Below are 72089 nucleotides of genomic sequence, written 5' to 3' on the forward strand. Positions count from 1 at the left end.
TTAATCAGTTCTGTGTATGGAAACTTTCGATGGTGCGGTGCAAGGGTCGGGATTTATTCTGCAAGGGTGGATCCGAAGGACCCTATCTTGGAGAGGTTCTCCGATATAAAAATATATATCAGTATATTTATAACATTTGTATAGTAATACTCATAAAATAGTGAATTATATATACAGGTATAGATTTCTTATAACTACTACATATACTATATATATATAGTGAACTATATACATATTTAATACGACGAGTTGTTGGTCACATAAAAGTTATAAGCCATGAGTTTGAATCTTCACCGTTTATTTACGTGTCTATGCCTAACAATTAGAACAAGAGATGTCCTGTTAATGAGCCACTGGAGGTAAGCCAAATCCGTTGTGCACTCTCATTCTTGCTAGTGTCGTACATGTTAAGAAGAGCATCTCCCTGGCAATGAAAAGGCATATAATACTTCCAAGTAAAGCATAAGAAACGAAATAGTCGATATAACCAAAGAGCTTTTTGTGTCGAGTAATCAAGAGAGGCATCAATCCCAAACCCGTCACCAGCTACCCATCTCCTCCTGTATCCTTGATCTGCATGTCAGTAAAATGTGATGTTGCGTGAAACACCATATGAATTTTTAATTGAGCCTCTTTTGGGATATCACGTTTTACTTAGAAAGTATTTTGTAGAATAATATTACATATAATTATCGAGTGTGTAAGTACTACATAATCGTTTTGAAAAACAATGAGATCCATTATTAATTTTTTTTTTTTTTTTGTGTGTGTGGCCCTGATTCTATATTTATTTACTTTTTTTAAAGAAATTTTGTGATATTTATGTACTTTACGATTATAAATATTATTTCTTTATTAAATAATTAAAATAGTTATATCATCTATGGTAAATGAGTCAAACAATGACTTTGACAAAGGTATTGAAAAAGTAGAATGATATGGTTTAGCCTAAGTTCATGTTGAAACTAAACTCGTTGGACGTGAGACACGTGTTATATAACAGTACATTGTGGAACATGTATTGGTGTTTGCGACAATAAACATAGTGATATCAATAATAATGATAATGTTGTAGATTGTAATGATAATAAGAATAATGACAATGAAAGTTAGTGTTGTTGACGAAAAGATGAAAATTATACCAATCTAGAAGAGTGTATAAAAAGTTATAGCAATGATAATGGTAACGATCAAGATTCAAGTCTAGAATAATAAAGCATTGCAATCTTATTCTATATATATATATATATATATTTTTAAAAAAAGATTGTTGGTTGATTGTAAAATATGTAGGATAAGAGTGTAGAAAGATTCATCCTCCAAAACCATCAAGTCCGATCTGCCGCAATCTCAGAGCGAGATTTCTTAAAAAATGGCCCTTTATGGCGAGCCTTACATCGACTAATAATATTCATACGGTAATTTTTTATTTTTTATTTTTACAATTTCAAGGATTGTTATATAATAAAATTGAAAAACTAAATAAAAATCTTTAGAGTCTTTAATGACGCGAGACAGACAATCATACTCGAATATTGAATGCTTATAAACGATTTGTTAAGTAATTTTAGGTCCATTATTTTTGCTTTGCCATTTTTGGAACAATGCTTGTGTTCTTTTCAAAGGTATAGTTTGCAAAGGAACTATGTAAAAACCTAAATCCTAAATTAAAGAGTATTGTTATTAGCTTATTCAAAATTTACTGTTCAAATAGCTTTGTTGACATGGCACATGACTTGTTAAAAAACAAAAAAAAAACCTAAATCCTATAATTCAGAGAGTACAACTATCGAGTTATTTGAAATTTACTATGCAGATGATTTTCTTTTACTACAATATAGTATCACGTAATTTATTATAAAAAAATATAAAAAATATATTCAAACAAAAAAATGAAAAAATATAAAACGATGAATACTGAAATTTTAGATTCTCTACTTTTTTATGTATTTATGTTTTTACTTTTTTTAATAAATTATATGACATTATTTATAAAATAAAATAATTAAAAAAAAAAAAAAAAGAGTAAATAAACCTAAAACATTGCTTTTGTAGTGAGTCAAGTTTTGTCTTGTTCGCTTTCTGCCTTCTGGTCAATGCCTTGTGAGTTGTGGCAGTTATCGTTGCAGCTATTGAAATTGAGTTGTGGGGCAGAGACAGTGTGAAGCCGTAGAACCAACCAAACCACTCTCCAGGCAACAACAACAGCAGCAAACTCCTACAACTCGTCACTGATCCTCTCCCCGCAATCCCCGAAAGCCAACCCATACGCAATCTCTCTATATGAACTCTGCAAACACTCTAATCCACCCTCCTCATTCTCTCTCTGGATTCTCTCTCCTACGCCACAAATGCCGTCTCGTACCTCTCCACCTCTCCTGCTCCTTCTCATCTCCTCGACGCCGTCGTACCAACCGCCGAAAGAATCCCAGGCTCTTCTCTGACCCCTCCACGGCCGACCCCTCCCCTGACCCTACGCTCCAAACCGTCATCGACCTCAACCTCCTTACCTCACATACCTCGTCTTTGCTCCAAACCTCGCAGTCCCATCTCCACGAATTCCTTTCCTCTGCCAGAGACGCTTACGAAGACCTACAAACTCTCATCACCCTCGACTATGACCGTCGGCTTGTCGTCTCGTGCCGCCGTTCTACGGTTCAGTTTGTGGGCGGTTTAGTGATTTGCGGCTTTGTTTTGGTTTTTTCTTTTTCGGTTTTGTATAAACTGGGCTTGGGCTTTCTTCGGCGCCGGTCCGGGTTCGGGAACGGACCGGTTGTGGTGCGCAGGGACCGGAGCCTTGGGGGAAGAGAAGTCGTTGTTGGAAAGAGGGTCAGCGGGGAGAGCAATCGTAGGGTTTCCGGCAATCCTCTATCGCCGGCTTTGCGCGCCAACTTGGGAGTATCGGAAAGAGTTCCGAATAATCGGGTACGGGCACTGGAGAAGAAGTTACCGAAATGGTGGCCGGTTTCGGTGTCGCCCCCGGGTTTTGTGATGAATAAGCAGGAGTATCAGAGGGAAGCGGACAGGTTGGTTCGAGGTCAGTGTTCTTATTTTTACAAAACTTTGTTGGAATTTTGGTGATTTTCCTGGTTGTCGAATTGCTGATTTATTGCTGGCCTGAGTTTTAGATTTACTGCTAATTGCTGAATTTGCGGCTAAAAATGACGACCCTACACTTCAAGCTCTCATCAGGCAGTTAGAAGGAGGACAAAGTGTTAAAACCGTTATGGATTGAAATATGACATTTACTTAAGACAGGGATAATCTTTTGTAGGTAATTAATATGGCTCTAAGGAGAAAATAATTGAGAATGTTCGTAGTAGCCATTGGAGGGCCCTTGGTTTTTACTGTAGAGTGACAAATCATGTTAGCAGGTCATGTTTGTATCATGTCAAGTCATATATATTATACTATATGGTTTAACCCAAACACAACCCGTTAAACCTAACAGGCTAGATTTTCAAATCCTAATACGACCTATTAAAATAATGGATTGACACGACACAACTCATTTTGGCCTGTTATTAATTAATTAAAAATAGGTCGACACGACACGAGCCGTTTCAACCCGTTTATGTAAAGGGATTGAATTGACCCAAATAATTCATTTGACCTGATTAATATAATTTCCTATAAAGTTAAAATCATAATATCTCCCAAAAATATAAATCTAACTATATTAGTCCAAAATTACAATCCAAACAATAAAGACACCAAAATTAAAATCCCAACAATACCAAATATGAGCATTACTTCATAAGCCAAAAAACCAAATAATAAAAACATAAACATATTGTAATAATATTAATGTTACAATCCCAATAATGATAAACACAAGTCTAAACAATTTCAGAACTTGAAGGAGGAAGTGAAGCGTCCTCCTTGCTCTTGTTGATATCCGGCTCCATAACATCTTCAGTTAGCTTGTCCAATTTCATTTCTTGTGTTTCTATTAAAAAAAAAATGGTATCAGTAAAGTTTAATGTCAAATAAAATTATTCTATTGAAAGCATTACATTCAATTATTTAATAAACTAAAATTAATGTTACCTTGCTTGCCATATAACCAATCTCTTCTGCAAACTAATATGCTTTAACAATATTTGGTGCACTCCTAAACTAATCAATGATATGCCCACCAACACTAAAAGTAGATTCAGATGCAACGGTAGAAATAGGAATACTCAAAATGACACAAGCCATATAAGCAAGATCAGGATAACAATATTCATTTTCTTTCCGAAAGGAAAGAATATCAAGGTTTGCATTTCTATCTGCCCTAGGTTCATCCAAATAAAGCTCCAATTGACTTATTTGTATGTGAGCAGCAAGATCATAGTTTAAAATGAATCAAATTCCTACATACAAAATAATAATAATAATAATAATAATAATAATAATAATAATAATAATAATAATAATAATAATAAAAGAAAACAAAATTTTCAAGCCAACATGATATAAAACAACAATCTAATATAAATCGTTAAACAAAAAATATTATTTGAATTGACCTTCATTACTTGTCTGGTCCCTCTACTAAAAAGATGTGGATTGAATTTCCACTCTACTGACATTTCTTTCAAAAGTTGTGGTAGAACTTGAGGGAGCACCAGAACTATATTTCGTGAAAAGATATGTCAATTTCGTACGAACATTCAAATACTCTAGGGATCCGTTTCCATAAAGCAGATAATAAGAAAATTTAACAAATTAAAGCTTGTATTGAGGATCCATTATAATTGCTATGGCCAACATCACATTGGACTGACCAATATTTCTCAAACTTAGCAAGCATTTGATAAGACATTTTCCTCATGTAGTCATCTTCATGCTTGCACTGTTCCTTTAATGTCAAATAAATCATAAAAACTGCTGGGAGGTACAAATTGGTTGAAGGGTATTTGGTTCTAGAAAAGTCACAAGTGGCATCATAAGAAACAACCAAGAAAGTGTTAATCTTCTCCACTTGATCCCACTAGGATGTGGATAGACAATACTTAAAATTTGAATCAGTCAACTCCAAATGGCAAAAAGCACGACGATGGAAAAGAGCACTCTCAAGCATAAAAAAAAGTAGAATTCCATCTATTAGGGACATCCTGTCTCAGCCCTTTCTTACTCTTCAAAGACATTTAATTGGTTGATTCTAAAACTTTTTTGTTTCCTTGTTTGTGATCATTTAACATACTTATACTCTCTCATAAACTTTTTGGATGGCATAATCAATCTGTTTTAACCCATCTTGTACTACCAAATTAAGGATATGAGGGCAACAACGAAGATGAAAGAACTCACCATCACACTTAATTTAAACTATTTCACTACTATTCACAGACCATTTCACTAGTATTTATAGAATTCTGAGGTACTCTTAAGTGTCCAAACGAGCCCTTAATCCTCTTTGATTGTGCTCTCTTGGGGAAATGCTTGTGGTGTTATGCCTATAAAGATAGAGCCTTTGGAGGCAGCTAGCAGACACGAAGTATGGAATCTTGGGCAGTGGTTGCTGTCCCCTCTATTTAAACTGGTTTTCTTGTTTGGTCTCTAGGAAAACATAAGGAGAATTTTTCCACTTTGCTAGATTTGTTGCGAGTGGTGGGTCCAAGATCTGCTTTTGGTACAATGTCTGGCAAGGTGACCAATCTTTGTAAAATGCCTTACTGAAGTTATTCAGAATAGGTCATTTTAGGTGTGCCTATTTGGCAGGTACTACGAATTTGCATGATTCTATACAGTGGTGTGTCAATTTTGCCAGGGAGGCCCACAAGTTGGAGGTGGATCTCTTCACATTCTTTTGACCAAATGTATTCAAGTCGGGTGGGACATAATGGTGAAGATAAAATGTTTTGTGACCCATTGAGGAAAGAAGTGTTCAAAAAAAAAAAAAGGAGTTAGCACTCACTTTCTTGGAAACTTATGAAGGAAGTGAGTGCATTTCTTCATTTGGAGCGGCCTTAGGGAAGAGTTTTAACCTAAATAATGTGAGGAAATGAGGTATTATAGGGACTAATTGGTGTTTCATGCCTAAGAAGAATAATAAAAAGGTGGATCACCTTATATACTTGAATATTTTTTTGGCTATTTGAGATGGGGCAGTTTGGTAGTCATTTGTGCACACTTTTGTGGAGGATGACCCCATTCTGCTTATTGTGATGTATTTGGAGAGAGAAATGAGCACAGTGTTGAATATTGTGAAATGACGGTGTTGGAGCTCAAGTCATGTTTCTTTAATACCCCTTTTCATTGGACAGTGTTCCACACTACTGGAGCTTTTTCTGTTTCTACTCTTCAAGAGTTTTTTGCACTTTTTCGTTTTCTTAGTTAGGAGGATCTCTTGTATACTTCTTGGATAGGGTAAAACCTTTCTTGATCTTAATAAAATTTTATCTTACTTGTCATTTTGCACTTATAAAAAAAATATTTTATTTATGCATGTTGCATGAGTCATCAACCTTGTCTTATTATTTATTTATTTTTTATAAGTAGTCATCAACCTTATGTTATGGAATCTTAATTTTACTACATGAGGTGTTGATTGGCTGGGAGATGTGATTTTGTGAAGTTTGTCTATTAGTTGTGTAATAGTAGGTGCATCATAGTTATTGTGTCTGTGTCATTTGTGTTTGCATCAATAAAATAGTCTTTTGAATTTCTCTGTCCATTAGTATGGTAAATTTTTTCTTAACTTCATCTTATCGCTGGACTAAGTGTTTTTTGTTGGTAAACATTATGCATTTCTCAAGTTTTCATGATATTATGGTCATGCTTTACTTCTTCAAATCACAATTCCTCCACTTAATTTCCAGTGATCATGGACAATAGAATGGGCGGGAAGGACATAATGGAGGATGATATTGTTCAAGTCAGTACTTCTTTTACATTTTTCTTTGATTGCCAATACGTATACATAGTTTCACTTGGTATGATGGTTGAAAAGTTCTTTAAAACCATCCAACTTTTATCCTTTTTAAAAAAATGAATGCATATTCTCTGCCTAGAAAATGGTTGATATTTTTCTTTTTCCTGTCTATGTTTCTTTTGAACTCATTTTACAAAATTCAAAAGCAGTCTATAATTGAATTCGCATCTGTACTGGGATAACTTTTTTGGCAGTAATTGTAATGTTTAAAAACAATATTTTGTTTCATGAACTGATTTTCCACAATGCATTGTACTCTTCTTTTCCTCTATGGTGAGCAGTTACGTCAAATATGCAGGACATCTGGAGTACGGGTCTCCTTTGACACAACAAATACACGCGATTCCTTTTATCGTGCTTCCGTTGACTTTGTATTAAATTCTTGCAGCAGGTGTGTTGTCAGGCCTGTATCAATCAAATACTGTATCTAGCTGTGACCTCCACCTTTTTGCTGCACATATTTTCTCATTGTGGTGTAACTTATTTAGGAATATCGCAGGGTACCAAGTCACTCCACCTCTGTTCAGATTTATGATGAAGATGCCCCGCAATTTGTTGCTGGTCTGGCTGAAAACATTGGGCTTGAAAGCATCCGTGCTGCAAGAATCGTTTCGGCAGCTGTTGCTGCACGTACACGTTCGCGATTTTTACAGGCTTGGGTAATTTTTCTGAATTCATTCTTATGATGTGATAATGATGTTCTGTGGTAATTGAATGAACAAAAGTTTTGCCTCTTGTCAGTATAGGCTTTCTTATAGGAATGAATTATATCAGTATAACCTGGAGATCTTTTAACATTTCAGAATGTCACTGGTATTTCAACATTATCTTGAACAAAGTGCGGATATGTTGGAATGTGAAAGACACTAGTATTTTTTATTTCAGGGAAATTTTTAGATTTCATTGTATTTTGGAACACACTGTTAGGATTTCAGGAATAGCAGGATTTTTTTTATCTTTTTCTTGAGGGGCAGGAATTACCAAGTTTTGTCCAGAATGAACTTTTCCGTTTGCTTTTGGGATCTCTGCTCTGAGAGGCTCAGCTAAAACACTTTGTTTGTCATCTCTCTCTCTCTCTCTCCCTCCCTAGTGAATGTAACATGCTCCCTTTTTTTTTGGATGATATTGTGCTAATTAATGAGATGAGAGCAATTCATAACTCTAACTTGGAAATTTAAAGGAATTATTTATAATCTATGGATTTGAGACAAAATAGATCTAAACTTGAGCATATTGAGTGGAAATTTATCATAAGTGGCAAAAGAGATGGAGAAATCATAAAATGTGAGGTTCAAAAGCTGCAACCGAGCAAAAGCTGTGTTGGGATTAAAGTTGAGCCTTTCCAAGTCCAAAACAATTTCAGTAGGGAATCTCAAAAACTTAAGGAGCTTGGCTAATTCGCCGGGATGCAAGGTGTCTTCTCTGCCCATGTACCTTGGCCTCCCTCTGGGAGCAACATTCAAGGCAAAGGCCATATGGAATGAAGTGATTGAGAGGATTGAGCGAAGGTTGGCAAGTTGGAAAAGGTTGTACTTATCGAAAGGTGGTCAGATCACCTTAATCAAGAGTACACTCTCAAGTTTGCCTACTTATTTTCTCTCTTTGTTCCCTATTGCAGCTGGGGTGATCTAGATGAAGAATTTAAATTTCACCTAGTCAATTGAGATAAGGTATGCTCCACAATATTATCCGAAATCTAAAGATGTTCAATCGAGCTCTCCTCGGAAAATGGCTATGACGTTACCATCAGGAGGGGGAGGCATTATGGAAGGTGGTGATAGACTCCAAATATGGTGGTACTTGGGGGGCTGGGGCTCTTTGGAGGCACAAGGTGCTTATGTTGTGGGTTTGTGGAAAAGAATTAGAAAGGGTTGGGTGATTTTCTGAACTCAACACATTAAATTTGTTTGGGGGGATGGATCTAGGATCAGTATTTGGCATGATATTTGGTGTGGCGATAGGGTGCAAACGCTTTCCTTATTTATAAAGGATTGTGTGCAGAGAGGAGGCATTGGTGGCAGAGTTATTGGAGACCTTGGGAGGTTCTATTCGATGGAACGTCCAATTCCTCAAGGCGGCCCATGATTGGGAAGTTGAGGGCTCTTTTACCCTAACAGAATAAGGGTTCAACAGGTAGATAAGATGTCATAAGGGATGGAAGAGTAAGGTACCTGAAGAGGCTGCTTTCTTCGTATGGACAGTGGCCTTAGGGAAGATCTTGAACACGGAGAATCTACAAAAACGTCGTATTATTGTGATTGACTGGTGCTGTAGGGGTAGGAAAAGTGGGGAGACTGTGGATCACTTGCTAAGCATTGTGGGTTGCCAGGGTCCTGTGGGATGATTTTTTTGGCAGAATTGGGATAGCTTGGGTTATGCCAGGGAGGGTGGTTGATCTTCTAGCCAGCTGTAGAAATACTCATGGTACCCCACAAATTGCAGCAATATGGAAGATAGTTCCCATTTGCCTTTTTTGGTGCATTTGGAGGGAAAGGAATGATCGGTACTTTGAAGACAAGGAATGCTTGTTAGAGGAACTCAGAAGATTCTGTTTCAACACAATTCTTTTCTAGGCAATAGCTTTAGATTTTAATGGGCTTAATGTTCATGATATCCTGTATCTATATCTTCTTCCTAGATAGGTGTTTTCTCCTGTGTTACACCCTGTGTACTTGGACCTATTAATAAAATTTTACTTATCAAAAAAAAAAAAAAAAGAAGAAGCTGCCACAGAGCAATCATTTGGATATCTGATGTTGATAATTGATAAAGATGGGAAGAATAAGCAGGATACGATTCAGAATAAGAGCAGGGTGGATGAAGTGGAGAAGTGTGTCAGGAGTATTCATGCCGTGCACCTGGGATGTGTTTGGCTATCAGAAAGGGACATGTTTTTTAAAGTGAGTGTATTTGAAATGAGAATTCCAAAGTTGGTGCAAGATAAAATAATAATAAAGTCATCTATCCAAAAGTAAAAGGTGAGGGTGGTCATGTGCAACAGAGATCAATTAGCACGCTTATCATAAATGATGATTTAATTCGAGTGGCGAATGAAGGAGATAGAGGGAGGTCTAAAGATAGCACAGGTAGAAGTGGTAATAAAAGGATATTTGTAATAGGGAAGCTATAAAGAGTATGGTTTTAGATCACATAGCATGGCACAAAAAAAAAATCATGTGCCCATTGGTGACTACTTGAAAAAGATCCATACTGTAGACCCAATTTAATTTGGATTAATAGTTTATTTGAGTTTAATTTGGATTAATACTGTAGACCCTCCTTGCAGTAATTTCAACAAAGATAAGGACTTGCTAAACTTGAAGGGAATGTGATGATTTACTTTGCCCCTATTTTATTTAGATTTATTTTTGTACGATTTGAATGGGTGTTTTTGATTGGTAAATAAGTTTTACTGAATCAAGTAAATAGGCATATCCCAAGTACTCATGAAGCATAAAAATGAGAACACCTAGTTACAAGTTAGGAGCTAGAAAATTGTACAAGAAAGTCATGAAAGCTAGCTCCATTGAATACACTAGCAGAATCCCAAAGAAATAAGGTGTGGAAAAAGAAACTTCCAAGCTCATCCAGAGAACACTCTCTATCTTCAAAGCTCCAGCCATTCCTTTCAAGCTAAAAACAACACATGAGAGAGATAAAGGAATTCATTCTCCATACATCAGCAATGTGGGGATTGCCCTGAAGGCCTTTCCTACAAGCAAACAGGTCCACCACCCTCCTAGGCTTCGCCCATACAAGTCCAGTTCTGCTAGAGATCTCAACTCATAACACCTTGCCACCTCATAGTGAAGTAATAGATGCTCCACAGATTTGTTTAACACCTTGTCCACTTTTCTTGCACATGTAGCACCAATCCATCACAATAAGTCCTCACTTTCTCCAGTTGGCCATAGTTAATATGCAATGGCATTTTTTAATCTTCCATAGAGCAGTGATATATTGTATCTTAAGTTTGGGTACCAAAGAACTTAGGTTTGACAAATCATGGGACTGGATTACTGTGATTTGAATTTTCTTTATTTGTAATATCAGTTTAATCTGACCTATTAAAAAATATATATCAGTATAAAATGTAATCAGAATGTTGCTAAGAATTGTTCAGTTCAACAACCTAAATGTCAGCCCTTTTATTAATTTTACAAGTATTTGTGGTAGCTTTACTAAAATGTCTACTTTATATTTATATATATATATATATATATATATATTAAATCAATATTTGGCTAGAAAAAAATAATGGTAAACCGCACTAGCCTACCTCAAGTTTTGGAGAAATATTAGGGATTACCTTCTGTTTTGAAAAACACCATCGTACTCCTGAGGCTGCAATTGTTATGTTGCCATTCTTGGTTTAGCAATCATTATTTGTGCTTATTAGGATGATATTCAATAGGCGTGGCATTATGTGACACAACCTGTGAATCCAATACAAATATAATATAAAATTGGTGGGTTTGGGTTTGATATAAATGGGTTCGGTTCAAAATGGGTTGACTTGTTAAGACACAATTAATAAACAGGCTAACCCGCTTAACCCGTTTAAGTTTTATTTCAAAATTACAATTTTACCCTCTTAACCCTAAAAACTAAAAAACCCTAACTTATTACTCATCTCTCATTCTCTTATGCCGCCCCCACTCTCCAATATGCTTATGTTTTGATTGTTGGAATTGTAATTTTGAACTTATGCTCATATTTGTTCTTATTGGGTTTGTAATATAGTTTTTATTATAGGTTAAAATCTAAGAAATATTGATATTTTTGTTAGTAGGTATCTTATTGTTTTTTTTTAGATATTGTGGTTACTAATAAATATAGATGTTAACTTTTATGTGAAATTATGTTAATTAGGTCAAATGGGTATGCGGGTCAATTCAACCCATTTATATAAAACAGATTGAAACAGGTTATGTCGTGTTGACCCATATCTAATTAATTTTTAAACGGGTCGTGTTGTGTCACCAGTTATTTAAATGAGAAATGATATTTGTAGTCGTGGAGTGCGTAAGCGCCACGCAATCCTTTTAAAAATAAGTGAGTAAATACGGGATGCACTAGCATTACTCTATTTAAATAGTTTGTGTTAGGGTTTAAAGGTTTGACCCATTTTGCTTAATGAGTTGTGTTCGGGATGTCCCATATAGTCGAATGTCTATAACTTGGCACGACATGAACACGACCTGCAAACATGAATAATCAACCCTAATATTCAACTAAAAAAAAAAAAAAAGAATATTGTGTCACAGTTTGTCGTGGCACGAGTGGTAGTCAATATATATTATGGATCACAGCTGAGTGTTGTTTATGGAAATAGGTAGTCGGTCCCCTTACATTTCCCTTAACCTCAAGAGTCAAGACAGATTGGTCTAATTTGTCCTAAAGAAACAATTTTAGTTCATTTATTAATTGGCTAAATTTTGGTTTTATCTGTTATCCATTTGACTGCAGGCTTGGCAAATTCAAGGTAAGCATGCTGAAGAAAAACTAGAACTGTCAAAGATATGCCTTATCCTGCGGATATTTCCTCCTGAGGAGTACTCTGTATGTGATATAGTTTTCCAATATCTACTGTACGATTTTAGATATTTTCCTATCTAATTGTTCCTTTTTAAATGTTTTTTCTATGGAATTTACTTTTGATGACGGTAGTAAAAGGCATTCTTTGCCTTTTAGTTGTACACAATTGCCAGTGTTCAGACCATTGGCAATTAGGACCACATAATCTTAATTTCGTCTCAGTTCCCAGTTATATATACCTCATCTTCATTTTACCTATCTCTGTTTATCTGGTCTCAGTGCCTGAAGGCCTCTTAGCAATTCTACTGCAGGTCTTCCAAGTCAAAACAAGAGCATATGAACCACTGAAAAATAAAAGAATAAGAGCATATGAACAAGTCTTCTGTTCTGGCACCTGTTTCAGTATATTGTACCTACTTCCTCCTAACAGTTAGGTAGCTTAGAATAATTCTAAGCAAGCCCATTCACGAACTTGCCTAGTGGTGGAAGCTATAATAGCAACTTTGACCTGTTAGTTGCTAATTGGTCAAACCTGAGGTTATTATGGCATAGAAGCTTTACAGCTTCAGGGGTGGAGAAATCCTGGTCAAATGGACAGCTTGTTCGATGGACTACATAATTCTGGTCGCACTGTTAGAAAATTAAATACTGAGCATGTTAAATGGTTGGGTGCTTCATCACTATGGCTTATTGCTGAACATTAAAAAGGATGATAAGGATGCTATAATAAATAGTTTTCTTACCTGTGGAAATTAGGTTCTTGATGCCCTGTGAATGCAGTAGTTTTGTGATGGTTTACCTCTAGGTTTCTTTGTTATTCCTGATGGATGTGTTTCTGCAGCCTGAGATGGAGATGGTTGCTCGAGGCCTGGAGAAACACTTGAAAGTAGAACAGAGGGAATATCTGTTGAATATGCTCATCACTGTTTGCGGTGAAGAGAGTCGTAGAAGTGCAACTGAAGCTCTGGGTTTGGTCCGTCCTTATATTTCTCTCTTGCGGCCATATAGTGAATGCTAAATTTCGTGAACATCTGTTGATGTTTAACTGCTGTTATTATTATAACGGATTATATTGAACAATGACATCATAACTCTTGCAGTAAATAACCCTCTGGCTTTATGTCTGCCACGCTTTAGGGCAACGAGCTTTGTTTAGGGAATTAGGGGTACCATGACTGACAAATAATGTCTCCTGTACCATCTTTCATTGTTTTCACTGAGTTAAAATTTTTCCACTACTCTTGCAAGTAGTGGATTAAGCATTATTCCTTGTAAGGTTGCAACATTACCATTCTTGGGGTCAAACCAGTGTTTCAAAATTAGTAACAGGCACGCATGTTCTTATGTTTGTCATTGAATATGAAATACTCCTTACCTTGGGACAAGATAATATGGTAGTGAAAAGTAAACAAACAACCTTGAACCAAATGATTTGGAGATGCCTATTGTTAGGTAACTACACGATATGGAACTGATTAATCCCCGAATGCAGCTTATTTTTATGGCGTTAATTTAGTCACGAGATTCTCTAATCTTTTCACCTTTACCATGTAGATGCCCTCTCCCGAAGGTATTGGCGATCAGCATGAGAGCAATTACACTGGAAAAGTAACTTTGTAGCAACACATTGATTTGTAAAGAATCATATATCCTTCTAGATGAGTTCTTACAGCGGTATATTGTATATCTGGACAGTTAATCTCTCATCTCTCTTATTATTATTATTATTATTATTATTATTGGGAAATAACTTCACTCATTTGCTTTTAATTTTAGGAGGATTTATTTTTTGTGATTTATTTATTTATTTGTTTTTTGGGTGGGGTGCTGGGTTTATAAGTACCCTGTTACTTTAGCTTGTCAGGGTATTGGCAAACATCACGACATTCTCTAACCACACAGTGCACACAATCTCTTTTATGATTCCTGTTGCAAGCTTGTGTAAAATGAAAGGCGGTTAAACAAAGTTTGAAATAAACTCAAATAAAAAAACTAGATATTTAAATATTTTTTTATGAAGTAGTACTATCACCTTGTTGTAAAATAGTTGTCCATGTGATTGTTCTTCTACAAGTGCAGCATGGATCTCTAGCGCACATCATTTCATGTCTCACAGAAGATTATGAATAATGCTTTGTTACACTTTATGCATGAGGAAGAATTCAAATGATAGAATACATTTTCCTTTTCTTTGATGGTTTCTGAACTGTACGTTTAACCATCTCTTGATAATGTCCTCTACTTGTTTATCATTCCTTCTTCCCCAACCCAACACTTTCATATTAACTGTGTTACCCTCAATTGCAATATCATATTAAAATAGTTACGGGTGTAAAAAAAGGGGGGGTAAATCGGACTAGACAGGACAAAACCTATGAGATCGATTTGGTCTCGAGTTTGGTTTGGTCTAGTGTCGATTTTATTTTTCTTAAAACTAATCAAAATCGATCTAGTTTTGATTTTTCTTTTTTTTAGAACCAGACCAATTTATATATATTTTAATTTTTTCTATTGTATATAATTTTTATATATAATATATAATTATATTTAAAATGTTTTGTATTATATAATAAATTACTAATTAATATATTATTAAATTTTAAAATCATATATCATTTTATTTATTCTATTAATAGTTATACTAATATTATATAGTGCATATTAATAGTTATATTAATACTATATAACTATATATTATAATATAATATATCACTATAGTCTATAATACAATTATAATATATATTATAATAAACTACAATATATTATCACTATAGTATTATATATTATAATATATCAGAGTACATTAAAACTAAAAAATCGGATCGAACTTGATTGAAAACCGGTAAAACTGAAGTACCGGTTTAGGAAGGTAACGGGTATATAATTGGTTTTAGAAAATGCAAAATCGATGCGTACCAGTTTGGTCTTAAATTTTGTTTAAAACTGGACCAGACCGAACCGGTTACGCCCTTAAAAATAGTTATCATTCCTTCTTGCAATATTGGATCTCTTCCAATTGCGAAGATAACACTTGCCACCAAATACATTTGTTTAGCTTGTTAATATAATGCTCCTCTAAGTACCGTATTAGGGTGATCACCAAGATAGTAGTTTAGTTGGTATGAATTGGTATTTCATGGCTTTGAGGTTAAGAGTTTGAGTCTTAACATAAGTTGAAATCACTTGTGGTAGTAAAACTTGATCTTTGGGCCATGAGATGGGGACTAGTTGGATACTTTAGAGATATTGTGGTGATTGGCTTGCTCTTGGGGCAATAGATATGGCTCAAACTGGACATTCCATAACGAGGAAAAGCTTCTATGGTCTCGTTTAGGAAAGGTTGCTACATTGGTCACCCCTGCTACCTCTTTTATTGAGGGAAAAAAAAAAGTTCCACATTGGGGTGTGAAAGGTAAGATATAGGTGAACAAGTGTGCTTGAGGCATATGAGTGTTGATTCCTACATAGGTTTCTTTGGTAGGAGAAATTAAACTTTATAATGATTTCAAAGTTGTTGATTATAACTTTGACCAATTATTTTGGATTATAAACTCATGTGACTTGATTCATTCTTAACTTTTTACAGATAGTATTAGAGCCTGTTCTGAGGTAGAAATCTAGGATCTTGAGTTGTGTGACTTATAACGATATAGCTTGATGAAGATGTTAAAGACTCGAGTGAGGTAGATTGTAATGCATCACAAAGTTCTACGTTGGTTTAGGGAAGTGTGACAATGGTGAAGGTACATTAAGTGACAAGTCCTACATTAATTCCAATTGAGCTTTATAATAATTTTAATGAGTTCTAAGTTTGATCTTAACTCGTCATTTTGGAGCATAAGCCCCCCATATGTGCTTGCACTTTTCTAGAGTTGTTACAATTAATAATGTTGTCAAGATGAATCTTTAATTGTTTAATGGAGTTAGGATGGAGTTGTAATGAACCCTACCAATGCAATATGGTCTTCCAAAGTAGAGAGTATTGTAACTTGTCAATTAAAAAGACCTTAATTCTTTTTATAAATGAACTTAGTTTTCTTATGTCCTTTGTCAATAAATTTTGGTCGAATGCTCAAGTATTGTAAGGGCTTGAATTGTAATGAATAAGATATGTAGGACTGTTCACCCAAATCGGGTCGACCCAAAAATGCATCTTCCGACATGACTCGAAGTAAACAGATTTTGTTTAATTGCTTAACCGAACACTTGTTACCTGATCCGAAACCAAAAGTCGGAAGGAGCGGGTATTCCGACCTGAGTCATTTTAAAGTCGAGCCTTTTCGAGCTGATTTTTCTTCTGCAAGTGAAACAACCACGAACCAGAATTAGATTTGTTGACATCACCAAGGACAACCCAGAACCAGAATAGAAATTGCTTGCTCCTTCCAAGCACAAACCAGCGCAAAGCCTAGTATTTCAAAGACCCCCTTCCCCTGTAGCTGAAAGGGCATTCCTCTTATACCAGAAAAAGGAAAAAAAAAAAAAAGAAAAAAAAAAGAAAAAGAAAGAAGAACAGAAAAGGTTCTTGATCAGAGAATGCCCCAGATTTGAAATGGGAAAGAAGAAGAAGAAGAATGATTGCACAAAAAATGGGTTGGCTCAAATGGATTCTTAGATTTCCTCTCCTGAGGCTTCAGACCAACCATCTTTCCTTGCATGCCATGACCCCTCAACTGAAAAGGAAAGAAACCCATTTCAAAGAACAAACAAATTCTCCTCCCTTGCTACAAAAATACAAAGAGGCGAGAGAGAGAGAGAGAGAGAGAGAGAGAGAGAGAGAGAGAGAGAGAGAGAGAGAGTATGTGTCAAGTGAATGAATTTGGGATATAATTTCGGTTATACATGCAAGTATCAGTCATGAGAGAGTATGTGTAAAATGAATTTGGGATATAACTTCGGTTATACATACAAGTATCGGTTAATGACCGACTTGACTGATTAATTTAGGAAAATGGGTCATACTTTTGAAAACCGAAAATCAGCAAAATGGCCCGGGTATTTTGGGTCGGGTCAGGTCATGTCGAAACTTAAATCTGGGTCGGTTACACGTTTTTTTTTTTTTCATGCCTAAAGATATGGATGGTGCTACCGTCACCGACAAGGCCATTTGACCTTTTTTTAATATATTTTTTTAATCCTTAATAATTTTTTTTAAATACAATATCATTACAAATTATTTTCTTAATCATTAAAAAAAAAAAATCAAGAAAATGTCTCGAGCATTTTCCTTAAATACAAAACCCACTTTTAAACTTATTGAATAGTCCAATTAAGAGCCCATTGTCAATGTAAAGCCCATAACAAGGGAAGAAAGTTAGACCAAATATAAGTAGACATAAAATTTCTAAAGGTTGACAAGGAAGTGACATAAAGGGAATGATAATATCTAAAAAAATAAGTAGTTCTCGTTTGTTTTTATAATATTTTTCAATTAATCTCACCTTATTATTATAATTTTTTTAAATTTTATATAAAAAAATTTAACTTTTTCAAATCTCAAAATAAAAATAATATTAAAAAAATATTCTAATAATATTTTATTTAATTTTTAACTTTAATCTCTACTAATCTCTTTGTGTGCTGCTAAGAAGTTTGATAGAACTATTGAATTAGCTTAAACATGTGCAATATTGAGAGCAATGGGAATCTGCAGTGAGTTGCACATTTAGAAAGCTCAGTTTGAAGGGGATGCTCTCAAAGTTATGAACGAAATCTTCAAGAAGGAAGCAACAAGTTCATGGTTGGGATAGCAAGTAGAAGAAATCAAGTTCATACTTCATCAAAGGCTTGATTGGGAAGTCAATTTTGTTTATAAAGAAGGCAATAGTGTAGCACATGACTTGGCAAGAAGGGCATTGCACATGGCTGGTGATGTGATCTAGATGGAAGAGAGACTTGATGAACTTATGTCTTTGATAGATAAGTAAATTTTTTTTTTCTCAAAAATTGATTGGGTGTAAACCTTAGTACTAAACCACATAAAAATTGTATCTCCATTTGTATTTCTAATTTTTCGCAATTATTTACCGTTCACTTTAGGAGTGAAAACTACAATGAATAATTCAACCATTCTATTGAAATTCGACCTTGATGAAGAATACATCAACATTCAATGCTAATTGAGTGTACTATTTTTTTGCTGGCCAGTATTCTTAAGGTAGGTTTAGATAGTGAGTTGAAATAAGATAAGTTGATATGAAAGTTAAATAAAATATTATTAAAATATTATTTATTAATATTATTATTTTGAGATTTAAAAAAATTTAATTATTTATTATATTTTGTATGAGAATATAAAAAAATTGTAATAATTAAATAAAATAAAATAAGATAAAATATTTTTGATATCCAAACTTAGTTTTTATTTAGTTTGGTACTCTTAACTGAAAGGAGCTTTTGCTAGTTGAAGATGATGAGGTAGTTGAGCAGTCTAACGACTCTAACCAAGTTGCAAGCGCGACAACAATCCAATCCTAGAGAACGTCCTAAATGTTAGTCATCAAGCCGTCGTATCAACACCTTAACAAAACTCAATACAAAATCTATATCAATTTTGTTAAAGAGAAATTCTATTTACAGTTCTTACTTAGAGATTATATGTGCAGATTTTTTATTAAATAAAAGTAAATATTATTTTATGAAGGATATTTTTATAATTTTAAAAAATTTTAAAGATAAAATTACCTAAATCTATATTATAGTTCTTATTTAAAGACTATATATAACATTGCTATTTTGTTAAAAGGAAGTTTAGAAGATGTAAACCGTACATGCCCAAATACCTTTAAATTTCTTTACCAATAGTTCGTTTAGTATATATATTATTAATATCAATGTACATAAAAAAAAATATATAAAAATAATTGTATATTAAATTTTTATAATAATAGTAATAAAGTCAAAGAAATTTATAATAACAGAAATAATGATATTTTTTTTAACAAGACGGACCGCATCATTTCCTTCGCTTTGAAGCAGAAAAATACTGATAATAATACTATGCGTATTTGTGTCAATCTCACGCGCCCCCCCTCCGTCGCACAACGGTTCCTGCTCTGACGTTCTTTCAGACAGGCGGACAGGTTCTCTTTCTTTTCCCCTTCGCTCTCTCTGCAATTTCTTTGATCTTTCCTAGTAGGTTCCCGAGAAACACGAACGGAAGCAAGGGCAAACCTAGGGGCTAAGTTTCCACTTTCTATCTCCCTAATTTTTTCTCCGCAACCAACGAAGTTTTGGACTTCAATAAATCTTTGTTTCTAGTTCCTCCTAAGATCTTCGCCGTCAATTCGCGTTCGCTTTTCTTAAGATACACCGAGGTGGTACTATTACATCCTGATCTTTTATGAACTCGAAGTTCTCAAATCCAAACCTCATTCAAATTTTTATTTTATTTTAATTGTCTATTGCAATTCGGCCTTTTCTTTCTCGAGTCTAAGTTTTCTCGTTTGTGGCGCAGTGAAGGCGAGGCACTTCTGAATCACTGAAAATGGTTTCGTTCGAGATGAATGACCGAAAGAGTGAGTGCATATTGATATTTTTGTTTCTTCTTTAGTACTTATTGGCTACAGTATTGCTATTTTTGTTGCTTTTGATTTCCTTTTGGTAAAGTATGCTCGTTTTGAAGGAAATCGAAATTGCAGATTTTATTTTATTTACTCTGATTAATATTGAAATGATACATACTGCCCCCCCCCCCCCCCCCCCCCAACAGCACTCCCCACCCAGGGGAGTATCAACAAATATTGTATATTAATGTCATATCATTTGAGAACGAGTAGCTCAAAGCAATCATTGCACACATAAATACGACCTCCCCAAGGTTTTACGAGCCCTCGATTGAAAAGGTTTATTAACTATATCTTCCTTCGGTTTGGTTTTCAACATTGATTTGTTGCTAATACGTAAGAGATGTAGGGGATCCAAACTATAACAATGACCCTGAATATGTAATTTGCAAATTAGGTTTATGATTTTTTTCCTGTTTGATAAAGATGTGCATGTTTCAGCATTGATCACAGTGTTACATTCTTTCTAGAGTTTTAAGCAGTAGCTACAGTTTTTCCAACCTTCCACGTGTGCGTTTCTCTGTGTGATTTAAGCAGACGATTAGATAAAACTCATACAGGTTGCCTCACCCTCCTCCACTTGCTTATGGGGGTAGGAGATGCCTTTTGGTCCAGAGACTATTGCAAAAGATGCTTGATCTTTGTTGCAGGTGGCAGGCCTTGTTGCATTTCTTTCATAGAGAAAAATTGTGCAATTACTTAGAGGATTCACGTACTTGTAGGTGTGATTTGGCTGTAAGTATTATAGGATGCCAAGCTGGCTTGAATAAGCGTCTCATTTTTAAGTTCTTAAAGTTATGCCTAGAGGCTCTGATTCAAAAGGAGAATGATGGACTGTGGTAGGGCTCAAGATATATATGGTGGTCAAGTCATCTAACTTATTTGTATTGCTTGATCTGTTTATGTAGTTGGTTATTAACATATGCTGCAATATGTTTAATGTTGTATATGTTGATATTATGTGGGGTATTATTGGAAGTGCTTGGAGGCTAGAAAAATTGCTTAGGTTTTATGTAGTTCTAGCTTATATCATTTTAACATGCATGAATGGCCTTTTGAAAGTTTCATCATATTGAGTTGTGTTTATCCCCTTCACATTGGGGCCATTCAAATGTATAGTTGGGATTTTTGTGGGAATTCACGTGTGTGTCTGTATAAACACGTCCATGGTAGGCCTTTGACCATAGGCCGCTGGAAAGTAAGAATCGAAGGCTGAAGTAGTGAAGAGGGGTGATGAAGAGGGTATGTCTAAAGAAGACAGAGGTAGTATTAAGAGGTGGAGGCCAGGGTTTTAGAGAGGCCACAGCAAGGAAAGGGAACATATGCAAATGAAAGTGGATGTCTGAAGGGATCTACTAGAATAAGAGTCAAAGCAACAATTGAGATTAAGGATGGAGAAGGAGCGGCTGTTTGTGGGATACAACCAACTAAGAATTGGAGCATTCTCTGATTGGGACTGAGTCTCAAACGAAGATGTGGATTTTAATTTGGAATTAGGGCCTATGAAATTTGAATAGTGAAGGAGTACAGTAACATGATTGATTAAATCTTGGTTGTTGAGAAAGCTTTAGGTGCAAGTTGTTGACTTTGTTCTTTCGCTCGATTTTGGTGTTTTATAGTCTAGTGGACATTCTGTTTAGTAAGAATTTTTGTAGTAGGATAATGGCTAGGAGGATTTGAAAGGCTTTGTGGCGTTAAGATTTCCAAGGTTTAGCCAAGGCTTAGTTTAGGACCCACCTTTCGTCGCATTTGGATATGGCAAAAGCCTATAATTAAGTGAATTAGAGTTTTTTTTCTCTACATGCTTGAGTGCTGTGGTCTCGGGGTGAGATGGCGTTCTTGGATCAAGCATTTCTCATCTTCTTCTCATCTTCTCGATTCTCTACATTCGTGAATGGTACACCAAATGCTTTCTTCAAAAGCTCCCAAGGCTTGAGACAAGGTGATCCATTATCTCTCTCTCTCTTTTTTTTTTTTTTTTAATGGAAGCTTTCAACAAAATGATCTTAGGTATTATGGATGGAGGATTCATTTCGAGCTATATTGTGTGTGAAACAAGCAATGGCACACTTGATATATCTCACCTTCTATTTGTAGAAGACAAATTATGTTTTGTGAGGCCAACCAAGATCACATCCGTGCTTTGAAGGCACTTCTTCTATTCTTTGAAGCCATCTCGGGCTTGTAGGTGAATTTAGCATAATCAAAAATGGTTCTGGTGGGTAATGTACCTAACATGGAGAACTTGGCTTTCATACTAGGGTGCCAAGTCTCTTCTTTGGCAATGAAATACCTTGGCCTCCCTTTGGGCGCCTCCTTTAAATCAATGTCTATATGGGATGAAGTAATCAGAAAGAGAGAAAATTGGCTAGTTGGAAGAGAATGTATTTGTCTAAAGGTGGAAGGGTTACGTTGATAAAAAGCATTGTATCCAGTTTGCCTGCCTACTTCTTGTCTTTGTTTCCACTTCCCCCTAAGATAGCTCATTGTTTAGAAAAGTTGTGATGAGGCTTGTTTATGGGGTGATGGATGATAAGTTTAAATACCACTTTGTGAAATGGCCTATGGTATGCACTCCAATTTAGAAGGTGGGTTGGGAGTCTAGGACTTATTGATTTTCAATAGGGCTTTATTAGGGAAATGGTTGTGGAGGTATCAACCATAGAGGGGAGGGAGCTCTGTGGAGGGTAGTCATTGATGCAAAATTTGGGGAGACTTGGGGTGGATGGGTGGAGCACATGCTGTGGGGCTTTGGAAACACATAAGAAGAGGATGGGGAACTCTATAGAGACACTTTTAGTTTGAGGTGGTGGAGGGGACTGAATCAGATTTTGGAATGACATTTAGTGCGGTGATAGGACCCTCAAGGAATACTATCCAGGTATATTTGGAATGGTGTAGTCATAGGATGCTTCCATTGCAGATCTTCTAGAACTATCATTTGGAGTCCCCCAATGGAATGTAACATTTGTTTTGATTGATAAATAAGATTTTATTGATCATACAGATTGGAGATAGCTTGGGTTATGCCCGTCACAATGGTTGAGCTTTTGGCCAGCTGGACAAATCTAGGAGGTGAATATTCCACAAATCAAAGTTGTGTGGAAGATAGGGTTCCCATTTGTATTTTGTGGTGCTTGTGGTAGGAGCATAATGACTGGACGTTTGAAGACAAGGAGCGCTCAGTAGAGAAACTAAGATTTTATTTTAACTAGAATTTTATTTCTATGGTCCTTAGCTGTAGGCTTTAATGGCCTTGATTTTCATGACTTTCTTGTTTCCATTGCTTCTACCTAGATAGGTCTTACTGCTTGTATACCTTCTTGTATACCTGGGCTATGCCTTTAATTATTAATACAATCGTTTACTTGTCAACAAAAAAAAAAAAAAAAAGATTTTATTGATTGTAGGAATAGGCAAAAGTCCAAGTACACGGGTCATATACAAAAATGTCACATTCTTTAGAGCTGCACAAGATTGGGAGATAGATGCATTCATTGAGTTCTACAACCTTGTCTATTCCATAAGGGTGAGGGTGGGAGTGGCAGACGATAGTTTGGAGTCATTCGAAGAAAGGGAAGTTCTCTGTAAGCTTGCTCTGCAAGTCTCACTACGCACAACACAATCCCATTCCCATGGAAGAGTATATGGAAGACCAAGGCACCCGCTAAGGTAGCTTTCTTTAGGACAGCCTCCTTGGGAAGGATGCTCACCGTAGATAATCTAAGGAAATGCTGGATAATCATCACGGATTGGTGTTGCATGTACAAGACAAGTTGGGAGACAATGGATCATTTATTTCTTCTACATTGCGAGGTGGTTATGACCCTCTGGTCCAACTTCTTTGCTAGAGTTGGACTAGCTTGGGGGATGCCGAGAAGGGTAGTTGAGTTCCTTGAGAGTTGGAGAGGATTAAGTGGTAATTTGCAAATTTCAGCAATTTGGAAGATGATCCCCACTTGTCTTTTGCGGTGCCTTTGGAGGGAGGGGAATGCAAGAAGCTTTGAAGATTGTGAGCGGTCAATGGAAGAGCTTAGAACCTTCTTCTTTAGCACTTTATTTATTGGTCAATTGTAATAGATTTCAATGGTTTGAATCTCCATGACTTTCTGGTATTTGTAGACAATCGTAAGCAGGTGTTGCACTTGTATATGTCCTGTGTACTTGGGTTATGCCTACTTCTATCAATAAACTTGCTTAAGATAAAAACAAATAAATTCTTAAAAGTCTTGTGCTAGTAGAACAAAATCTAGCTAGGCCTTTGCCTCGTCTCCCTAAGCCAAGTCTCATCCTCCAACTTCATCATCATATTGATCCTTACCTAGGATGTTTAAAGACATTTAAACAAAATGTGAGCTGAATACACCACATCACATAGTAAACATATATATAACATAGGGTTTTCATTTTTGAAAACAATTTGTAATATACAACTTTATCGTCATACATACATATGTAGAGGCATGCATATGCTCTTAGTTCTACTTTCCTTGTTGGTCGGTACCCATTGTTGACCTCCATTAGTTAGGGTTTGCGATCCTTACATTCGATTCTGCCCTTGGCTTGGGATGGAATCTGTACATGAGGGTGGCATTACTAGGTGCACTATGAGTGTGCCTATCCTGGCATTGCAATCTACCCTTATCTTATGGTACAATCATACTTATCATAACAATGGCCACTACATATCTTACATGTGATACTCTCACTCATGATCATGCTTTCTTGTCATGTTTTGTCCTATCATGCATTACCATATCTTATCATGTCCTTCCTTTCGTTCATGCATGGCGTTGTATAAATATACATAATATCACGTGCAAAAGTATAATAAAATCCCATTGCATACGTTGCTTTCATAATCAATACATGTACATGGAACAAGGGCTACCAAAGAATAGGCCATTCATATGTATTAATAAATCGAAACATATACATATCATATAGCTTAGAAAAAGATGATCACTTTATTTTATGAAAATAATTTTATCTTTGCAAAAGATTGTGATCATGGTTTCTTATATAAAATAGAGATAAGGTTGAGATCATGGTTATTTATCTCGAACTTTATGCAAATAATTATGCTCACGTCAATTGGTACCTAAAAACATATCGTGATGCCAAAATCTACTCAAGTGCACTGCAAGTTTAAAGATTGAGGCTAGGTTTGGATATAAAGATAGTCTTAACTCATCTCATCTCATCACATCATTACAACTTTACCAAATTTCCATATAAAATATAATAAACAATTCAACTTTTTCAAATCCCAAAACAATAATAATATTAAAAAATAATATTCTAACAATATTTTATTTAACTTTCAACTTTCATCTAAAATCATCTCATCTCATCTCATCTCACTATCCAAACCTCACCTGAAGCTTTACTACTTAATGAGGCTACCCATGACATCCAATCCATATTACACCTTTATATAAATTATAACATAATTTCATAATCCCACAGTTGCCATGATTAGTCAACCCATAGTAAATATTGAAATATTCAATCCGGTATTATATCCATCTTCTCATATTTAAACCTAATAACCTGTAATTTGTCTTTAAATAATTCACCTTTTCATAACTTAAACACCATGTTACCTATCAAAAAAAAAAAAAAAACTTAAACACCATGACCCAGTAACACATTAATCAGCTTATAAGGGTTATCCAACTTGTAACACCCATTTCCAAACCATTAACATATCAACCTTAAATATTTTCATGACCATAACCATATTAATCCATAGTCATAAGACACGTGAACCCATGGAATCCACTGTTCAAGAAAACCGTGTAATACGTCTGTCCGTAACCCAATGATATAACATGCAGAAAATTACTCCCTAATAGCATTCAAACTATTTTGGTGAGAGAGACTTCCACATAGAGGGAGAGTTACCTACAGAGAGTTGACTGAGTGCTATAGGGTGAAGTTTCAAGGTGCAGTGGCCTAAGTGAACAAAGGATAGAGGGAAAATAGAGGGTGTCTCCTGTGCAGAGGTGCTTCCATGTGGAGTTGGTTTGTGTGGCTTTCTGGGTTGGTGGTTTTGCTTTACAGCTGAGTTTGTCGGCGGAACTAGAAATGCTTAAGAAAGGCAGCTTATGGCGGATGCAAGAGGCCCTTGTGATTTTTGTAGGAGAAGAAGGATCTGTGAGGAAAAGGAAACTTTGGGGAGAACGGAACTGTAGAGATCAAGTTGGAGAGAGAGAGAGAGTTGTGGACATTCAATTTATCTGGGAGGGGCTCACGGTGTGGAGCTGCTGAGTTGGGAAGGGCCCTTATATGCCCAAAGGGCTATCGGGCTATGTGATTTTAAATGGGCCTGGTCCTTTATCAGGCCAACCTTGTTAAATCTACAAAAAGGCTTATAGAATATGGGCCCCTCATCTCAAATTAATCTTCTGGCTTAAATTCAAAGTTTTAGGGCCTGGGTCTTGAAATCCAAGAGAAGGCTAACTTAACCATTAAGCATCCAAATAAACTTACAAAACTCACGGGCCAGGCCAAATTACTCAAAGAGACCTTGTATAAAGTTCATGGACCTATTATCCATTAAACATGGACCCTCTTATTTAATGAATTTATCCCATGAGCTGGTTTCAAGTCTTCATAAAATTAATCCTCCACAATCCGATGGTTAGATCCTAGACACCCGATAATTAAACCTCAAGCATTGGACTCGGGCTCAAAGGCCATATTAGATTTAATTCTAATTAAAAGGTAACCCTAGTTTTTCCTAAAATAGAAACCTCAAAAGTTTGGGCTGTTACACATCGACTACCTTGAATCAGTCCAGAAAAGTTCTTGCTATTTGCTTTGATTAAATTTTAACTGGTTGATCAACGAAGGTTGCAAGTTTTTTAATAATTTCAATTGTTACAACCATCTCAATCCTTGATTACAGTATGCATGTATATATTCATTGAAAAATCATAATCCCTCGTATTGCATTTTCAATCTATTTAAATATCTGTAACTCTAATACTTATAATTTTGAAATGAGCAGAGATTGGACTAGGATTGACAGGATTTGGCGTATTTTTCTCATTCCTTGGAATTATCTTCTTTTTTGACAAGGGATTACTTGCCATGGGAAATGTAAGTGCCTTATTATTAGTTTTTACTTTCTCAGGCGCCTTTTTCCTCTCTCCTTTTCACTAATTTTTATTTATGTCAATTTTTGTTGTTTAAGGGATAGATGTTTAACACTGCCTTACTTTTTGTGTACTTAATCAGATACTCTTCTTCTCAGGGGTGACTTTGACCATTGGACTGAAGTCTACGATGCAATTTTTCATGAAACGGCAAAACTTCAAGGTTGAATCCTCTCTTTCTGTGCTCCCTCTTGCACCTACACATCCACAAGTAAAACAGACGCACATAACAGTGTTTTACGTGCATTGCTTCCTTTTTTCACTGGTTCTGTTTTTTTTTTTTTTTATTTTATTTATTTATATATATATATTTTAATTATATATATATATATATAAATATTCTGCAGGGAACAATTTCATTTGGTGTTGGCTTCTTCTTAGTTGTCATAGGATGGCCTATTTTGGGCATGATTTTGGAGGCATATGGGTTCATTGTACTCTTTAGGTTTGTAGAATTCTTACTTTCATTATTGTTGCAGTAACTCATCATTATACATTTCAAGAAGTTGATAGAACATATTTTGCAGTGGCTTCTGGCCGACACTAGCAGTTTTCCTGCAAAAGATTCCTGTTCTTGGTTGGTTCATCCAACAGCCATATGTCAGATCGGTATGCTTATTGTGAAACTTCAGATTTATCTTATTACTATTTTGTTTTAAATTATCCCTTATAAAAAATTCTCAAATTATAAACCGTTATGCGGCGTTGGGGTGGGGTAATCTTTTTCAATTCCTGGGAATCCTAAAAGATTACCCTGTTTGGAGGTGTTCACGTGAAGGTAATCCAAATGCCCATGGGAAATTGGATTCCCTCCTAAGCCCCCTTTGATGGGATTCTGGATTCCCTAATAGAGAGGTGGGTATCAATGTATTTTAATTTCAAATGGACAGAAATATCCTTGCCAATTTTTATAATTACATGAATTATATTTATATAAAAATAGAAATATTTTTGTTGTCACCTTTTATCTATGCTATATATTTCAAATAAATATCGGTTTATGCTAGTATTTTTTTTTTTTTTTTAATTTTTTGGTTGGAGTTAACGGCATACAAGAAAAGTTGCTACTTTATGTTGAATTCTGTTTCGATTATTTTTTAATGATATATGTAAGTGAGCAATTATTCCCTAGAAAACATAAACAAACATGTTTTTGTTGGTACTAAATAATAAACAAATACCTATAAAAAAAATAATAAACAAATAAAATATTTCAAACGAGATGTACAGTTTCATATTTTAAAAATGAAAGAAAAACCGTAGTTTGTATAAAGTATTTATTTTCTATAAATTTTATCTAATTTCCCAATATTTTGTACCAACCAGTCATACATTTGAAATGAAAACATAGGGAAAATTTTGGAAAGATAATTAATTCCTATAGGATACTTAGTAATAAACCAAACGTGAGAATATCATATTCATAGGAATTGTATCAGATTCGTATTCAGTTCCAAATGTAGGTTTAGTCATATTCCTTGGAATCTATATATCCAGATCACATTCCTGGGAATATGGATCCCGAAAGAAATGCTAGATTCCCCGAACCACACGTGGTGTTAGAAAATATATACCGGGAGAAATTGTAAAATAAAATGTTTGCCATGCTTTAGTATTCATAGAAGCCCATATGGGGAGGAACGAGTGGTTTGTCTCACAGAAGCCCATTTACACTCGAGAGAGAATGAGTCTTCTGAGTTATGCAGGACTTCATAGATTTACATTTGGACTTGAATTGGGGGTAACTCTAATCATCATGGACTCTTTAAATAGTGGAAAATCATTGGAGAATTGGGGCATCAAACATCCATTCACAAAACAATGCTAATTAAATGAAGCAGATTTGAATACTGCTGTGTTAAAGTGTTTTCACTTCAATTGGTGAAATGCATTACTTTTATATCTGATTCAAATTTGTCCACACTTTTCACTCTTGCCGGTTGAACCATTTTATTTCTATATTCAAGTGTAATTTGGAACTAAGTGTTCGATTGTTTTTTCATGTCTGCAGTTCTTTGATCGGTATCGGGGCAGACGGGTACCTGTATAAGCCAGGAAGCAATATATGAGGGAAATCGCAGACTGGCCCAGTTGTAAGTTCTTGTAGTATACGGTTGGATTGAGACCCGTCAATTTTTTGATTCAGTTGAAATGGTGGTTGTAGAGAATGATTCTCATTTGATGATGAGCTTTGTCTATTTTTTTTTTTTTAAAAGAATACATAATTCGAGCATTTTATCTTTACTATTCCATGGTTTTACTGCCTTTGCTGAATTGAAGTTTTATCACCAACTTGGCTGTACTCTGGTGGTGCATGTCACCACCACATCAATTGGGGAGCTTTGCTGTTATTTATTCTTTTTAGAGACGGACTGATTTCAAAGTGCATCTTTCAATAGCTTAGGATCTTAGAACTCGGAGAATAGAGACCTTGTTGATTGTTGATAGTTATACTTCGAAAGTAACAAACCTTATCATTCAATTTTATAATTGAATGATAATAAGCTGTCATTATAATGAATCCTGCCTTTTTCCAAAACGGATCTGTACCTACAATTGGTTTTGAAACGCCTGGGGTGAAACCGGTGCCTCTACCCTTGTATATGCCTTAGCCCAAAGAGTAGATTCGCCCCTTATTTTATGGCTGCTTCTCACGTCTTGGATGGTTTTGTGATGGTAATTCGTTGCCATGGAGCTAGACCAGTGAGCTATTATGATTTCTTCAAAGAAGGTCCTTCTCCTTCTCTATTTTAGGAAGAAAAGTCCAATGTGCGTAACATGGTCTTATGCAAGACGAATCCTTAACCTCTACACATATCCCATCTCATGTAGGTGAGGCTGTTTGGTTGTAAGGGTGAGGCAATAAAATAGTATGTTGATGCATCTAACATAGAGTCTAATACAAGCTAGGAAGTGTTAAAGAATGGCTAGTTATTAGGTACTTTTGGAGTACTGATGAGGTGATCCTCGCACCCTATCATGTGATATTGTATTAATGAAAGTGTTGATGAAAGTATTACGTGTTTAGAGTATTTAATATAATTAATTACTTGTGATGAGAGAAGCATATACAGTACATATAATGATCCAATATGGGAAGGAACACGTCCACTGAGTAATTCCCACCAATAAATAAGGTTGTTATCTTAAACAAGACTATTACCGATTTCCATACATAGTTGCAGGTGCGAAGGAGCTACATTTAGATTACTAATATATGATCTGCATGACATTTTTTGTAAAGGAAAATGCTAAATGTACTTAAGAAAAATTTGCAAAAAACTTACTTTTCTACATGTTAGTTATTGATAGGTTAAAAATGATGACATTTAAAATTCAAAATTTGAATTTCAAAAGAAAACTAATATAACGAGTCTTGTAAGTAATTGTAACTAAAACCGTATTATTTGTAGCACTACTCGTTTGTAAAATATATATATAAATTTGTCTCTATAAGGACATGTTTTAAAAAGCTATGGTGGCTGTATATCTCTCACTCTAAGAAACATTTCATGTTAGATTACTAGTTTAAGTCGGGTCGTTACATAGGGGAGAAAGTGAGCCCGCTTTATTTACTCAGCCAAACTTTGTCAATCGCTCTCTGAGCCCTTTAATTGGACTCGATGGGAACTTTAGTCCTAGTATGATCTGCAATTTTACTCAGTTTGTTTCTTTTACTTTTCATACTCAAAGTCAGCCTAATTTCTACCTTAAGCTCAAGCAACATTTTTCAGCCAGTACGCTTGCCTTGATTGGCCTCTAGCTCAAAAACTAGCCACAAAATTAGCCTTTTTAGCTTCTAACTTTGCGTGGGTAGATTCTAGGATTTGTTTGCCAAATACTCTTTGTTGGTGGAATCTATAACTCATAATTCCATGCCACAAACTTTGAGCCATGTTTTAGACCATTAGATGTTATAATTATTTTCGTGCTTATCGTGCAAGTGTGCTACTTGTTTATTTAAAAGACCAAATCAAGTGTCTCCCTTGTAGCTTCACTTAATTTTATTATAATTTGGGCCAGCATGAAAAAAAAAAAAAAAAAAAAAACGATCTGAGGATGTTCATGTTTTGGAAACACTTCAGCTTCAACTAATCCATCTCAAGCTGAAAAAACCCATTTTCTTGTTAAATTGTTTCTTCCATTACTTGATAAAGCTTAAAATTGATGGATAACCCCAGTATGGCTGGTTCTGACTGAGTAATCAGAGCAGAAGATGCCTGATCTCTCGTGGCTACTTCTTCTACAAGTTTAGGTTTCAGGACTTACTCAAAAGTTTGAAGTGCTTTTTCATTAAGTTGAGATTATTTATTGAGTTTTTGATGATTTTCTCAAAATTTCCAACCTCCATGGCAGTTTGTTGAAGCTGGGGGACAAACTATTTTTTTCATGGATCTGTTAAATTGAAGTTGCACTTGTATAAGAAAATTATTAAGGACAATGCTAGGGCCGAAAACCCACCGATGGTGTAATTTTTTTTCTTTTTTTAAAGCATTTTTTCTAAATTTTTTTTTCAAAATACAACAAAATAAAAAAACACAATACTAAAAAATAAACAAACACAAATCCTTAAAAAAAAAATATCTTAATCGGTACAAATGTACCTATCATTTTGCAATTATTAAATACTCTTGAAGTGTGGATAACGTGGTGCTTTCATCTTATCGCTATATGACATTTAATTAAAATTTCTTATTTAAGTACCATATTAATTGAAATGAAATTCTATGACAAGATAGGAAGCACTTAATAATTAGCCCCATAATAAGAACATGTGATACTCTCAACCTATCATAAAATGTCATGTTATAAAAAAAATAAATGCTTAACAAGTACTTTTAATGCCATGGTATGTTACAATAAATTAGGAGTACCACGTCATCTCTATTTCGGGATTACTTAATAACTCTCTCATCTTATTGTGTGAAATGTGTTTTTTTTAATTAAAAAACTACTTCAAAATATACCACTTAATAACATTACTTTCTCTCTCTCTTTGAAGAGAACGTAACCTCAATCTTATTAATATCTATCACTTATGGCGAAGGAAAATAGTGGTAACACAAAATTGCTGGGGGTTAGTTACACAAAGTACCCACTAATAATCATCATCACTTACAGTGTAAATACAGAAGCCCAATTTATCAAGTCTCAACAACCCCTTTAATTCGCAAGGAAGGTAATGGAGTTCCAAGATATCAGCTAGATTGCTTCTGAGCTCCAATTTTTGTCAGTCCATTTGCCACCTGATTGACTTCATATTACACATAATGTACATGAATAATCATGAGGTTAGCAATGGACTTTGCTTGATCCCATGCATCCCTCACTAGCCAAATAAACTCAGAATCCTTTTGCCACCATGAACAAATCAACTTGGAATCAGAATCCACTTCCACTTCATAAAGATGTAGCTGCATGAAAAGTTTCGGACAATTGCTTCTCTTTCTGAGCTGGACCTTTTCATCTTTTGCTTTGCTAATTTTAAAGTAATACGTAATATGGAATTGTTTTCTTTTGCTTCCGAGAATCATACCAAATCTTGAAAAATAGTATTATATATCATATTCTCATCCCACTTCCATCCCATTTATATGTTATTGACCGTAAAATCTTTACATTAACTCTTGTTTTTTAGAGTAACAAGTTCAATAATTGTCAATTGATATCCATCATTCATACAGCTAGATAAGAGTTGAATAACAATATAGTATCTAACATTCTATAATTGTTAACATTAAACATCATGGATAGTTGTCGATTTGTTTCAAGGAAACTGTGACTGAAAAAGGAGCCGATTTCCAAAAAATCACATTCGTTTTTTTCAAAGATATATGCTTTCAACAAGGGGACCAATCTTTTTGGTAAACTATGTGTCATATTCATGCTTATTGCAACTGAGGAAAGCAAAATAAAAAATTCAAAAGAAAATTCTGGGTAAACAAATAGAAACAAGGGTTATAGATTTTTTTTATTGACACCGAGTGTCCAAAGATAGCGTCTAGACTATTCCTGAAGTTGCCCAAGTTCTTGGTAAGAAGTTTCCCGTAATTGCACATTAGGTAATTCAAGAGATCCTAATCTGATGGCCGCTAGATATTATTTGCACTTGAGAAAATTTGAACCTTAGACCTAGGGAAGCATCCCCCAAGCCCAAAACCTTTATGACTTGAAACAAGGGCAATAGAAAAACAATTTTCCATTTAAATCCAATAAAACTTTTGAAAGAAACAATTTATGAAAATGTAAAATTATAAATAACTTCTTTCCTTGGCACGAGTGAGGAATCATGACTAAATTCTCCAAAAATTTTCTGACTTCTTTTTCAATGTCTCTATCCTGAGTCAATTTACAACATTTGTGGGCAGGCTATCCTCCCCCTTTCTTAATGGATGGATGGTCTACATTCATGATGGTGAAAACTTGGAAAGTGGACTCTCTGAAATCCTAATCATTCCATACAAGAAGTGAGACAACCAGTCCGCCTAACTGCAATATATATTGGTGGAACTTGCGAAATTTTGGAGGGTTAGTTTAGGAGTTTGCATGTTTAAATCTTCTGGCATAGGAGAAAACTTTTATAATAATTGCCTTAATCTCAGTTTGCTCAACAAATAACAACTACATATCATCTCTCTTCTCAACTTGAGAAAGACATCAGAGACAATGATTAGCAAAACAGATAGTTACCAGGACTTTCACCTTCCTGACTGCCCAAAATACCTGCCTGCAACTGTGGCCAGAATATTTAGCATTACAACCTCATCATCAAGTTCAGTCTTCACAGCTCGCAATGTAGCGCACTTCCGAAGCATGCTCCGAAGGGCAGCACAAGTGTCAGCATCTAACGGGGTATCAACAACAGCACATAGGGCAAACAGCCACAAACAATCATTTCTTGAAAGAGTATTCATGTTCTCTACTGAGCTTATGCATTTTCTCAATGTTGACACTCGAGTTACCGAGTCCATTCTTAAAATCACAGACAAGGAAGGGCTGGAATTTTCAGCAAGAGTCTTTGGGTTCATATATCCCGAAGGTTGAGAGTTCTCAACATCTTCAGCAGTAAATATTGATGGCTCATCGACAGTGCATTGAGGCCTGGAAGAATCATGAGACTGATTTGAATGGACTGTGTCGGTATCCAAATTTTTTTGAATATTATCCCAAAGTAGCTGGTGGGAATGACATTGTTCATTTATAACCCGCAACGATTGCATCTTTTCACTAGAGCCTTCAAGACGTGACAGGGCCTGAAAATTAAGAGAACAAAAAGAGTCAACTCCTCTTTCAGATGAAAATATTCATGATTCAAGATATAGAGAACTCCTTAAGAAAATTAAAAGTCATGCATTCAAGATTCATGACCAACCGCAGCTATTTTAACCATTTTAAACATTAAGAGAAGTATAACAAAAGAAACTGCCCGAAGTTATTTCATAAGCATATGTGGCAGTTCGTTTCTCATGATTTTTCCAAAACCCAAAGGAGTACAGAACTTTCTCTATTTCTACAGCATCATTCCTGTCGGTAAAACAATTTTTGCAATGGCAGCAGTACGTTTATGGGAATTTGCATGCAGAGATAGGGAACGAGGGTAGAAGTGGTAAAGCCTTTTTCACGCATTATGTCCTATTTTGTAATGTTAAGATATAAGATAATTCCGTAAAACTCTTATTGCTGCCTCAATGCCTCTTGAGGAAATGAAGAGATACAGACTTCTGAAGAGACACACAGAAGTAAATAAAAAGAGAACATAAACAAAAACAAAAACATAATTTAAAAAGAAAAAAGAAAAAAACTGAGGCCATAAGAACTACCAGCCTTAGCTCTGAAAAATCAGCAAGAAATGAATCCTCCCATTGTTTCAATGGTAGTAGATATTCAGGACACTGGGCAATATCTGGAATCTGGGGCATATAAACACTCTGTTCTTTGTTAAATTTACTCCCATCAAACTTGGCTACCTTCACTTTTGGAATCTGAGCAGCTTCCCACCTAAGAAAGAGAGAAAAATACTTTAGATTGATCTGAATATTGCAATGCTCCATTTTTCATAAAGAACTCTGTGTTAATTTCTCCTGCACACCGAGGTTGAGAGTTAAATCTAAGGGGGAAAAAATTAAAAATGGATACAGATGCGACTATTTATAACTTTTACACAGCACTTAATTAAATATTGTTATTTTCTGAATTTATTTGAATTTTGTTTGACTTTGACTGATTCAAATGAAAAAACAAGTTTTGCTGAAGTGTTGTGTAAAAGTTGTAAAATAGTTGTCTGCACCATTTCCCAAGAAATCAATAACCCCCTTTCTTCATCTTAGTCATACACTAATTCTATAACGGAATATATTTCGATTCATAGTCAAAGTGCACCAATTAACTCTCTCCCCCTTGTGTTGTGACTGCTTGAACCTATATGAGTCTTTAAACGCAAGATTCAAAATGTTTGGCCGGCCGGTAGGAAAAATTAATATTATAAATAAATCATTTGGAATATCTCCATAGATAGCATAGCAATATATCAATCACTGCTTTGAGATTTCCGACACATGCTCTGGCAACAAGGACAGTGATTGTACCAAGAACCTTATCACCTCTAACAGTCGGCCTTTTGCAGTCTGAGTAACTTTTTTTAAAGTAAAAATGAGAATATTTTGCACACTGAATAACTAACATGCAATTAAATCATAATGGACCATTAAAGTCCATTTGCAGCACTAGTCCAGCCATAGCAAAACCCATAAGGTAAGATCTTAGATATGGTCCCTTTTAGTGTTTTTGCAAGTGATCCCAAATGATTGTCAAAGATGATGGCCCCATGCAATTTATTTATGTCAACAGAAATTATTATTTCACATGTGATTGCTGCATCCACACACCCCTAAAGAGTTAAGGGGACATTTGGAAAATTTTTTATCTCATCCCATCTTATCTCATTCCATCTCATCTCATTTCCTTCCCAAACACTTTCAAACTAATCATTACAATTTTTTCAAACTAATCATTACAACTTTCCCAAACTTTTAAATAAAAAACAAAAAACAATTAAATTTTTTTAAATCTCAAAACAAAAGTTATATTCTAACAATATTTTAAGTTTATAATATTTATTCAACTTTTTTCTCTTTCTTTTCCCAAAACCTAATAAATACTTAACTCAAATTATTTTACTACTATTCACAAACCATTCACAAAATTCTCATCTTATCTCATTCACCAAGCATCCAGTTAAGAGTTCACCTTTGCACCATCTCTGAGATAATAACAATAATTGGGCATACCATTGAAAAGAATCAATCTTCTTTCCTTTTAAGGTTGTTAAATTTGGTATATTGGAGGCAAAGGTATAGGACATTCTTGATAGCTTTGGCAAGCAAGTGGCATGGTAGGTTTAGAAGTTGAAAAAAAAAGGGGTAGGATACAAAGTCGTGCCAAGACTGATTCCAAATTCCAAAAGCTTTGATTTCAACCGTCTGGCAAGATGAGGCCAACTATGGCACATGTCTAGTCATGTTCCGCATTACTTCAGCACACATCAATGATATGGGTCCCACTTTGGACCCACATAATCAAACCAGTTCCAAATAACTGTTCAGTCATTATTTTGTACCTCAGTTTATTTTTTTTTATAGGTAAATCAAGAAGTAGGCAAAGCCCAAGTACACATGGAGTATACATGAGAAGCACCTAATTAGATTTTACAATCGAAAGGAGAAAATAATGGACATTTAGCCCATTACAAACAATGGCCCCCGCCCATAAGAACAATGATTCAAAAAAGAAAACTTTAAGCTCAATCATTGTTCTCTCGCGATCTTCGAAACTTCTATCATTTCTCCCCTGTCAAATACACCAACACATAACATATAGGAACCATTCTCCATATTGTTACCACTTATGAGTTACCTTGAAGGCCTCTCCAGCTTGTAAGGAGGTTCACCAGTCTACGAGGCATGACCTAGGACAATTCTTGCAAAAAAATCATCCCACATGCTCTTGACCACCTCGCATTGAAAAAGCAGGTGATCTATTGATTCACCATCTTCTTAGACATGCAGCATCAGTCCAATATCATTACCCAATGTTTCCTTAAAAAGATGTGGTGAGAATCTCCTCCAATGACATCCATACGAGAAAAGCTGCTTTTGAAAGAGCTTTCGTCTATCATATACTCTTCCATGGGAACATGGTCATTCCATGGCTCGTTTGAACTAGGTAAAAACGATCTAACAGGGAATCTATCTTTCTTGGATGGCCTCCAGTTCATTGCTTATGAAATACAATGGCACATAGAACTCTGTGATAGTCTCCAACTCCCAGTCTTGGGCTACCCTAATGAATCAACATTCCATTAAGGGGAGCCCCTAGAAAAGACAAAGAGATCGGCTATCGCTGCATCATTTTCTCGTGCAAGCTCAAAAATGGCAAGGAAGGTGTCTTGGAGGTTTTGTTCACCACACCATTTGAAATACCAAAATTTGACACGATAGTCGTCACCCACCACAATATGTTCATGTCTTCGGAATATCTCCCAATGTCTCCTAATGTATTTCCACAAACCCACCCCATATAGGCCGCTACCTCATTCGAGCACCATCCTCCCCAAGCTTCCCCAAATTGTGAATTTATAACAGACTTCCATAGGGGCCCCATTTCGTGTTGGTACCTCCATAACCATTTACCCAACAGGGCTTAATTGAATTTCACTAAGTTGCCAATCCCCAATCCACCCCTAGAAATTGTAGTATAGACAGCTGACCAATTAATTAAATGAAATTTGAACTCTTCCCCCAATCCACTCCACAAGAAGTCTCATTGTAGCTTCTCAATACGGTTAGCAACATTTGTGGGGATTGGAGTTGGAGCAAGGACAAAAAAGGGCTTTGCTAGATGCAGTCAGCAAATGCAAACGGGATGCAAACGGCTGTACGGAATGAATAAAAAAAAGTTATAAAAATAATTTTTTTTTTTCATGTGGGTCCCATATTAATTCACTTTTTTGCAAACGACTGCACGCCGCTTGCATTTGCCAACTGCAAAAATCATTTCTGGACAAAAAATATGTGGATAGGTTAGAAAGAGTACTTTTAATCAAAGTGAGCCACCACCTTTCGACAAATACAACCTCTTATAAGAAGTCAATCTAAGCTCTACCTTTTCAACCACACCATTCCAAGTCCTCTTTGATTTAAAGGAAACACTCAATGGTAAGCCATGATACTTCAGGGGTAGAGATGATACCTTACATCCCAAGAGAGAGGCAAAATAATCTGCTTTGGGGATAGTCCCCACCGGCACCAATTTAGACTTTGAGAGATTAACTCTCAAATTAGAGACAACTTCAAGACAAAGTAGTAAAGCCCTCAAAGATTGGATATGCCCTAAGTTTGCTCCCCAAAAGATGAGTATAGTCAGCAAAGAGCAGGTGATAAATATCAATGGAGCCATAATCACCATTCCCCCGCCAAAAAACTGTAGAGAAAACCACAGTCCACAATCATCTTACTGACATCTTCCATGACGAATAAAAAAATAAAAAAGAGAGTGGCTCCCCTTGTCTCAAACCATGGGATGAGTCGAAGAAACCCACTGATGAACCATTCACCAAAATAGAGAAGCAAACTACAGAGATGCAATACTCTACCCAATTTAGTCATTTTTCCCCAAAGCCACATCTTGCAAGTAAATAAAGTAAGAACTTCCAGTTGCAGAGTAACCTGTGTTCTCTAGATTTGGGTCGTCCATCCAAAACTTCAGTCACCTAGCATGTTGTTTAGATAGGAGGTGTTAGAAATTCTACGCGATGTGGTTCTTGATGACTAGTTGATCCGAGGAAACTATCCCATTTATATCATCAACATATCCATAGCATTGTTCTTGCGATGAGAATTAGCCACCCTATGGAAGAACTTCGACTTGTCTCTCTCCTTGAGCCATAGCACCATTGATTTTTGTCTGCAGAAGATCTCCTTCATCAATGTTACTCTTTCAAGTTATGTGGCTACTTGACTCTTGCGAGTTCTCTCGGATTCAGAGAGTTTTTGCCTCATTCTAGCCCTTCAATCCCAGTAGCTCATCTAAGAGAGAGCGCCTTTGTTGAATCACTTTGCCAAAAACTTGTTCATTCCATAACTTCAAATCATTTCAGTGCTTTTAACTTTCTTGCCATTATGAAGCTTGGAAAGCCTAGAAAATTGTAAGAAGACCACCACTGTCTGATCCTGTCTACAATACAGTTAATTATTCTCAAATTTAAAATACCTTCTACCCCCTTGGATGCCTCCACAATCTAAAATGATGGGAAAGTGATCAGAGCATAACCGGGGTAATCTCCTTTGAGTTATATTCGGAAAATGTAACTCCCAGTCTAGAGTTAACAAAAGCCAATCAATCCTCAACCAAGATGGAAGTTCTTAGTTACTTACAAAACAAAAGATGGGAGTTCTCGGTTGTTGGACCAAGTAAACGTACCACCAGTTAATGGAATATCCATAAGCTTCTATTCTGAAATAAAATCAGAACACTCCCTCATGGTGGGAGTGATGCCCACACACCCAATCTTTCACTCGGGAAGCGAGTTACATTAAAGTCACCCCTTATGAAGCTTGGGAAGTCCCACCAACTAAGAAATCCCACCAATTCTTCCCACAATGGCCTTCTCTTCGAATATTGGCCATAAACTCCCGCCAATGCCCATTGGAAGCTGTCTTCTAAGTTCATAAAAGAGCAAACCATAGTGAAATCACCCAAACATTCCTCCACCCTTTTATCGAACATAATTCGGACACCACCGGATGCTCCTTTAGATGGCTAGTACGACCACCCTACATGTTGACCTCTTCATAAACTTTGGACTAATTTTCTAGTAATGACTTCCAACTTGGTCTGCTGTAAGCAAATAATATCCCCCTTCCATTGGCCAAGTAAATTTCTGACTTGGAGCCATTTATTATGTTCATGCAACCCCCTCACATTCCATGATATTATTTTTGGCTTCATGAAGCAACCATCTATGCATGGACAAAGCACACTTTTCCAGCCCTTTCCTTCTGTTCCTTTAGGGATCGCTAGAAGACCTTGACCCCCACTGCCACCACCAGAGTCTGTTATTTTCCAAGAAACGCATTAGAGCGCCTATGAGCAAACAGAGTCTTGGTCCCATCATAATATGCCTTGTAAAAATCTTTCCTTCCAACTGATAGTGAGCACTATTCCACTGTATTCGCCAGCCAACAAGCACTGGCATGGCTGAGCACCATCTCCTTAGTGACCTTCCTACTCCTCTCAGTGATACGATAGTAGTTTCCCCCCTCCAAAGATAAAATAAACACCTTTGTTTCTATTAGAAGGTGTTTTAGGAAGCCCATGTTTGTCACGAAACAGCAGAATAATCATAAAATGGCTAAAGAAAATTGGTTCTGACAAAAGTCACTGGAACAATCCTCCCATCATAGAAGTGTATGGAGAGAAAAATATCCAAGGACTTTAGATAAATCTTTTATAATAACAGTTTTATTTTCGAAAGGCAAAGGTACCTTAGTTTATTTTTTCAAAGAAAAGCCTTCTATAAATAAATTGAAAAGAAAAACATAAAGAAAAAGAATATGAGAGAGAAAGAAATGATTTACCTAACACGCCTCAAATATTCTAATCCATCTTCTGGAGGACCAGACTCAAAATTGGGTTCTCCTTCAACTGAAAAGGCAGGTTTCTGTATGCTTGCAAAATCTTCATCACTGTCATCATCTTCACTGTTCTCTTCTTCTAGACCTGTGTAGCCATCTCCATCACCAACATTGGGGCAACAAACGGGATCCACGGGAAACAGACTCTCTGTTTCATTATTTTCCATGCTTATAAGACCACAATCCACATTTTCAGCACATGCTTCCCCTGGAAGCCACCATAAAATTTTAGCAACACAGTTTTAAATACTGTGAATATTATCTAGAGGAAAGAAGGAGAATTAAAGTGCTTAAGTTTGATAACTATGCAAGTAAACGGTGAAGAAGTAAAATCATCTGCTTTGATTCATATGGTTAGTCAAACAACTCAGCCAAATCACTTTTTTATTATTTTTTTTCCTTTACAAAAGAATATTTTCCTAAGCCCATCAATGGCAATGTACAAGACTGGACACAATGTATACACAACAATCATCATGTGCCCAGTTTACAAATCAGGAACATATATGGTAAATGTTGCACATAGTTCTTCTGCGGGTTCCTGTAGGCCATTCTTCAGTGCACAAAGACATTCATGTGATTCCTTCCTCTTGCAGCAACAATCCCTGTGCACAATAGAATTGGAACCATCAAATTGACCAACCAGGCCTAAAAACCAAGAAAGAAAGGGTGCACGAATAAAAGGTCTTAGAAAGCTCTATGATCTTTAACAAGTTCTTGAGGAAAGATTTTAATTCAGGAACAGGGTATCTTAGAGAAAGATTGCAGCAGCCAAAAGAGATTAGAAACAGGGAACACCAGAAACCTTCCAAATCCCTATTACAATTCTGGGAAGAGGTGGCCACATATACCTTGTCCTCTAGAAGAACTTAGCACAAGTCACAAATACTAAAAATCTCCACTGAAGTGTTATTTAAAGTTTGAATTGAGGTCGTAAATTTAGGCTCTACAAGAATCACTTTCCTTTTACTGAAACAGCTTACTAATGATCGCATCCTTCTATTAACTAAAGCTTCTGCATGTCTACCAGGAGATGAAAGGGATTTATTTCTAATAACTGGGAACCACCTTGAGAATTTCACCTGTAGTTTAGAAATTTAATAAAGGCTTTCCAAGGTCTAACATACCCAACACTAGCGACTCTTTCAATATTGAAGATCACAACAATCTCAATACACCTTACATTAGTACCTCAAAGGATAACATCCTAATGTATTAAAAAAATTACGCTTCCTCGCTGGAATCTTCAAAAGCAAGCAATGTGACCTTCTATTAGAAGAAGAAAGTTACCAGTTACCAGTTACCGGTCCTCACCTCCTCAGACATGTTTTTCTTCTAAACTATTCTTCCTGACTCTTGGGTCATTATTTTTTAGGAAGCAACATTTCATTTTCTTACATCTACTTAAAGTAATTTATAAATTCCTACTAAGGTGGCGTTTCTCAATTGAGTGGTTGCTCTAGGGAAACTTTTGACCATGGATAACCTTAGAAAACATGGTATGTGCATTGCTAATTGGTGTGTCAGGTGCAAGAAGGATGGTGAATCTGTAAATAATCTCTTTCTTCATCATGAGGTGGCTAAGGCTGCGTTTAGATGTTGAGCTGAGTTGAACTGAGCTTAGTTTTTTATGAATAGTAGCGAGTTGAGATGGTGTAGTAAGTTCTGTGGGGCCTAAGATGAGTTTGGATGTTAAGATGAATTTAGTACTATTTATTGGAAATTGAAAAAGATTATGGATTCCATGTGTAAAGAAGCGTTGAGTTGAAAAAGGTTGTGGGTCCTACATGTAAGATATTTTGAATTGAGATTAGTTTAATAATTTGAGAGTTGTGTATTTAGATGTTAGACTCAGCTTAATATTAGACTGAACCGAGTTGATCTCAGTATAGTCGTTATGGTATGAGGTTTTGAGTCGGAGAGGTTTATATTGGGTGATGCCAAAGGAAGTTGTGGATCTTCTTGCATGTTGGAGAGGTTTTGAGGGATTGAAATGTGTAGCTGCCAGATGGAACATGATTCCTATGTGTTTAATGTGTGTATTTGGAAAGGAATGAGAGATATTTTGAAGACAGAGCATTCTCTTAGAGAACTTCTGAATTTTTTCTTTTCTACTTTGTGTTTGTGAGCTAGGATTTTTCTAAGTGATGATAATGTACTGCATCTGTTTTAGTCTTTTTCCTGCTTCTAGAGTGTAGTAGGTATTTCCTTTGTATACTACTTCCTGTGCACTTGGGCTGTGCATATTCTTGGTAAGAAAATCTCTTATTAATTATCAAAAACAAAAATTTAGAATTCCAAATGCTGCCAGGAATAAGTTGTATCACTCACGGAAATCTGGTACAACTCTTACAGCTAGTGATGAAGATTTTGGTCAAGATACAAGGGAATTTACAGTCAACCCGTAATTAATTGACCTACAATCCTTCATATTAATTGAAACTCAGCATCCACAGAAACAAGTTCATTCATAATGTTTTCACAATTCAAATAAATGCTGTGAACTAAAATCTCATCACAACAAAACAACCATAAATGTGAAGGAATTAATATCACTTACTGAGAATCGCAGGGGCCTCTTCCTTCTTCGCGAAGCGCGGCCGAGGATCAAGATTCAAGTGGATATGCTTCTGATTCTTAGAGCCTGCCAAGTCGTCGTACTCCCTCGAAACAGCAGCCCCGAGCATGTTGTATATCTCTTTCCAAATGTTCCGTTGCTCTACAATGTTTGCAAACCTCAGGGCCTCCATCTCCTTCCTCGAGTACAGCTTCTTGGTTCCATCCCCATTGTTTCTACACCCCTTTTCAGTTTGACCCTTCACAAGGACATTCTTCGGCCTCCCATTCAACTCGAAATCCTTTTTAGCCTTTCTACGGGACCGCCTCGACTTCTTTCCATCCACTTCTTGTATAACATCCTTGTTCTCTTTCCTCCCTGCACAGTGGTCATTGAATTTAATCAATGCCGTTTGATCGATTACTTCAATCTTCAAAGAACCCTCAAAATCAGAAACTTTTCCCGCATGCATTTTATCTTCAGCCATCAACACAACTTCAAGCTCCTCCAAAAGTTGTTTCTTTTTCACTTCCAAGAGATTTCGAGATTCCATTTCTTTTGGCGATTCGCCGTTAACTTCTTCAACAGAAGAACCCATCTCGGCACCCACTTCGTTTATCACAAAGGCCTCCTCTTTCCTTTCAATAAAACCAGACGAAGAGCTTTCTTTGACACTCACTTCATCCTCACACTTCACAGAACCAACCTTTTCTTGCTTTCCTTTGAAGTCCTCAATCTTTTCCACGCCTTGACCAAAATCCTCGACCATTTTCCTCAAACCCCCATTACCAGAAACCGACGCTTCTCGACTTTTTCTAGCACCAGAAGTAAAACCCAGTTCTTGATTTTCTTCAGTTATGATCCGAGATGCCTCAAGATGAGGACAGCTGGCCTTCTTGGAGTCAGAAAGGAAACTCAGCTTCTTGTTCTCAGCAATCCCTTGCTCCTCTTTATTTTCCTGGGGATAAAGAGGAGTGGAAGATTGTAGTAACGGGGGAGATGGTGTGAGAGACTCTTGGTTGTCTCCGATCTCCGTGATTCTTTGTTTGAAACCGAAGCATCCAGCAGAATCCATGATTCAGAGAGAGAGAGAGAGAGAGAGAGAGAGTTCTGCCTTAAGAGAAAGGAGAAGAGAGCGAGTGTTGGGGTTTTGAAGAGAGTTTTTGAGGGATGAGTGATCCCCACGTGAAACTTTAGGCTGTTCGTGCCAAAGACTCCATAGTAAGGTTAGCAAGAGGATTCCATCCTTTTTTCTAAACATCCGCTATTTCTAAATTTTGGAGAAAATATTTGGAAAAAGTTCAAAAATCTCTCCCATTAGATCCCTAAATTAGGGATTTGATTTTTGAGAACTACTGTATATCCCCAATCAACCAATCCGCTTCCTTTTTTACTGTTGGTCCCACTTGAAAATCTCTCTTCACTCTCGATTGCCCTTGTTCGTATCGGCCCTCTCTCGCATTGTTAGCTACCATCGATAGTAGCCTCTCTTCATCGACTGGAATATATGTAAGTATCTGTCATTGTCTCTCGCACAAATGCACTTCTTGAATCAGTTTCCTCCTGGGCTGGACTCTGTCATTCTCTCTTTTACAAATCGAACACACTTAAATCTGAATCTCCCATGGCTTTCATATGAGACATTAGACGATTTCTACTTGTTGATTGTATGTATTTGGATCTTTGGGCACTCAAAATCGAAAACCCTACATTTTATCTACTACTCTAGGGTTTGATTTTGGATTTTGGTTTTTCTTCATGGAAGCAGTTCAAGCTGATATTTCTTAGTTTGGATCACTATCATGAATTGCATTTATTCTGGTTTGAGCAAATTGTTTGTTGGTTTGAATCCATTCATAGACTGTTTGAATCCATTATGGTTTGAGCAAATTGTTTGTTGTTTTCATTCACGACAACCATTGGTTTGAATTACCTAGTTTGGACTAAATGAGTTGCTATTGGTTTGAATTATTTGTTGGTTTCAATTCATTTATAGACTATTTGGCAACCCTTTAAGGTGATATGTTACTTTGCATTCTAGACTGTTTCAACTTAAAATATTGGAAGAATAAGAGCACTTGTATTTTGTGTCAACTTTGTGATAGCTTGCTTTATTATGTAGGCAGTTGTTGCACAAAGCTCATGTGATTTGTTTATCACAAAGCTCAGTATCAAATAAATGTGGATGATTGACTGTCCAATCATTGTTATGTTGCTATTGTTCCCATAGATTTGCTTCTCATTCTTATATTTTTCTCTAATTTAAGCTTATTATATTTCAATAAATCATTTCTATGCATATGTTTACTATTGACTATGGAAATTGTTTTTCTTGTGTTGAATTGCATCCTTAGTTTAACGAACCCTTATATTTGATATAGAATGTTTAGATGATGGATTATGGAGTTTGCTATTGGGATTCAAGAATAAAAAATTCCATTTATAAGCTTTTTTTTTAATTGAAAAGTTGCTGTTGGTTTGAATTACCTAGTTTTGACTAAATGAGTTGTTGTTGGTTTGAATTCTCTGTTGGTTTCAATTCATTCATAGACTGTTTGGAAGCCATTCGAGGTGATATGTTGGTTTGCATTCTAGATTATTTCAGCTTAAAGATGTTTATGGATTCTCTCCAAGACTCTTTCGCTTTGTTGTTTTCTTTCTCAATAATTATGTAGGCACCTTCAATCAAGTTACCTCATTATTTTTGACATATATTGCTTCTCTCCTTGATGTTTAGTTCTACCTTTGTCATTTGCAGCTTTTGGTATCTACTTAGGCTTATTCTCCAGGGTTGCATGTCTATTGTAAGACTGTGATGATGGTTCTAGTTACTCAATGGGAGGAGGTTAATTCACAAGTATTTAATGGGGCTCGATCGATAAGGTAGGGTAATCTGAATCCGGATGGCCACCAAGTATTTTGTGATAATTTTCACAAAAGGCAATTGGGGTTCAAGATTTTGCAGCCATTCAAGGTTGGGCTGTCTTACACATACTGATCAGCTTATAATTTCATCTTCCAAGCAAAGAAGCTGTCAAAGTAATACAAGGGTAAATCCCAAGATCGAATTCACAGGGACAATGAGAATAAAGCAAACTTTTTATAATCACAAGATATAATATTGACGTTTATGGTGACAAGAAAATTCGAACATAAGAAAGTCTTCAACTAAAATTGGGACTATTTATTAAGGAAGGGTGGACTGAATTAAGAGTATGAATAGTGGCTATTTTGGAAGTTTAAACTCGAATTAAACTGAAAATAAAAGTAAATTTATGATTCTAAAATTACCAAAACTAAGAGGTTTAGAGAAAGTGTGTAGCAAATGAATTAAACTTATAAGAAATAATAAAACAAACACTTGAGATGCAATTTTCATTGTTTTGGCGATAGATTTACTTCTCTTTTCATCTTCTCTCAACTATGCTCCCATTCCTAGAAGTCATGGTCGGATAATATAGTAACGAACCACAATTCTTAGCTTAAAAGAACTACTTGACAGATTATATAACAATTGTAAAATAGTGAAAGAAAGCCATCAAGGTCTGGTTACTTGTTCAAGTATCAATTGTGCCTTTACGTTTACAACTAATCTAAATCAAGAACAAAGAACTTCAATCCTTTCTAGATATAAACTGAAATATCATCCAACAAGTTAATCATTGAAATCACATAACATTGAAGAAAATCCACCCCAAACTAGTCATAGGTTACTCATTGAATCTCAAGCCCAAAAAAACTAGTCTATGATCTCTAAATTAGTAAAATGCTAAAAAATGATAAACCCTAACATTTCAAATTATTGTATGAAAATAAATACAGAAGAACAAATAAAACAAGCTGAATGAAACTAATATGGAAACAACTAAGAAAATAAAGCTGGAAAACGTAATGAAAATAAAATAAACCAGCCAAGAGAGCACAAATCTGGAAACCCCTAGTTCGTAACGTCAAACGTAAAACTAAAGTAAGAAAATAATTAAAACAAACCAGCCGACAATCCCCAAGTCTGGAACCACTCAGAAACGTCAAAACTCAAACACTAAGAATGAAAAAGAAAAACTCGACTAAACGCCGAAACAAAGAAAAATAAAATGAAACTTAGAGAGCGGGAGCTTCCGCCCACTCGCCCCTGGACTACTCACTACGAACAAAGCAGAAAGAAAATAAAATAAAAACTATCTGCCTCTTAGGTCTGGAATGAAAGTGTAAAGAAAAACATTTTAAATGGAAAAAAATCAAAAACGGAGAAAAACCTAGCACCCAAAAAGGTGCCGACCTAAAAAAAAAAATAATAAAGTAATCCTCTAGTAAGTCCAAAATGCCCACCAACCCAGCCAAAGAATTTGGCTTGAAGAAAAACTGCAACGTGGCTTCTGTAGCATGTGCTCTGTTCTTGCGAGACTAGCTTTCTGCATGAGTTGGTGCTACTGTACGAGCTGAGGAACGCTGCTGCTGCTGTTGTTTCCGTGAGGCCACTTTCCAATACACTGCCGGCTCTAAGTGTGGTCCTCCCATTCTTTTGTCAGTCAGTTTAATTGATAGCACTTTTACAAAAATGCCCTACATCAATTAGGATTAAGTGTTCACAATGAGAAGGGAAAAATTGAGATATTAATTTTGATATGGCACGGATGTATAATAAATCTTTTCAAGTGTAAGTTATCCAATTTATCAATTGGATAATCAACTCCTTTGATTTCGGCAATCGACCAACCAAATGCTCCTTTATGTTGCTTGAGGACCCGTAAGGGTTGCTCCTCTTGCTCAACTGACAAAGAAGATGAGATAATACATGAAAAAGTGTTAGTTGGGCCAAGAAAAACATATTTCAGCGATTCAGGTAGTGGTTTCAAAACTGGAGATGAAGGAACTTCATTTGATGGTTGTTGGTTTATGGATTGAAGTGGCAGATCTTTGAACTTGAGTTGCCACAATGAGTCCATTTTGCTACCTGCACCAGAATTTACTGCATTAGTATCCAAAACAGCTCACTATTTTCTAATGTTCTAGGTAAAACATGTTCCATTTGACTCTTTTGCTCTAATAAAAAAATTTCTTCAGCAAGTAAGGATTCCAAACAATTCACTTTCTGGAGTTCCTTCAAATCTTGTGGTTGCCTACAAGTGTTGAACACATTTAACTCCAACGTATATTTCCAAAAGTCAATTTAAGGATGCCACTTTGACAATTTATCAAAGCGTTGGAAGTAGCCAAAAATGGCCTCCCTAAAATGACGAGTGCCTGAAAAACAAAGTGAGGAGTTAATTGAACATCTAATACCACAAAATCAACGGAATAATAAAATTTATACACTTGCACCAACACATCTTCTACCACTCCCCTAGGCTTTTTAATTGAACGGTCGACCAATTGCAAGATGATAGAAGTTGGTTTCAACTCTCCTAAACCAAGTTGTTCATAGGTGTTATAAGGAAGCAAATTGACACTAGAACCTAAGTCTAGTAGTGCTTGGCCTATTTTGGAGCTTCCTATAACACAAGTTATTGTTGGAGAACTTGGATCTTTATACTTAGGAGGAGTATTGGATTGGATAATGGCACTGACTTGTTCTGTGAGAAATGCCTTCTTTTGCACATTAAGTGTTCTTTTAACCGTACACAAATCTTTCAAAAATTTGGCATATGTGAGGATTTGCTCAATGGCATCAAGAAGAGGAATTTTAATGAGCACTTGTCTAAAAATGTCTAAAATCTCAACATGATTTTATCTTTATGTAAATGAACTAATTTTTGAGGAAAAGGTGCTAAAGGAGTTACCTTTGGTTCCAAAGAAACATCAACATCAGAATTTTTACCTTGTGCATTGGAAATGGAACTTTCACCTTTCTTGCCAGCTTCATTACCCAATGTATCAACTTCTTTGCCACTACAAAGAGTTATTACGGTATTGCAATTCCTAACATTTGCTTCTGAAGAAGATGAAGAATCTATAGCAACAATTTAGACTTGAGGATTTGGTTGGGATTGAGATGAGAATTTTCCTTTCTCTTGTACACTAAAGGTTATGTTCAGTTTGGTCAAATTATTCCTTATGTCATCGATGGCTTGAGAAGTTTGGTTATTTATGGTGGTTTGACTTTGCATGAACTGCTGAAGAGTAGAAGCCATTTGTTGAAATGGGTCATCCATGGGTTTTCTAGGGGTTGGAATTAGTGCATTTTTTGAATATTGAGGTGCACTAGCTCCGAATGTGCTGAATTTGTGGGATGATCATTTCTCCAGCTGAAATTAGGATGATTTCTCAAACCTGTATTATAAGTGTTAGAATATGGTGTAGGAAAAGGCTTAGAAATCATCTTAACAAGATGACAAGCATCACACAAAACTTCTTTAAAAGCTGTAATAGTAGGACATTCAGATGTTACGTGGCTAATATCCTCACAGATGTTACATTTTTCTTATTTTGAAATGCCCTGAATTTCATGCACTTTCTTCAACTCAATTGCCTCCAATTTTTTTGACAATAAGGCAAATTTGACTTTCAAATCATTCGCCTCATTTAAAACATATTTATCCCCCCACTCACGGTCCTCAATGGTTCAGCTCTATCATAGACACAAGAAGTGTCCCATGATTGAGCGTTTTCAGCCAAGTAATCAAAATATGCAAATGCTTCTTCTGGCTCCTTATTAAAGAATTCTCTATTACACATGGTTTCGAAAAATTGTCGCATCTTAGGTATCACAGTTTCATAAAAATAACTATTGATGCGCCAATTCTCATAACCATGGTGTGGACAAGCATTTAAGAGATATTTGAACATTTCCCAACTTTGATAAAAAGTTTCATTTTCTTTTTGAGAAAAATTCATGATTTGTCTCTTCAAAGCATTGGTACGATGCATTGGGAAAAACATTTTCAAAAATTCAGCTTGCATTTCTTGCCATGGTCCAATGGATCTCGGCCTCAATGCAGTCAACCATGTTTTTACTTTGTCCTTAAGAGAAAAAGGAAACAATTTCAATCTAACAATCTCCTCAGTACAATTTTGATCCAAAAATGAGGAGCATACTTCGTCAAATTCCTTGATGTGCAAGTAGAGATTTTCATAATCCATCCCATGAAAATGAGGCAATAATGGTATCATTCCAAGTTTAAAATTGAAATTATGAGCATTCAAAGGTGTAATGATGCATGATGGAGTGGTGGTCCTAACAGGATGCAAAATTCTCTAAGTGTTCTATTCGGATTTCCCACATTCCTATCATGATGTTCATTTTTAGCCATGATGCTATTAGTGTTAGATGATGATTCAAGAGAAAGTGATGAAGAGTTACAATATGTCAATGATTCTGTCCTAAATAGTCAAAATGTGTGGTCTCTAGTCCAACCAGTCATACAAACAAGAGCAGAAAATCAAAGACAATGAAAAATAAACAGAGAAAACAAAAAAAATCAAATGTCACCCAGGCTGTGTGGAGGTTCACAGCTCCACAAACATCCTCTCAGGAAAAAGAGAATGCTCTGACAAACACCAATTGTCCCCTGCAACAGCGCCAAAAACTTGATCAGCTTATAATTTTGTCTTCCAAGCATAGAAGCTGTCAAAGTAATACAAGGGTAAATCCCAAGATCGAATTCATAGGGACAATGGGAATTAAGCAAACCTTTTATAATCACAAGATAGAATATTGACGTTTATGGTGACAAGAAATTTCGAAAAGAAGAAAGTCTTGAACTAAAATGGGGACTATTTACTAAGGAAGTGTGGACTGAATTAAGAGTATGATTAGTGGCTATTTTGGAAGTTCAAGCTCGAATTAAACTGAAAATAAAGGTAAATCTATGATTCTAAAATTACCAAAACTAAGAGGTTTAGAGAAAGTGTGTAGCAAATGAATTAAATTTGTAAGAAACAATAAAACAAATACTTGGGATGCAATTTTCACCCACTGTTTTGGCGATGGATTTACTTATCTTTTCATCTTCTTTCAACCATGCCTATTCCTAGAAGTCATGGTCGGATAATATAACAATGAACCACAATTCTTAGCCTAATAAAACTACTTGACAGATTATATAATAATTGTAAAATAGTGAAAGAAAGCCATCAAGGTCTTGTTACTTGTTCAAGTATCAATTGTGCCTTTACGTTTACAACTAATCTAAACCAAGAACAAAGAACTTTAATCCTTTCTAAATGTAAACTGAAATATCATCCAACAAGTTAATCATGGAAATCACATAACATTGAAGAAAATCCACCCCAAACCAGTCATAGGTTACTCATTGAATCTTAAGCCCAAAAAAACTAGTCTATCATCTCTAAATTAGTAAAATGCTAAAAAATGATAAACCCTGACATTTCAAATTATTGTATGAAAATAAATGCAAAAGAATAAATAAAACAAGCCGAATGAAACTAATCTAGAAACAACTAAGAAAATAAAGCTGGGAAACGTAATGAAAATAAAATAAACCAGCCGACAGAGCACAAATCTGGAAATCCCCAGTCCCTAACGTCAAACGTAAAACTAAAGCAGGAAAAAAAATTAAAACAAACCAGTCAACAATCCCCAAGTCTTGAACCACTTTGAAACGTCAAAACTCAAACACTAAGAATGAAAAAGAAAAACTCGACTAAATGCCGAAACGAAGAAAAATAAAATGAAACTTAGAGCGCGGTAGCTTTCGCCCACTCTCCCTTGGACTACTCATGTGATGACCCGCTTTTGCGTGTATTTTTACTGAAGGGTTGTTTTTAATTTAATTAATATATTGGTTTATTTATTTTAAATTAATGTATTTTAATTGGTTTTTAATTTGTTTGATGTTGTGTTTAATTTATTTAGTCGTTTTACGGTTTTTAAAATCGTTTTCGGCGGATCTGTTTTGGTTTCCGGAGTGAGGACTGGACCTCATTTCTTTTCCCTTATCTTTTCTTTTCTTTTCCCTTTTTTCTTTTTCTTTTTTCTTTTTATTTCTTTTTCCTTCTTTTTCTTCCTTTTCTTCTTCTTTCTTCTTCCTCCTCTCCCGCGTACGCACAGCAGCCCCTATTCTCTCCTTCCGGCCGCCGTGTAGTGCACCACCACCACCATTCTCTTCCCCTCCCACCAGAGAACATCCCCACCAATTTTTAGAGCTATCGGACCAGCCGTTAGCCGCCACGAGCCCTTGGAAGTCACGACACCTGCTCTGTTTTTCTCCCTGTCGCAGGTTGCTTTCGCAGCCCAGAACCGCCGCTCACCAGTGGCGTGGCTTACACCACCCACCCAGTTTTCTTCCCCTCTCACTGGTGAACATCCCCACCAAGTTTCACCTCCATCCGAGCCACCGTTAGCCACCACGAGCTCCTCCAAGCCATACGGTTTTTCACCGATTCCGGTGCCGTCGCACCACCTCCGGCCACCATCTCTTTACAGCTTCTTCCCCTACCTCTCACCGACCTAAACCACCCATTTCCAGCCTCGATCCGTTGCCGGAGCAGTTCCCACGAGCTCAACTCCGATTTGAGCTTTTTCCGCTCCCTCCGCCGTTTCCACCACCACCCACGGCCAAAACTCGTTTTTCTTAACTTCATAAATATCTCAAGACCATTCCCTATCAATTTCGTGCCTTGGTTTGTCCTCGTTCGAAAGTGGGTAATTTATTACCCACGGCCATAGTGTAATTTACACTGTTACGTTGCTTTTCTTCCACCGTTTGCAACGCCGCAAGCTTTCTAAAAATACCGTATAGCGCTATAAGTATTTTTCAAACCCTACTTTTAGATTTAAATATATTTTGCTCATTCAATAAATATTTATCTGTTGGTTGGTTGATTCCGGACTGAGTCCGAGGAGTTCGGGGGTCGGATGGATTGAGGACGGAGTGCTTGGTTTTGACTGTTTGTGATTGCTTGGTTATTTGTGCCATGAGGCGTACGTTACATATTGCATACATGTGCATTTTTATTAAATTGAGAAAATCCCATTTTATTGGCATAAATGGATTTTGGGAGCGTGTGTCTCACGAGCCCAAGCCGGAATGGGTTATTATCTCGGTGGAGCTCCTCTAGTCACTCGGGAGCGTAATATACTGAGTGACGTTCCCTGAGTTGTCGTTGGGCGACGACGGGAGCGGGGGCTAGGGGATGCTTGGCTATGAACGTGCCGGGCGCGGAACTGGGCATCACTTTATGTACCGACTCCGTGGCCCTTCGCTGGCGAGGGCTAGAGGGTGCTTGGCTACAAACGGGCGGGGCGCGAAACTGGGCATCGCTCGTTTAGGTGTCACACGCGTGGTCGTTACCTACGGTGTGGCACAGGAGCCAGGGTGTGTGGATGACCCCTAGGGGAGGTCATGGTGCATACGGATTAATTGGTTAATGGATATGAGTTGGATATGGGCCAAATGTGACTTTTGGTGTGATATTTGAAAAGATTATGTTTTTGGGCCAAATGAGATTTTTGGCGTGTGTGGAAAAAAATATGGTTCTATGAGTTTCGTGCATTGGCATTCTGCATGCATATTGTTTGAGTTTTAATATAATTTTATCTAGAGGTGTTTGGATTTTACTTACCTGCGGCAACATTTTTGGTACCGTAGATTTTGGTGTAGAGTTCGAGGAAGAGGAGGAGGCTGAGCCCGAGGATGCGGCTCCGCCGGGGTGCTGAAGTTATAGTCTATGCTTTGTAGTTAGTTTTTAAAACAATATTTGTGTTATGTAATATTTTAATATGTATGTATGAACAGCTTTGTATTTAAACAAGAAAAATTCTGGTACTTAGTTATATGACTTTGCTACCAGCTGCGTGTTTCTTCGTGCACATTTGTTGCTTTTACACACACTTGACACTTGTCGATAGGATGGTGACCCGGGTTGTCATCATCCGGATGTCTCAATTTCCCCGTGTCCGTGCGTAGGGATTTGGGGGCGTCACAACTCACTTCGAACGAAGCAGAAAGAAAATAAAATAAAAACTGTCCGCCTCTTAGGTCTGGAACGAAAGTGTAAAGAAAAACCTTTTAAATGAAAAAAATCAAAAATGGAGAAAAACCCAGCACCCAAAACAGCACCGACCCAAAAAAAAAATCAATTCTAGTAAGTCCAAAATGCCCACCAACCCAGCCAAAGAACTCGGCCTGAAGAAAAACTGCAGTGTGTTTCCGAAACATGTGCTTTGTTCTTGCGAGACCAGCTTTGTGCGTGAGTTGTTGCTACAGATGAGCTGAGGAACATTGATGCTGCTATTGTTTCCGTGAGGCCACTTTCCAATACCCTGCTGGCTCTAAGTGTGGTCCTCCCATTCTTTTGTCAGTCAGTTTAATTGATAGCACTTTTTTAAATATGCCCTACGTCAATTAGGATTAAGTGTTCACAATGAGAAGGGAAAAATTGAGATATTAATTTTGATGTGGCACGGATGTATAATAAATCTTTTCAAGTGTAAGTTATTAGAATTTATCAGTTGGATAATCAACTACATAATTAAGTGCTTAACTATTTTTTTGGTTAAACAATTAATTCGTTAATCATGCAATTTTTACACTTTATCACATACTATAAATAAAAAAAACCATTTTGAGCCCCATGGAACACACATTTTTACAAAAGTGTATGTGAATGCTCTTATTCATTTAGCATCGATTCAATTTCTTTACTATCACTATCTATTTCTTAAGTGACTATGATTTATTCATGTGATGTTCATTTATTCGACACGCAGCCAATTAGCATTACTTTCTACTAGTCTCATTACTTTCTTTATCATTTATGTTTTTATGTTCTTATTCATTTTGCATGCTACTTAGTTTTGTATTAGAACATTCTGTTTTGTACCATATATTGCTTATCTCATTTTTGTTTCGACAAAGCCTTGTGATATTTTGCATGCTAATTTTCTGTTGTTTGGATTTTGGAAATTGAAGAAGCCAATTTGCATGTTGATTTCCTGCTTTGACATACATGTGAAGGTTCTATTTGTTCCTTTACAAGATTTTGTTGTAATCCATATATTGCTCACTAATTTATGTTTTTCTGGTCTTAGTCATTTGCATACTGCTCAGTATTATTTGGATTTTGTAAATTATATTTCTTGGTGTGTTGTGATTTAGTAACATTGCTTATTTTTTGGATTAGAACTTTGTTGTCAATGGATTTTCTTTTTCTAAACCCCTTGACTGTGATGATGACAAAGTCTCGCAGAGACACAAGAAATTTGGCACATATTTCCATGGCATGGTAATCCGGACAGCCAATAAGACAGTGGCAATTGATTGTTGCAGTCATTCGAGGGTGCAAAATTTCTTATATGTTACCATTCGGTTCCTGAGCTGGCTAGCAAAATCTCGTCTCTATTGTTCTTAAGTGTTTAACATGTTTACCAACTGCTATGTGTCTACAATTTCTTAGAGATGGATTCACAAGACTATGGATGTATGTACTTCACCAACCTCCTTAGTCAGGACCCTTAAATTGACCACACCTACGGTAGTCAAAGTTAATAATCTCTTATGACTTTTGATGACTCTCCACCCCCACACCAAGTAGAGCCTCTCTCAATAAGAAAATCAGCTAGGGGTGTGAACTTCACTTCCGAGGAAGACAAGTTACTTGTCTTAGCATAGTTGAATGCTAGCGTTGATGCTATCTAGGGAATGGATCAAAAACACGCCCAACTTTGGAAAAAATTAGTCAATATTTCAATGAGTATAAAGAACATACAATTGAGATGTTGGGTCCTTAATACATTGGTGGTTGTTCATTCAAAAAGCGACCAACAAATTTTGTGCTAAATTGGCCCAAGTTGAAGGGTTGAATCAAAGTAGCATGACTGAGTAAAACAAGGTATAACCATCCACTTTTATATGCTTTTGGCGTTTGCTTTTTAATAAGTTATGTTTCATTTATCTACTTGGTCATTAATTTTTCCATTTTATTCTTTAATTACAAGTTTGACAAAGCGAAGATCATATATCAATCACTGGAGAAAACTTTCTTTTAGTTTGAGCATTGTTGTAGCTATTAAAGGACCAACCCAAATGGATTTAGTGTTGCACAAAGGACGATCCAAAGCGAAGGTCAATAATGTCCCTGACGCCCCAACTTGTACCTCAGCTGCTGCTGTAGATTTAGTTTGTGGTATTGAGGCCGAGAATGTTATGGGCAATGATATCATTGAATTTAAGAGGCCAGTGGGAAGAAAAGCTGAGAAAGCAAAATGTAAGGCCCAAAATAGGCTAGTAAAGGAGGTTGTTAAACTGAGCAAGTTAAAGTATACTCTTCTCGAGGAGTTATGCGCTCAAGAGAAACAAACACGTCGGGCCCGGAGCTAGGCATTAGTTGTTATGAAGTAACATACACAGTTGTTGCCCATGGTGTGACGAAGGGAGCCAGTGTGTGTGGGTGGTTCATACGAGAGACCATGGTGCGTACCTTAATAAAATGAATGCCTTCAAAATGAAACGTGATTTGTGCGTATAATGTCTTGTGCGAAGTATTTGGAGCATTTAAATATTTAGTTAATTGCAAATCTCAAATATTATATTCGTTTGTAATTTATTGTTTGCATAATTTCTCTTTTCCAAGTGCATGTATTTTTGAGTGTTAGACTTAGAGCCTTTTTGGTTGTTAAACTCAATTGAGATCAATTCAGTTCAGTCTAATTTTAAGTTGAGTCTAATATCCAAACACCCAACTCTCAAATTACTAAACTCATCTCAACTCAAAACCTTTTTACACGTGGGACCCATAACCTTTTTCAACTCAACACCTCTTTATACGTGGACCCATAACCCTTTTTAGCTTCCTATAAATATCTCTAAACTCATCTTAACATCCAACTACATTTAAAATCATCTTAGATGGGCCCTAGATAACTCACTCCACCAACTCAACTTACTACTATTCATAAAGAACTCAGCTCAGCTCAACATCCAAACGGAGCCTTAGTTTTACTTACTAAGATTTTGTGAAATCTTATTATGGTGTCCCCACCTACAGTTCTACTCTTTGAAACTATAGATTTTGATACAGAGGATGGGTACGAGAATAGAGGTCTAGCTCGACCTGAGGAGTGAAGATCGGGATTATTTCCCTATCTATTTAAGTGTTATTTTTGGCTCTGTCTTTCTTGGAAGACTGTTATATTTTTTTGTCTATAATTCGAAGACTTGCGGCTTATGGACACTAGGATTGTGATGTAATTTAAATTTCTTTGGTACTGTTAGTTAGATTTTTATGACTGTCTTTTTATTTTCCGTTGCCTTTTTGTGACTTAACAAATTATTTGAAATTTGAACACGCTTGTCATAGTAAGTGAGGGGTTCGTGACCCAAGTGGTCAACATCTTAGGATCGTGGTTGCAACCAAATCACAAGCAAGGGTTGGGGTTGCCACATAAACTATTCCCAATTATGGAGAACAATATCCATAATCAAATAGAACAAATAGTTTAAGTGAACAACTCTTTCATATTTAAGTCCAACAAATAATTATTCAAAACCAATTCATAGATAACTGCCTAGTATTACCATCATGAAAGATGTTGAAAGAAAGTCAACGTATCTAACTAGATAGATGGTTTAAAAACCTTTATACTGTATAAAAAATAAAAGAATAAAAGGAGTATACAAGATCTTCAATCAAGTTGGACCATCTCTGTAGCCTATGAGGATGAATACAAAGAAGACTAGCACCACTAAAAAAGAAAATGATATAAGATATCGAGAAGACCACATGATCCACTTTATACCATTTCTTGTCACTTGCATTTGAAGACTGCCCTTATGTTGGATATGACTCATCTACTTTGGTGCAACTTTTATCTAGTGGTGCTCCCCAAAGAAATAGGTTTCCTTCATAGCTACTTTTCTTAAATGTCTCAAATTGTGCTTCCATATCTGGAACTTTATATTATAAGTTGTTGTTCGCCACATTGAATGCTGCAAGAAAGTTTAGATCATTTAATACGAAAGGAATTTCTCCACTCAAACTATTGTGAGAGAGGTCTAAACTTTCCAAGAGAGTCAACTTCGAAAATGCTTCAGGAATGGAACTGAGCAACTGATTATAAAATTAGTTTAGTGCATGCAATTAAGATATTTGTCCTAACTCTGGTGGGATGTTAGCTGTTAGTTTGTTGCTTGACAAATCCAATCCATATATGAGATCAAGGCCAACACCCTTATAAGAGAGGGAGCTATATTTAGTTACAAACTCAATCTTAGCATCCACATCAAAATATTCCATATAGCCCTTGAGAGTTTTGTAGTCTGTAAAGAATCTTCTATATGAGTAAACTTCCTTCATGACCAAAGGGTATGTCATTGGAGAACGGCGAGGATATGTAGCACGTCTCTTCCCAAAATTTAAGTTGCAAAAGCATTGCGGTATGGTCATGGAAAAAGCATTCTTAGAAAGATCCATTCATGCTTATCCTCCCTAAAAAACATAGTTGGCTTGAAACCACACCACTAAACCAATTGCTAGCCAACAAAAGTACTTCTAAGTTTTGAAGTTGTTTGATTTCATTACAGATGCTTCCATACAAGTCATTACCTCTAATGTCCAATGCTAGTAGAAATGAGGAATTGTAAAGAACTTTCAGTATTGATCTTGTGAGTTTGTTTCCTTGTAGATATAGCTGCTCAAGATATGGTATATTCAAGCAAGAAGGTATCAATTCTGAAACTAAGTTATAAGAAAGTTCTATAGAATATCTTGCCCTTAGTTCACATGGAATATAATTGTAAAAAGCCATGCTAAGAGTTTGCATATGTGTCATGTTCTCAAGCCACCAGGGGATAGTATTTGAAATGTTGTTGTTTCTGATATCCAAATACCGTATGTGGCGCCCTCGACCCTCACGTATGATTTGGTGGGAGTTGTGACACTGGGGTGATGGCCACTTGGGTCACGCACTCTAAAGCCAAGTGCAAGTGTGTGTGGACATGTAATTATAAACGTGGTGGAAAATGATAATAAGTCAATCCAAAAAACTAAGTACCAAAAAATTTAAATACAATCCAACAAAGAAGTCTTCCATAAGGTTATAATAGTTATCCAATTACATAAAGTAAAATAAGAGTCCAATTAACGATAACGAGAAACCCTAGGTTATCACTCCTCAAGTGGGGTTGGTTCTTCATGTTTAAATTCATCCTCTGCATTAAAGCCTACAGTTCCATGAAACAGAACTGGAGGTGGGAACACCACAATAAGATTTTGCAATCTCAGCAAATAAATCCACAGATCAACCACCAAAAACACAAATAATGGAAAAAGCATAAGAACACAACGAGCATAAAAATATTTTCCAAAATTCACTTTTTCTTTTTCCTTTACCATTACAGATAACCCACTCATAGCAAAATCCCATTTTACACACATAAAATATTCATTTTGTTATGGTATGTACATAGTCTCTCCCTAGGGACTATCCACACATTTTGGCTCCCTTCGTCACACCAAGGGTAACAACCGTGCATGCAACTTTGTAACGAGTGATGCTCAGCGCTATGCCTGGTGCATACATTACTAGGTATCCTCTAGGCTTTGCCAGTAGAGAGGCCATGAAGCCAGCACGAGAGTGTTATCGTCTCGTCTGAGTGTGTTGTCGCCCAGTGATAACCTAGGGGATATCACTCAGTTTTATACACTTCTGAGTGACCATAGGAGTTCCACTGAGATAATGTCCCATCTCGGCTTAGGGTTGTGATACGCACACACCCACAAAATCCCATTAGCCTTTGACACCAAAACACAGTTTCCAAATTTATAGTGACACATATAGCAAAGCATAGTTAATATGATAAAGATAAATAATAATAATTAAAAATGCAGATGTGTGAACAGACAGTTATTGGATGACATGGAAAAAAGTACATCAACCAATGGCACAACAACACATAGATTCAAAAATCACAACTACACGTGATTTCCAACACTTCACTCGACCCTCAGCCAACAATTCCAACACTAACTATAGTATTATATCTCAATGCTCCACAGGGCCCCCGGCCACTTCTCATTCACAACCTGACTACAACAACATTCAAATAATAACTTATTCCATGTTAGTATTTCATTTGTCAATCTAGGAATTTACTTACCATGTGGAATGAAAATTCTGGATGATTGTGCGTGCCGTCTAAGAGATCCTGTGAGCAAGCAAAAAAATTTGCCAATTATTAATAACACTAAGTACAAATTAAAAAATAAACACGTAGGATCACATGGCTTACAACGGTAGTGGCAATGGTGCGATAGAGGCAGTGACAGATCTGGACATGACAGGGAGATCTACGACTAGGGAAAATTAAAAGGTGGCAAATCTTATGTAGATGCATGGTGGAGGAAGGGAAATTCGCAGCGTAGGGTGGTGGAGCACAGCGGAGTAGTGGCTAAAGTGAGCCTTAGCTCATGGGTTGGGTGAAGTCAAGGGTGTAGGAAGTCGAGAATGGGAAGGGGAAGGCAAGGGGGTGGTCAAATAGCCACTAGAACATGGCTAAAAGTGGTGTCTCGTGGCAAAGCTATGATGTGATCGAAGGAAGGGGAAGATCAAAGGAGGAGGCTTGAGGGAGGATGAGAGGCTTGGAGGTGAGTTTTGAGTGAGGGAGGCATGACCTATTTAAAGGCACGGCCTATTTGAAGGCCAACATGGTCATGGTTACGATTGGTGGTGAGGGATAGTGGGGGATTCACATGCTTTGCATGTGTGGAGTGCTATAGTTGGTACACAGCAATGGCAAGGAGCTGCCATGGCCATGGCTTGATGAGGAGACAGATGAGGAGGAGCGTAGATTGGGAAAAGTACACAATGGAGGCAGATTGGAAAAGGGGATGTTGCTTGACAAACATGTGGAGCTAAGTTTGTGGAGGTTGAGGGAGGCACTGTAGCACACCGGTTGTGAGAAGAGGAAGGAAGAAGAAGAAATGAGGGAAAAATAGAAAAGAAAAGGGAAGATGGGCGTGTGGTAGGGATGAAAGAGAAGGTCTTAGGGTTTTCATTCTATGGTCAAAATGGCATTGTATAGGGAGGGAAGGCTGATTTCAGCCTTATGTCCCAAAATGGTGCTGTTTTGGTTGGGGCCACAATCCAATTCACCCTTCTCTTGTGTTAGTCATCTGGGCAACACTCTGCATAACATTAAAAAAAAATGATAACATTTTTGTTATAGCATAATAGAACTTGTTGTGAAAACATAATTCATGTTGCCATTGCACTGGCCCCTACTATCACTAATGGGCATCAACATTACCTTAACGTTAATGATTTAGATTTAGATTATCAAATCAATGTTAAGATTTTAGTTTTTTTGCTTCTAAGATAATATGAAATTCAATTTTAAAATCGTCCCAATCTAAATAACTTTGACATTTGATTCAAATAGAGTATTAATTTGCTTTTGTTAAGTCACATCAAAGCTTATACTATTAATTGATTATCAATATCTGAAACATCTCTACAACAAGATAAGCTCTTAAATTAAACCCTACAACATTAATTAAAGAAAAGATAATAAGTGGATTTGAAAAAACATTAATAATTAAAGCGACTTATACTAGCAATGCTCGAAAACACCCCTATAGGGTTAACCTACAACTGTAATTTACTACTATTTTGAATGTGCTTAAGCCTAAAAATCTTGCATTAAAAGTATTGTTGAAATGCCGATGAGAAAGATTAATTTTTGTTTCAACCTTCTTCGGAATGGATGTTCAGTTTTTAGGGGTCTAACATATTCCAATAAATGCTTGCCACCTCAGCATTTTATTGTCTAGTTTCATGAGAATATCACTTGTGATAGTAGCCACATAGAAAGAAAGAAAAAACAATAAACAGATTGTTTGGCGATAGTGAGCTGGTAGAGCTAATTGTAGACCGCCGCATGATACCAAGGTCTGTCACCGCCACAACCTATCCCTGATGTTGCCACACCAAGTTAGAAAGGGAAATTGATCACCCAAAGAGAGAAAAGGTCATTGCCCTTAACGAGCAATAACAACTCACATCCAAGGTGAGCATTGCAAGAGCAAAAGTGCTCATCACCTCGTTGAAACTGATCACCCCTAGGGCAAGCAAAGAGTGTTCCCACCCAAAGTAAGAACCATGAAAAGCAATAAGTGCTCGACTGCAGGTGAGCATCGTGTTAGGAGTGTGAGTTTTGCCCCCTCGGAGAGCAAAAGTGCTCACATCGAGTGCATGACAACAACTCGTACCTAAGGCAAGCCAAAGTGCTTGCTATCTAGGCTAGTTTGAGGGAGCAAAAATGCTGTTCACCTCATTGAAACTCGTCGCCCTCGAGGTGAGCAAAGAAGTTCATAGTTGGGACAAGTAAAAGTGCTCACACTTGAGGTGAGCACTATGGAAAGCAATTAGCACCTTGTTTGGAACGTGAAGGTCACCCCCTCAGTGAACAGGGTGAAAAGGGGAAGTGCTCTCTCCTAGAAGAGGAGAAAAGTTCTCACCCCACATGAGCATAATGGAGAGCAAAAATGTTCGCACCCTGTTGGGTGAGCAAAAGGTGCTAGTTTATATGAGTACTATAGAGACCAAAAGTGGTTGCTCTTTAGTGCAAGCACCCTGAGAGACCCATAGCATGAATCTCTTTCAATGTATATCTATGTGTGATGGAAAGAAATATTGGCGAAAGTATAAAAGAGAAAGGCCTACGGAAGTGAAAGAGAGTATAGAGAGAGTGAGAAACTGAGGGGAGATGGGATTCACATCATTGGATTTGAAGACGCAGTGCACTTCACTTCAATAAGAACATGGGATGATTCTTACACCAAGTATTGTTCTCCTCAGCAAGGTGATCACACCAAGGTTTTAAAATCAATTTCATTCCACGCCGGAACATTAAGCAATACAATGTAGGCTATTGTTTCTCCCCGAATCAAATTTAGGCCATTCCGTTGGTTTAGGACCACTCCAGCCAGATTCTAGTATTTTGGTCGAAATGGTAATTTCGATCCAAAAAAATTGAATGGTACTTTTGTAAATCACTTGAAACCACCAATCGATCCCCCCTTCCCCCCTCTCGCCTTGCCAAATTAGAACTCAAAGTCTCACATTCCTAATCATAAATCAGATCCCATTTTCTCCACACTTTGAAGATCAGTGCCCACCATAATCAACACCGTTGCAGGCTCGCAACTTTGTCCCATGTTGCTTTATCAAAGCTCCAGTCGATTCGCAACTCTTGTTGGCTGTTGCTCCATCTATCGTAGCTTGAGTTCCTCTAGCACACATCGACGTCCACCTCTATGCTGCACCTCGTCCACCTTGTCAAAGCACTATCCCCTCTATCTCATGTGTTGCTAGTAGACAAAAATAACTCAACAAAACAATGTTCAATTTGGTCCCCGAGAAAATGGGGGAAAATAAAAGGAGAGAAAGAAAATCCAATACTCTAAATCTTTTGCTTTTAATCAAGCTAAGCATATTAGAATAGACCCAATTGGCTTTACTTACAAGAATTAATTCTTCCAAATAAAAGCAATGAGATATTAGATTGGTAAAATATTTCATTATGGTCTATGTTCTAACTGGACAAACAATGAATATGCAAATAAAGAAAATTGTAGAAAAATAGTAGAGGTCACTTGAAATTGGAGAACCAGTAGCTCATAAAGAAAGAAGCCCAAGAATGAAAAAGCAAATGATGACAAAGGGAGTCGCTGGGTTGATAATTCTTGGCTTTGAAAAATACCCACGATATTCATGAAGAGAAGAGATTCTTCAATCAGATGTGGAGATGCCGAGGTATATTCATTTGAGTGTCAGACGTGTTTATAATTATATATATATAGTTGTACACACACTGGTGACATATTGAATTAATTCAATGTTTTTGCCTTACAAGTACTTTTAAGACTTGTATTAAAATGTATTATTGAGTTTTTTATGCATGTATATTTTTAAAAATTGTGTTGAAGTTATTTTAGAATATAGTTTTTCTATGTATCTATAATTATATATATATATATAATTTATCTATATAACAATTATCTTGAAGCGGTACACTGAAATGTACCGATAGCGAAATATTCATTTCTAGTATTTCAACTGGAATGGAATTCAAAACTTTGGATCACACACAATGCTTCCAAACATTCTCTCTCACTTTATTCCTCGATGATTGTGGTTGGGGAATGTGGTTTTATGAGAATAAGCGCACATGGCTTAAAGAAACTTGGAAATCTTTCAATCTTGTGATGCAAAAGAATCCAACAACAAGGTTTTGCAAAGGAGACTCTAGAGGAGACTATCGTAGTCTCTCAAGAAGAAAGCCCTCTCTAGGGATCAAATGCAAACCAATGAAAGGGGAAAGGAGAAGATTTAGAAATTAATAAATCCACCCTTCGTTGCGGAGGCGATGAGACAAAAATCACTAAATGAGAACAACAGCATAAATTGAAAAATCATTCCACTTTACCAAATGAATGGACATGGATACAGATAAATCCCAAGTGAAGCCAACAAAGAACTCATCGATTCACCTTATAGTAGCTAACCTATTTCTAGACCAACAAGCTCATTTTCAATCTCAAACAATTCTAACTTCAAAATGCACATGTCAACCCAACCAAAAAAACCCTGATGATAAAGATGGTTAATTGAATCCAAGAATGATAATAACATCAAGCAATTAGCACCATAGAGGAACGGGGTGCTACAAAGAAGGGGGACTTAACTAGCATGAGTGGTTTGAGCATATCATTTACATGCAACTCTCATAAGGAAGAGCAATTGATGTGCCATTATTGCAGCTATTACATTTCTTATTGAAACTTAGGAAGCGGTTTTCGATTTAGGCTTGAATTTGTTGTAGTTCATAGTGATTGATTACTTATTGTCGATAGGATGTCATGTAGCGTTATTGTACTAATCCTGATGAAATACTTACCACAACTAGGCTGCATGTATATTGTAGCATATTAGTTCACCAAAATTTTTGTGATTTCTGAGTTTTGATAGTTTTCAAAATATTCTTCCCCCTTAAATGGTCAAATAGACCAATCTTCAATCAAGAGGTTCAGAGTTCTTTGCTCACTTAGGTCCACCTTATAATCTCTTCAGTTGACGTAGTTTCAGTCTCATATCGATCCATTCACCAAGTGAATGGGTCGTTTCACAAGATTAGTTATAAAGAAATTATTTCTAGTTACAAAAAACAATATCCATAATCATATATAATAAAATTACAAGTCAAAAATGTTTATAGTTGAGCACACTAAGTAATTTTTCATAACCAAATATATCCATAACTAGCTTTTATCACCATCATCAAATATTCCATGAACACTGAATTTATCTAATGAAGTAGATAGTTTGACAACCTTCTTAGGGTGTCAAAAACTACACAATTGTAAAAGTGTAGAAAATCTTCAATCAAATTAGAGCACCTTTGTCGCCAATAAGGATCAATATAAAGAATACTAACAACACTAAAGAAGAAAATAATGTAAGTTACCAAGAAGCTTGTACGGAAGACCACAAGATCTACTTCATGCCATTTATTGCCGCTTACAACTAAAGGCTGTGTTGGAGCTGGCGTATCTACTATGGCACAACTGTTTTGTAATGGTGGCCCACAAAGAAATAGATTTCCTTCATAGCTACTTCTCTCAAACGTCGCAAATTGTGCTTTGAAGTCTGGAACTTTACCTGATAGGTTGTTGTAAGCGACATTGAATACCTCAAGAAAGTTTAGACCAATCAATGATGAAGGAATCTCTCCACTCAAACTATTGTGAGAGAGATCTAAGCTTTCCAAGAGAAACAAATTTGAGAATGTTTTTGGAATGGAACCTGTCAATTCATTGTAAGATAAGTTTATTGCATGCAGAGAAGATATTTTTCCCAGTTCTTGTGGAATGCCACCAGTCAACTTGTTGCATGACAAATCCAATCCAGACATGTACTCAAGGGCATAACCCTCGTAAGAGAGGGACCTATATTTCGTTACAAACTCAACCTTAACTTTTATATCAGCATATTCTCTGGAGTCATAAGATTCAACATGCTTCTCTAAGACCCCTTTATATGAGTAAGCTCCTTGCCCTAACCATACTGGATCAATTTTTCTTGAAAGAAATGAATAATTAGCATCGCTTATCTTCCCAAAATATATGTTGCTAAAGCATCTTGGTATGGTCCCAGAAAAAGCATTCTTGGAAAGATCTATAATGCTTATTATGCTTAACCAACATAATTGATCCGAAATTATACCACTGAAATGATTACCACCCAGCAAAAGTACTTTTAAGTTGTAAAGTTCTCTGATTTCATCAGGGATGCTACCAGAAAAGTTGTTACCTCCAATGTCCAATGTCAAAAGTGAAGAGAAATTGAAAAGAGCTTTTGGTATTGGTCCTGTGAGTTTGTTCCCAGGGAAATATAGGTGCTCAAGACGTGGTAGATTCAAGCAAGAAGGCAACGATCCTGAAACTAAGTTATGAGAAAAGTCTATAGTGCCCCGCGCACTTAGTTCGCACGGAATCTGGTCATAAAAAAAATTATTAGCCATGACAAGAGTCCACAAAGATGTCATGTTTCCCAGCCATCGGGGGATTGTACCCAAAATATCATTTTTGCTGATATCTATGTACAATAGGGAAGATGTATTAGGTATCGATGCAATACTAGTGAATTGATTGTCATTCAATTGCAGAAACTCAAAGAATGGTGACTTGAATTGCTCTAAGAAGATTTCACCATTAAGGTTGTTATAACCAAGATTCAAAATTTGCAATAAGGTGCAGCTGGTGACCAATTCTTTTGGGATCTCACCTGAGAAATTATTGAAGGAAAAATCCAATACCTCCAAATAAATCATGTCATTAATTGATGAAGGAAGACTACCTTCAAAATTGTTGTGGGAAAGATTTAGATACCTTGCATTTGGAAAAATCCTTCCAATGTCTTCTTGAAGTTTTCCTTTCAAATGATTATTTGAGACATCCATCCAGGAAATATGCATATGGTGATACAATTGCCAATGTAAGTGACCCACAAAAGAGTTATTTTGAAGATCTAGAATTCGTAATCTTGTATTGTTTTCCACCAACCAATTTGGGATGCTTCCATTCAACTTATTTCGGGATAGATTGACAACTTCCAATTCATGTTGGTCAAGGAGAAATCCAGGAACATTGCCGGAGAGATTGTTCAAACTACAACCAGATAGTTCCAGAACCTTTAACTGAAACAAGGGTGCCCAACCCAAAGAATTCTCAGTTTCTATCTCAAGTTTATTATTTTGGTTGATGAATCGAATAACCTCAAGTTTAGAGTGATTGGCAAATAAGCTGATCGAGAATCGACCCTGAAACTGATTGTAGCTAAAATCAATGTACTCGAGAGATTTTGGGCTGGCTACCACATATGAAGAAACATTTCCATTCAACTGATTCTCAGAAATATCTAATAATCTGAGAGATGTCATATTGTCCATGCATAGAGGAAGAATCCCCTCAAATTGATTATGATGTAGATCTAACTCTTCAAGCTTCTTGAGTGCGCACAATTCTGTCAAAGGGAGTAGCATCAATAATGTCTATGGAAAATTAAAAAATGAATTGCATAGTGTCTTTTATGAAATTGCAAATGAGGGAAATAATTCAAAATTAACCATTCTCTTTCATCTTTTTAATATTCCTAATCACTTAGACACCATTAGGGTAATGCTTATGAAGTGTAAATGCTTGATTTGATAGTTGTTGATTATTACCTTGAGTAGGTAAAGTGCCATTGAGTTCATTTGAAGATAAGGATAGAACCTTGAGTGAAATTAGTTCCCTGATAGATGGAGAAATACTTCCCGTGAAGCAGTTTTTGCTAACATCTAAAATCTCCAACTGGCTATAATTGACCAAATCTACAAGAGAAATTATGTCAAGATTATCACTATCTTGATTTACCAGCCAATATCATAAATATGGTTGGATTATATTTTTCCCCACAAACTACAACATTTTTGTTACTTTTTGCTAAATCTTCAATCAGGGTAACTTGGTCAATTATTTGAATTGACAATATTAGTTATCTATGGTTAAAAATAACAACTAATTTGAGTAGAAATGTGTACAAAGAAGCAACAATATTGTTAATATTAAAACCATGTATTTCACCTAATAAAAGATAGTTTCATATATATATATATATATATATATATATCCATTAAAATGGTGGGTCAATGTTTTTGAGATGAGAAACAATCAAATATTAATTCATGGGATGGAGATAATGGAGATCTTTTTTACCTTGGATTGGTAGTTGTCCTCCAAGTTTATTAGATTGCAAGATAAGAACCTCCAAGTTGCTTAGAGTTACTAGCACTGCATAACATTAAAAAAATTAACAAATTATAATGGATTGAACACTGAGATAGTGACTGTGGTTTAAACTTTAGATAGAATCCGCACTATTCGCACTAACTATTAAAAATGAACTTTCCAATTAGGGAGAGGCTAGGGGCGGACTGGTAACTTTCACTATTTTACACCAGACCAGTAATAAAGAAATACGTAGGGGTTCTATCCAAATTATCAATACAATTGCATGCACTGGATTATTTTTTTCATTAATTACATCTTTTTCCCCCCGCCCAACCTAATATCCTCACCTCTCTCTCTCTCTCTCTCTCTCTCTCTCTCTCTCTCTCTCACACACACACACACACACACACACACACACACCCTCTAAGATACTATCTCTCTCTCCCTCGAATGTCTGCATTGAAGCCCCCTCGTCACGTCCTCTCTCTCTCTCTCACTAAAATACTCCATCAACAAGTAAAGATGAGAAAATACTTCTCATATGGTGTCTGCTCTTGCTGAATAGTTTAAAATATTCACTATAAGTGAAGATGAGAAAATTTCAATACGGATTACAATGAAGAAAATTTCATGAAGAGTTTCATCCTGGCAGAAAATTTCAATGAAGAAAAAAAAATACTTTAAAATATCTTGAGTGGTTCCAATCTAGATGAGGAAGATGGGTTTGTTCGAAATCTACCAAAATGCTTTCCAAATCTATTGAAAGAGATGGGTTCGAGATGGGTTTGAAATGTATTTGACAAAGGAGAGGAGAGGAGAGAGATTCTGGAAGACGAGGGAGAAGAGAGAGGGAACCAACCAATGCTAGAGAGAGATGAAAACTGAGAAAGCTATGAGAGGTCATGCATTGGTGCTTTTTATTTTTATTTTTAGAGACCTGTGGGTTTTGGAAGCTAATGGTCAAGATGCCACCTAGGTGCTTTGGTTTTTCCTTGACAAATATGGCGATGTTGATCTAATGGGGTTAACGGCATATGTTTATATATTACAACAAAACCCATGTAGAGAGAGAGAGCCTGTGGCTTTTTGGACGAGAGAGAGAGAGAGAGAGAGAGAGAGAGAGAGAGAGAGAGAGAGAGAGAGAGAGAGAGAGAGAGAGAGAGAGAGAGAGAGATAATGGACTGTGATGCCTATGATTGCTTGAGGGGAGAGAGGGAGCATGACTGAGAGGTGAGAGAAATTGAGAGCTTCGACTTGAGGAGAGAGAGAGATCAATGGGGGGAGGACTGGTGGAGAAGGAAGAAGGAAACAATACCATCTGCTGTAAGTTTTATGAGTCTCTTATGTGTCCATATTTTATTGGAGAGTGTAAAACAATAACTAACAACCGACTGGTTTGAAGTTAATCTCTTACTATTGTTATATTCTACATTGCAATCATTTTTCCATTATAAATCCATTAAAGCCACTGCTAGAACCCCAATCATGTGACTTGTATGGTGCCACATCATCACGAATACAAATATGCCTGTGTAAAAATAAAATAAAAATTTATTTAAAACTAAAGAAAATGCTTAAAAAAATTTAACTTTACCAAGAGAATATAAAACAAAATTTCACATCGAGAGGAGACTTCCTCTGTCAATCAAAGGGGGTGACCAACTTTAGTTGGATGTAGGGTGATCATGGTCACCCAAGACTAGGTTGGGGTGGCCGCCCACCCCAGACCCATACCCTAGGTGGTGGGTAATCACCCCCATTGAGAACATGGTGATCCTATAAATTTTTCTTTTTTATTATTTATATTTAGATTTTTTTCTCTCCTTTTATATTATTTTGTAATCTTACTGATGTGGTGGGTCCCTCCATGTGAGGGAAATCTCCTACACCACTACAATGGAAATTTGTAATTCTTTTGCTTTGTTTGTTATATATATATATATATATATATATATATGGCAATAGGTGGTGGGTGAAAATGGGAGTGTACTTTGGGCAAAAGAAATGAAAAAGTGGTGAGAAGAGGAAAAGACAGAAAAGAAGAGAGGAAGTCAGGTGTTGTACGTATGTGTACAAGGATTTTTTTCCTCACACTTCCATCAGAGATCATTTATGGTTTAATTCTAAAGAAATTTCAGTATGTTGTTCCTGATGTCAACATCTTAATTTGACTGGTGCTGATCACTGAGATTAATCATCATCTATCTTCTACAAATACTCACTTGGTAAAAGCTTTCTCATCACTCTTGTAGTTTCCATCTATATGGTGATGACTTTGTGTTGAATCGAGAAAATAGCTGTTCTTGATATTTTGGTAGGCTCTAGATATTGTTCTAGAGAAGATAATCTGTAACCTCATTATTGTTGATAGTGGAAGTTATAACTAGACTAGGTCCTATGGTTTTTCCCTTTGTATGGGAGGGTTTTCCACATGAAAATTCTTGGTATCTTGCTTGTGAGTTTTATGTTTACTAGATTATCAATTTAATTGGCATAATGAAAGGGTAGAATTCTGTGAAACCCAAAATCTTTGCTTTATTTTATTTTTTATTACATCTTTTCATTTTCTTTAGTGAAAACTATGGTCTAGGCAAGTAGGATAGTGGGTTTATTAGTGTCTGTTGGGTTTTGGGTGAGTTGGTGTGGAGGTATGGTGATTTTGGGCCCAGCCCATCCGTTGAAGCCCATTTTTTTTTCACCTATGGAACAATGTCGTTTTGGCCAAGGGAGGTGAAAAAAACCCTAGTTCTCTTATCCATTCCCCTTCTTCTCCCTCTGCACCACACAAGCCTTCTTCTTCTTCTTTTTTATGTTCTTCTTCCTACTCTTTCTACAACCCGTGAGCTACAGCACCTCCCTTGACCACCAACACTTCAACTCCACATGCTTGCAGGGCAGCAACACCTTTTTTTGTCTACCTCCACCGTGTACTCTGCCCAATCCACATGCCTCCTCACGTGACTTCTTGTGAAGGCTTGGCAATGGTAGCACCTTCCCGTTGCTGTATGCCAACCATCGCACGCCACGTGTGCGATGTTTGTGAATCCCCCACTATCCTATACCACTAATCACAACCACGACTGCGTTATCCACTCTCACTTCATGGCCTATAAATAGGTTGTGCCTCCCTCAGTCAAAACTCACCTCCAAACCTCTCATCCTCCCTCAATCCTCCTCCTTTCATCATCCCTTTCCTCTGATCTGCGACTCCATAGCTTTTAGGAAAGCTTTTCCCTAGCTCCGTCGTGCTTCTTCATGAGCCACCACTCCTAGCCCTTTTCCAGTGGTCATCTGAGCACCCTTTTGCCTTCCCCTTTCCATTCTCGACCTCCTCCTCCCTTAGAAATCTCCAACCGGTGAGCTAAGGTCCACTTTATACATTGCCTAGTAGTGCACCACCACCTTTCGACACCCACACACATG

General features: G+C 36.4%; 3 protein-coding genes across 4 annotated transcripts; 2 read left to right on the plus strand and 1 right to left on the minus strand.

Annotated features, from left to right (window-relative positions):
- The first annotated feature begins 2091 nt into the window (after positions 1-2091).
- LOC122314413 lies at positions 2092-14259 on the plus strand. The gene is made up of 7 exons (XM_043130004.1): positions 2092-3037; positions 6810-6865; positions 7204-7313; positions 7422-7581; positions 12392-12484; positions 13302-13433; positions 14015-14259. Exons 1-7 carry the CDS (start codon positions 2284-2286, stop codon positions 14078-14080), a joined length of 1371 nt encoding a protein of 456 aa, XP_042985938.1. The 5' UTR covers positions 2092-2283; the 3' UTR covers positions 14081-14259.
- Positions 14260-19389: 5130 nt separating this feature from the next.
- Positions 19390-29421, plus strand: LOC122314422 (vesicle transport protein GOT1-like). Of its 2 annotated transcripts, none has more exons than XM_043130018.1 (7): positions 19390-19542; positions 19917-19977; positions 27041-27132; positions 27271-27351; positions 27536-27633; positions 27716-27797; positions 29200-29421. In XM_043130018.1, exons 2-7 carry the CDS (start codon positions 19947-19949, stop codon positions 29236-29238), a joined length of 423 nt encoding a protein of 140 aa, XP_042985952.1. In that variant the 5' UTR covers positions 19390-19542; positions 19917-19946; the 3' UTR covers positions 29239-29421. The 2 variants fall into 2 exon arrangements, with proteins under 2 accessions (XP_042985952.1, XP_042985961.1); XM_043130027.1 differs by lacking the exon at positions 19390-19542 and adding an exon at positions 19565-19776.
- Positions 29422-33737: 4316 nt separating this feature from the next.
- LOC122314430 lies at positions 33738-44650 on the minus strand. Its single transcript, XM_043130040.1, has 4 exons — positions 43440-44650; positions 40823-41087; positions 35009-35186; positions 33738-34441 (listed from the first exon to the last, which is right to left on the minus strand). Exons 1-4 carry the CDS (start codon positions 44509-44511, stop codon positions 33887-33889), a joined length of 2070 nt encoding a protein of 689 aa, XP_042985974.1. The 5' UTR covers positions 44512-44650; the 3' UTR covers positions 33738-33886.
- Between the last annotated feature and the right edge of the window lie 27439 nt (positions 44651-72089).

Source organism: Carya illinoinensis, chromosome 1 (genome assembly GCF_018687715.1).
Source record: "Carya illinoinensis cultivar Pawnee chromosome 1, C.illinoinensisPawnee_v1, whole genome shotgun sequence".
Taxonomy (NCBI): domain Eukaryota; kingdom Viridiplantae; phylum Streptophyta; class Magnoliopsida; order Fagales; family Juglandaceae; genus Carya; species Carya illinoinensis.

Coding starts and splice junctions, on each gene's coding strand:
- LOC122314422 (XM_043130018.1), top strand. CDS start 19,947: ATGGTTTCGTTCGAGATGAATGACCGAAAGA. Junction 19,978..27,040: donor CGAGATGAATGACCGAAAGA/GTGAGTGCATAT, acceptor TGAAATGAGCAG/AGATTGGACTAGGATTGACA. Junction 27,352..27,535: donor TGAAACGGCAAAACTTCAAG/GTTGAATCCTCT, acceptor AATATTCTGCAG/GGAACAATTTCATTTGGTGT.
- LOC122314413 (XM_043130004.1), top strand. CDS start 2,284: ATGAACTCTGCAAACACTCTAATCCACCCTCCTCATTCTCTCTCTGGA. Junction 3,038..6,809: donor AGCGGACAGGTTGGTTCGAG/GTCAGTGTTCTT, acceptor CTTAATTTCCAG/TGATCATGGACAATAGAATG. Junction 12,485..13,301: donor TTCCTCCTGAGGAGTACTCT/GTATGTGATATA, acceptor GTGTTTCTGCAG/CCTGAGATGGAGATGGTTGC.
- LOC122314430 (XM_043130040.1), bottom strand. CDS start 44,511: ATGGATTCTGCTGGATGCTTCGGTTTCAAACAAAGAATCACGGAGATC. Junction 35,187..40,822: donor GAATATTTGAGGCGTGTTAG/GTAAATCATTTC, acceptor TCTCTTTCTTAG/GTGGGAAGCTGCTCAGATTC. Junction 34,442..35,008: donor ATTTTTCAGAGCTAAGGCTG/GTAGTTCTTATG, acceptor CTTAATTTTCAG/GCCCTGTCACGTCTTGAAGG.